The sequence below is a fragment of the Antechinus flavipes genome, chromosome 1, assembly GCF_016432865.1.
Source record: "Antechinus flavipes isolate AdamAnt ecotype Samford, QLD, Australia chromosome 1, AdamAnt_v2, whole genome shotgun sequence".
Classification (NCBI taxonomy): domain Eukaryota; kingdom Metazoa; phylum Chordata; class Mammalia; order Dasyuromorphia; family Dasyuridae; genus Antechinus; species Antechinus flavipes.
Window position 1 is genome coordinate 382,758,015 of NC_067398.1, and position 67,739 is coordinate 382,825,753.

Here is a 67,739-nt window from a genome sequence, read left to right on the forward strand (position 1 = left end):
TATTTATGGAGATTGGCCCAAGGATTGTTGCTGGATCCATACTTTTTTTTTGTGTGTGTGGTGAGATCTGCCAAAGCTTGACTGGTATGACTTTCAAGGACTGAAAGTAATCTCCATATGATGAAGCATCAAAGAATTTAGTTAGCCAATTATAAAATACTGGGAGATAGAAACTTCTGATTTTAGTAAGAAATGTTAAAACTGAAAGAGATTAAATTTATTTTCATTCTTGTACATGCTAGATTCTTTGAAAATTATTAAGCATAGATAATTTACTTAGGTTTTAATTTTAAAAAACAGGAAGTTTAAAGAAGTCCCTGCTATTTTGGAACTTTCATTAGAATGCAGATACAAAAAATATTAAATTGTACTAGAAGTGAATGTGCAATATCATACTGGTTAAGGCACAGAAGTGTGAGACAGACATCAAGAATGCTACTGAATTTAATGTTAATAAAATAAAGTTTGTTAGCATAAAAAAAAAAAAGTCAAAAGGAGAGTGAGGGAACATTGTATCAATGACCATATAAGGAATGCCAGTAGTCCTAGAGCTGGCAGGGATCCTAAAGATCTTCCAGTCCAAACCTCTTATTTAACTTCTGTTTAACTTCTTGTCAAAGAGAAGACAGATGCACAAGTTACCTTACATAAATAATTTATTAGCACATGGAACACAGCATAAATAACTAATTCATTCAAAGCCTTACAATGGCTAATTACTTTAAGAAACAACCTGTAACTTACTGATTACACACTTCTTTAAAATATAATGTAATCTTAGCAGTCACAGAAAAAAGTTCCACATGCTGAATCATCACATTTCATTTACAATCTGATTAAAAAAAAAAAAAAACACATAAAAACAAATGGGTACTGAAGACTCATTGACAGATCACTTAAAATGAATATTGTAAGTCTTCTAAATTCAGAAATAAAACAACTGTAAGAGAATCTGTCCCTGAAAAGCCAATTTTAATTCACTGGGGAATTCATTTTTGTCACTTTAGGGAATTCCCATATGAAGACTTTTAAAAAACAAGATCATTCCATACGCTTTTGTAAAGTTAGGTCATGGTTTAACTATAATAATACCTTTATGATTATTTATCTAGATTATGTGTCAGTTTTGAAAAACCAACAAAACTGAGCAGTAGATTTGATGGCAGAAACAACACAGCACCTGTTAATAGCAATTACATCAATCTTAGATAAAAAAAACAATCTAGTGGATATTAAAAATTGAAACTGAAATATATATATGTAAAAACAAAAGTTTTAGCAACATGAATCTGGATTTCTTATGTAGTCTTTCTAAAAATACCATTCTGCTGGTTTCTAACCCTAAATGACAATGCCACAAAGTAATGTGATTTTCTTTCCTTTTTATATTTGTCAGGACAAGTGCACAAAGTTAATTTTCTTAAGGATGTCTTTTAAAACAACACACTTATCTCTTTAAGGATTTAAAAGTAAATTAAAAGAATTAAGAGTGCAAACTTCCAGTGTTGGCACATGATTAAAAAAAATTCTCAATAAGCCAAATATGTCCAGATAATGCATCCACTTACAAGGCTTTCTGTAAACATTAAAATGGTATTTCTCCTGACTGAAAATATCTTAATTACTGGCATATCAAAGTATAGTGGAAAATTAATTCTGTCTCTAAGACAGAATTCATTAGAGTAAAATAAATAAAAATTCAAGCAAAAAGCAAACTGCAGAAACTGTGGGCTATGGGGAAAGGTAAATTACCCATTGGGTAATCTGAAGCTTATAAAGCGCCTTGAGTGCATTAAATAGAAAGGCACTATATAAATGTAAGTTGATTATCTGAAATAATCATTTGTGAATCAACAATCTATTTTCACATTTATTTTTCAATACAGAATTTGAAAAAAGTCAACTTATGACCAAAGTGATTTTTCTTTTTAAATCCAGGTAAAATTTGCATCTCCTTACTGGAAATCTGCTGATACTTTGAACTAGTAAGTGAATTTGCTTCCAAGTTTTAAATTAAATATCCATATAGCATTCCCACTCTACAAATAGGTGTGGGGAAATTAAGAATGTTGTAAGTAGATTTTTGCATAGTGACAAAACTGTGATTTGCTTCAAAACAATGACTTAGAAATGGTGTTCATCTCTTCCATCAAAATTAATGGAATTAGAAGTAGTCAGTGATTGTTCACGATGCACTCCTATACAAGTCAGAGTTTAAAAACTGTCCACTTGAACCTAGTATTAAGGGACCAGATTGAACAACAACAAAAAAGGAATTTAAGGCTGAACCTCCCATGCACTTTGTATTGAGATTTCTGAAAACATGTGCCAGGAACCTCAATTATTCATACACACACAGATATTGATAAAGGCACATTTTGAAGAGAGCTCCTCAAGGACACTGATCAGAGTGAACTTCTTTCATTGACTCTTGCCCTCCCTTGTAAAAGAAGGGTATTTTTTTTTTTTAACATTGAGGATTCTTTGTAATGTTTTAAGAAAATTATGAAAATGCTAGTCGTATTGCAGCTGGGAGGGACCTTAGAGATTCATCTTGTTCAACACCTTTACTTTATCAATGAAGAAATTGAGGCTTAGAGAGGTTAAATGATTTGCCTTATGTCACATAGCTAGTTTGTGGCAATGGGAGGGCTAGAATTCAGGATCTCCTGACAAAATTTTACGCAAGTGAAAAATAATGCATGCATATGATACTTTATGACTTTAAATAAGCACATATTTCAGGACAGAAAACTTTATTTTAGTAACCTAAAAACATAAATGAATGGAAAACTGAATGGGAACTTTGTGGGACATATATAATTATTTTCAATTTTCTGAAACGAAACCTTTAAAAAAAAATCACAACAATAAATATATATTATTTGTTAATTTCTTGAGAAAAGTGAAGCTTTAATTGTCTGAATGATACTCTTCTTTTAACAAGTCAAGAAAAGTAAAATAGCCAGTAAAATTCATTTAAAAACGCACACATACACTCAGCTTTAATACAACTGAAATATAATTCAAATGGGGGAAAAAGCTATTTGATCCCAAGTGTCACTATGGAATGATTTCATAGAGATATCTGGAATTTATGTAAGGTGAAAATTCAAATCTAAAATAAAAATAATTTTAAAACCTCTGATTATAATGGAAGTTCTGACATAATTTAACCTACCGAAATGCTACTTATCCCTGCTAGAATTTCACAGTATCTGGCCTGTTTGATGTTAATATCTGTTAAGTCACTGGCACAGGGTGCTGCTTCAGCAGTTGGTACTCCAAAGCCAAAATCCATCATACACCATCAAGTGTGACAAGATAAACATTAAAAAGCTTGAGATTCAGATTGGTATTTAAATTTGTATGGAAAATAAAGTTCTAAGTGCTTTGCAGTGACTGAGAGCTGGTATAAATATTGGCAGCCTTCTTTCCAAAGATAAATAAGTAAATCATGAGATCTATGAGAAACATTCAAATATTTTGGCAATGCAGAAGATGTAGATGTCCATGAAAATCCATGAGACGCTTCCAAAAATACTCAGTTACTTGACAATCAAAACTTTACTCTTTGCTTAAAGAAGAAAAACAAAAATTCAACACACATAGCCAGTGGCAGTCCCAAGAGTGGCCTCTTCTAGGATTATTTCAACGATTATTCTCTGTGGGGTTTTCTTTTGGGTTTTTCTTCATAAGACTCTCCATACTCATTAACTCTGCTCTTATCCACAGGATAAAGCCTGAAATAATACAATTTTAACAGAATTAGTTTTTTTCCACATAACATTTCAAATTATAATTATTATTGTTGTGGAGGATGGGAGTGAATAGAAAACAAAAAGTTACACTTGAATCATTTCCAATATTTTATAATCCAAGCTAAACAGTTTTTAACACATAAAAAATGTGAAATTTCAGAGACTTGGCTGCTAATGGATCCAAGACCCTGAAGAGATAGAATAGCTGTTTTTAAGTTTTAAGTTTTTTTTAAACCAAAGTTTATTACTCTTCCATTTAAAAAAATCCAAACAACACAAACAAAAAACCACTATTAAATACGTAATTATTCAAAGCAAGGAGAGAAGGGCAGGAAAAAGGAGAAAATAAGGGAAAGTAAGGAAAGGAATGGGTCCACTTCAGTCAAGAGAAAGGAAAACTTTTACTCACTTTTTAGCAGCTGGGAAAAAACCCAAATCTTCCACATTCTTTATTTATATAGATTCATCAGTCATTAGAAATTAACAACCCATAAACTGATGAAGTCTCTTACACAAACAAAAGATTCAAAATTTGACAGTCAATAAAGAATCAAACTAAGGATTCTTTTTTTTTTTTTCCTCTTTGGATTTTTGTGTAAATACTCTCTTAATTCTTCTATTTTTATGAACCTTCTTAGGCTCCTTTCAAAAAATTTTATTGTCCCTATCACATCCCTAAGGTCCCATTCTGAACTCACATCTATCTTTGCAATTTTACACTTAATTGTGATCTCATCATTTCTCTCCTATAGGCTCAATGATCATTTCTATGTATATGATTCTGACACCTATGTATTCATTCTTTGTCCCCCTCTTGAGATCCAAGCGAAGATCTCCAACTGCTTAGTGAAGATCTGAGATTCTGTAATTCTCATCTCTGTCCCCCAGGCTTGTCATTATCTCTCCTCATCCCTGCCTTCCTTCAATGGGATAGAGCCCCATCTTAAGTTACTTGTTATTTCTTATTTAAAATGTTTATTATACACTTTCTGTCCTAAAAGGATGTAAGTTCCTTGAGGACAGAGGCTTTCGTTTTTGTCTCTGTGTTCTCAGTGGCTGTCACATAATAAGTGCTTGATACACATTTGCTAATTGATTATAGTCCTAAGAATACAGTCTGCTAAGCCAATTAGAAAAATTTCTCTTGGATTAGGCCATTGAAATTTTGCTGAAGGAGGCAAGGAATAGCTAGCATGTCTTTCCTTGTAAAATATATGAAGATTATCTCAATTGTAGTGTATCAGAGCATTCTGATTTTTATAATTAGTACAATTATCCAGACACAAAACCCTGGGATGAAGGGCAGTCATGATATAAAAATGAGAGTAATTTTTATTATCATAGCTTCATTTAAGAATATATCCAACTACCTTTCATTTAAGTCTGTGCTTCTAAAACAACACATTCTAATTTGTGATTTGGTCTTTTGAGTGGACTAACTCTATAGGCGGTAGTGCCCTATTCAAATGATAGAAGTAGTTAGCCTGAAAACTCCCCTATACTCTATAATTCCCATAATTTGGGATTCTAATAGTTTATTGTTTTTTTTATTAACTTGCTTAGTAAATAGATGTTTTCCCCAGAGTGAGACAACCTTAAGCGAACTAATAAAATCAAATTTCTAAATTTGTAAAATGGAAGACCAACACCTGGGCCTGTGGTACCTTTCAAAAAGGTAAATAAATGTCATGAGTCCTAACATACACAAAGAGTCAGAAACATTCTACTAAACAAATAAAATATAGGTAGAAGTAACATTTCTAAATTTGGTACAATTATTTTGACTCAAATTGCCAGTGACTTAACGAATAAACTACTGATACTACATATGAGATTAATGCTTGCAAATGCTTATTTTTCAAGTGAACAGTGTATTTATATCCATGATCCCATATAAAAAACATATAACAGCACATTAAAAGCAAAAGATGGGGACACAAAAATAAATGGGGAAAAACTCACCATCTTTGGTAAAGGTAAACAAGAAATACCACATCATCCCGAAAACATGCCAGCCTATGTGATGTTGGCATAGTGATAATAAACGCAAAGATATCATCAATGAATGTATTAAAAGCCTGCAAAAGTAGAAGGAAATATATAGGTTAATAAATATTTAACATCATATCCATAAATATTTGATATCATCATATCCTGAATGAATAAGACTGAATAATAATTAAGGTAAATATTCAGTGATATTCAGTGGCTGAGTAGAAATAGAAATACTTTGTATAGCAGAAAATGAGTACTGACAACTCTGCTATCATTTAATATCTCTTGTATAACTTTTATTTCATCACACTAAAAACCTTACTGAATGCAAGAATACAAAATTCTCTTGTCAATGATTAAAAATTTGATAAAAAGGAAAAATGTGTTATTAATAAGCATAGCTCAAGTTTTATCCCTACTAAATTCTAAAAGTTACCTCTACCTTTAGTCCATCAGCAGCAATTTTCTAGTTAATTTTAGTTTTCTTACAAAAAAGACTAAACCTAACAATTATGAATGTTTCCCTCAGTCTGTTAGATTATACCCTAAAGTGACCAACTAACAAATGGGTGTGATATGCTGTTTACTATAATCAACCCCTCTTACCCCAAGACAAAGACTAAAGCAACCTGATTCACTCAGCAGCTTGCAGGGGGTACTCAAAAGGTAATTTAATGAAAACAACAGGTCACATGGATCCTTAGTAAGGTTTTCACCAGATACATCGAAAAAGTTGTAATTTAACAAGCTCACAGAAAAAGCCATTGGGCTGCCACTGAAAAACACATCTGGAAATCCAAAAGTGACAGGTACTAAATTGCCTCTTTGTTCCTCTCAAAAAATTAATTTACTAGGCCTTGAAGTTCAACTTCATTTATTTATTTTGTTAGAGCTTTTTATTGATAGAACATATCCATAGGTAATTTTTCAACATTGTCCCTTGCAATCACTTCTGTTCCAACTTTTCCCTTCCCTCCCTCCACCTTCCCCTCCCCTAGGTGGCAGGCAGTCTCATACATGTCTTAAATACAATATATGTGTACACATCTGTACAGTTCTCTTATTGCACAAGAAAAATCGGATTTAGAAAGGTAAAAATAACCTGAAAAGAAAAACAAAAATGCAAGTAGTCCACGTTCATTTCCCAGTGTTCTTTCTCTGGGTATAGCTGGTTCTGTCCAGCATTGATCAATTGAAGACGTTCAACTTTATATTGACAAATTATTAAAGTACGGAAAAAACAACTCTACCTCAATGAAATAAGTTATCCTATCATCACTATACACTACAGAGTTCTTTCTCTTAACTTTTCTAAGGACCTAAGGAACTACTGATTTCACCACTGAATAGAATGCATGGAAACAGATCTAGGGAATACTGCACTTTCCTATAAAAGTAGGTCTCTATAGGAATCAAAAACAAAAACAAAAACAAAAACAAAAACAAAGAATGATGTGATGGTACAATCAAATAAGCCACCATTTTGCCCAAAACAAAAAACTTATAAAGTACTTCTTGTTCTAAAACTGGGCAGGGTTGTACTTTAAATAATAACTCAAGAGTCTTACTAGCCTTTTCTTCATAGGATTTTCCATGACTAATCATAATAATTAACTTTCAGAATTATGCTGACACTTAAAAGTTTAAATTGTCTAGTTATGACTTGATCCTCTAGATTTCTGATTTGTATGTTTTTTAAAAAAAAAAAAGTTCCAAAAGTATTTTCCTAAAAGAGGATGGAAATGTACTAAAAATTAAGAAGAATTAATACATCAATTTGGTGTAATTACTTTCTGTTTGAAAGCTCTTCATGTGTATCTGATATGTGGTTATAAATCAAGGCAATGCTCTACAACCACTAGAAATGGAGGATGATTAATGAGCTATTGTAGGGCATTTCCTAAAAACAAACAAACAAATAAATAAATGAAGCAACTGTCTCAAAAAGGTAAAAACCACACGACAAATTGGCAATATAAAATTTGAAGTTATTTATCAAGATCATCCACTGGCCTTGAAACATTCCTGAAAATTCTTTCAGACATACTTAATTTTGTTTAACACTGAAAGATACTCATGGCTATATCAGAATAAAGTCTTTTAGATGTAAATGGCTTTCAATCTCTCTCCCATCTTTGCAACTGTTGGTGACTTTGGGTATGGAGATCTGCCATAGATCTATTATGGCTTCATTTAATTTTAATGAACTGCTTCCTTTTTTTTTTTTTTTTTTTTTTTAATTTTTTATTATAAGGCTCTCTAAAGAGGGAAAGGAAAGGGTAAGTCTGGAAATGAAGGAAATGTAGAAATAGAAGCAATTAATGCATTAAAAAAAAAAAAACACCACTTACTTTGTATGTAAATGCCTTCCAAGGTAAATGTGCAACAGACTTCATCTAGAATAAAAAACCACAAAGATCAACACTGGGATTAGCAGTGGAGAAAGAAGTTATAAAATAGAGGGGAAGGGGGACCCAAAAGACAGGAAACAGCTTGAAGACTGCATGAATAAAAACGTGCTGGTATCTTACCTTATAATTCACAAACAGCTGGGGCAACATAAAGAGAAAGCCAAAGGCATATACTCCTAAAGGAGAAAATTTAAACACTTGATGAAGTCTGTGAAGTAATAACTATTCCACAAGGTACACAGTGGCACAGGGCATAGAAAGCTGAACCTGTCATCCTGCCTATAAGCCATACTAACTATATGACAGAACAAGACTGTTAAGTTTTTAGTATCCCTGTCAACTTTCTAAGGCTGAGCTGCAAAGTAGTTTCTGATTTTAATTGAGCAGAGGAAGTTTTTTACACCAGTGAAATCAAAGGTACCATGAAAACAAATTACACAAAATATTTATTTCTTTAAATAAAAGGTAGTATATTCACCTTTAATAGCTACCCGAACAAACATTAATTAGAACGTCTAAAATAGAGTGTCCTAATTAGTGGATTTCAGCAAGGTAAAAAGTACCCAAGGGAAAAAATCATAATTTTTTGTTAATCAAAATAACTTGTACAAGTTAGTTGTGATTGTGCAACATGAGTTATAATTTTATGTAGTTATAATTTTATGGATTTTTCTTAAGTATTTAAGGAGAAAAAAAAAAGATAAGGCCAAATACTTAAACCATGGCTTAATTATGTATCTGATTATTTTGCAAAATTACTATTCTAATAATTTTTACATGGTTTCTTAATGGACTTAAAAGACTTATTGCATCTTTTCAAGTGTCTTATTTATGCAGAGTAACTTTATATAATGAAACCAACTCCAGCAAAAGGAATCAGATGATAAATAGCTATTTTACTTCTATTTTAAAGACTTTTTAGAACTTTTATTGGAAATATATCTTTGAATAGACAGCTATAGATAAATATATGAAGATAACATCCTGAAAATTCTTCCTTTTAATAGCTCTGAAAGGAGAGCCTAGACATAAAAGGATTTTTGGTTAGGGAGAAAGGTCTTAAAGAAGCTTTAATGAGTTTAGGATAAAATCGTGGAAGGACCTTCCAACATAAAATTATATAATAAGTATGTTAGTCTAATTGAAATTTATACATTGGGTGAAAATGAGGGAAAGGATTAGGAATAAATGTTAATGACAACAAAAGAATTATACAAATATTACATAACGATTATATACTTCAGAGATTTTTTGTCTTCAATTTTGTGATAAAGCATTTTCTTTAAATAAGATGTCCCAAAGTTTGCTTCTATAAATTATATGTACACTTTTGATATAAAAAGGAAACAGAAATTATGTTACCAATGTGTAGAGCTTTGACCTACTGTCTATTATGGTTAGTCACAAGAAAAGTATATATCCTTGGAATAGGAATGTCTTTTCATGAAATACTGTTCCCTGATAACTGCACTTGCACATCTGGATGTAAACCAATGTAGGGGCTGTATTTGGACTTTCTTGGGAACTAAAATTACAAAACTAACATTCTGTACATAAGAGCACCAAAAATCTAGCCAAATAAAAATGAGATCATTCAATAAATATACAATAAAAATGTGGACTCACCATTGACAAAGCTGTTGATTAACCAAGAATACCAGCTTTTAAAAAATGGAGAGAAAAATTAGTTTATTAGCAGCATTATTTTATTTTGTTCTTGTCATTATATAACATTCTTTTTAGATTCAAAGAAAATGGGCATAAATAATGTAATAGAAATACCCTTGTTGGTGGAGGCTGTGGTATATAAAGACAACTGTTGAGATATTTTTATAAGTAGTATGACAAATATCAAATAATACAATGAACTTAATGGGGAAAAAAATCCATTCTTTAAAAACTTCAAGCAAAAAGAGCTAATCAGGCTTTTTTTTTCAATGTTTATTCAAACTTTCACTGAAGTCATTTTGATCACTCTCTCACACTAAAAAGGCAGTGAGATGGCAGAGAATGTTAGATATGGAATCTGGAAGACATAAGTTGAAATCCAACTTTGGATACTTATTAGATGCATGACCTGGAACAAATCACTTAATTTCTTTGTGCCTCAATTTCCTATTCTATAAAAGAAAGACAAATAACTGAACCTACTTCTCAATTGTTTTTCTCATTGTAAGGACAAAATGAGATATGTGTAAAGTTCTTTGAAAACCTTAAAGAGTGCTCTATAAATGCTATTACTACTTATGTTGATCTACATCACATACAAAGAGACAGGGACTTGAAAATGGACTGAAAATGTTTCCTTTTTAGGATAATATCAAGCAAATTTCTTTTTTTTTTCTTTTTTGTGAGGCAATTGGCATTAAGTGATTTGCCTAGGGTCACATAGCTAGGTTATGTGTCTGAGGCTGGATTTGAATTCAGGTCCTCTTGACTACAGGGCTGATGATCTGTCCACTGCACCATCTAGTTGCCCCTATTACCCAAATTTCAATGCCTTTATTTACTTATTTTGTCATGAACTCTTGAAGCTGGTTTGGAGCATTCTCCATCATTTAAGCATCACTGTCATTCAAATTAGCTATCTTAAACTTAGAGACTAGATAAGTATTGTCAACCTTGGCTTAGGCACATTATAAGGGTAGATCCAAGATCTTTGGGCTACAAATCTTAGATATTATATACTAGTTTTCAAGATTACTTAATAAAATATTTCTCAAGGTAATGCTTTTTGGACTGATTATACAGATTATTCATATGGAATTAATTATCTTAGATCCCTCCGTTCTTGCTCATCATGAGAATCCCCATCGGAAAATGTGTAAGAGATTAATAAAACAAGTATGTTCAAGATCAGTCAATTTTACTACCTATTAGATAGCATTAGTAAGTTTGAAGGAGGGAAGATTGTTAAATTGGCTAAAATGAAATGTTTAGCTAGTTCTAACAATCCTGCATTTTTATGTTTGCCTATAAGCCTGACTAATTTGACATATTTCATTTTATTGACCACAGCAATATGCAAGAGAATATGATTTTAACATAATAACAATTTATCCCTAATTACTTATACTATTTACCTAGATTATAATCTAGAGGTTAAAGGACCATATTTTAAATTAGTTTTAAACTCTTAAAATTAACCTGGCTATGAATCATATTACAATTCTTTACATATCATATGTAGTATCTTGCACCTGAGTTCTTTAGAAATGGGGACAAATAAGATGACCTCTTAAAATTCCTTTCTTATGAAAAAAAGTAAATCTAGTTCTGTTGTTTAGATTAAAGATTTTTCTTATCTGTAAAATTAATGAGTAAAATTGGGGCAGCTAGGTGGCTCAATGCATAGAAGGCTAGGCCTACACTCAGGAAGACTCAGGAAGTTCAAATCTAGCCTCATATATTTACTAGTCATGTGACTCTGGGCAAATCACTTAACCCTGTTTACCTTAATCCACTGGAGAAGAAACTCCACTAGCAAACCAATTTAGTATTTTTGTCAAGAAAATCCCATAAACAGTATGGTCTTTGGAATCACAGAATTAGATATGACTGAACAACAAAAATGACTAGATCACCTCTAAGGGCTTCTCCAGCTAAAAATTCTGATTCACCCAACAGTTTAGATAAAATGTTCTAAAATTAATTATATGCATCACTGAATTATTTATATAGGAATAGTTAACACAAAGAGCACATACCACTGTGACCTATGCAGGATGAACCACTTGAACATATATATATACACACACATACATATATATATACATATATGTATACATATATATATACATATATGTATATATATGTATGTACACATACATATTCATTTCCTAGTGTCCATTTAATCTTTGGGTATCCCTAGGTCAACTAATAAAGAAAAATACTATTAGTAATGAATGAACAATGGTGTTTTAAATTCATAGCTATCTCTATATGCCAATTTAAGGTAACTCTTGTTAAAAAAAAAAAAAAAAAGCTTAATAGTCATCATATCACCTAGTTTGTAGCTCAAGATAAATTTTCCACTGAACTTGCTTCCAGTATTAATATGATACTTTATGGAATCTTACCTTTTATATTTGACATTTAGGAGTGAATAAGCTGCACCTCCAATACACAAAGGATAGAGTAAATAAGACAGATATTTCATAGCCTGGTGAAGAATGAAAAACCACTGTTAACTGTCAGTGAAGAGTTCAAAATATGAAACTATTTAAAACATTTTATATAATTAATGGAAAATGTGATTAAGGAAGAAAACCCAATCTATGGCAAATATTCTTCCAAAGAGAAAGATATATAATTTAATTAATAGGTATATTTATTTATATTCCAGATTGAATTATTCATTAAAATTCCAGGTAAACCTGGTGAACTAGTAAACACAAAGGAAAAAAATTAAAATATTTCTATTTGGCCCAAAGTGTCATTTATTACTCAAAATGCATAATTGAAGCTAGTCAAACAACAGCTACCAAAATATGGAATAGTTCCATAAACACTGGGAATGTTTTCCTACAGACTATGCTGCCAATATACTATAAGAACTATTCCTCCATTTCAGCATTGGATTTGAAAATACATATATCAATACATTCTAAACTATGACTTTCTTGTAATTTAATTTCAATAAAAAAGATTGGAATCTTTAAGAGATATTATGAAATCTCCCTCAAAGATTTTTTAAATGAGAGAAATTCTCATCTGTCAAAGTTGAAACTTAGCCAATGTTCCACTCAACCCTAAAATTCATATAAACTGTTATAAGAATGACAGCATGGTGTCACTTTTTTGTAGGTTCCTTGTTTTCCAAGATATATTTTATTAGTCAGTATTTTTGACATGGGTTATTAAAATTGTTGTACAATTATTCACTATGTAATTCTCTCCTGAACCCTCCCCCCAAAAAGCCTTTCAAACGAGTGTCACATTGTTGATGTAATGCCTTGACTGAATGTGCAATAATAGTCTCATTATGAGACATTATCTTACCTGAGTATCATATTCCTCAGTTTTCCTTTCAGATTCATTGTAAGCTCCAAACTATTTTAAATTTAAAAAATTAAAATTAATTCATTTATGGAATGATTATGAATTCTATTTAATTATATAAAGATTGAGTGATATTTAATGGTAGGGAAAACTTCATAATTTTCACAAAACTGTAATATATTAAAAATCATACTGTATATATTCTGATAACTTGCTGAAAGATTATGAAACGACAATTAGAAAATAATTGTAATGATATCACATTTTTGTAGCTTATAGAATATTACACTATATCTACTGTTCTAAAATTTAAGCATAATCCATTACAACATATGGCATGTATTTAAACTAATGTGATTTTTCTGAGTTGAAAGTTAAACATAACATACAAATTACATTTTACTATGTGTCAGATAACCCCCAAGTTTAATAGTTTCTCTTAATTCTGAGAAATAACTGTTTTTATTTATCACACATATATAACCCAACAACATATCAAAAATGTCTGGTAGATTATTACAAAAGAAAAAATTAACATTACTACATTCTAGTTTTAAATGAAACCAGTATTTTAAAATTAAGGATGAAATACATTTTCAAAGTTGCAAATTCTCTTGTCCTAAAATTGTCCAAATTCTGGATAACCTAATGTGAATTGAGGATGAAGGTAATATTCCATTTCCTAGAAACCCCTTTATTATCTTAGAACTGATACTTTACAGAAGCCATTGATGGAATAATCAAGTTGGATTTATCATTTACCACTTCTCTATCCTCCCTAGAGCCAGTGAGAATTGTGAAGAGAAGCATTTGTTTCCCTTCCTTCCTATGACTTTTGTTTTCCTTCAGGCATCTATCTAGCCTTCTAACATACAGGCTTTTCAATAAACACACCGATGCTAAGTAAAGTTAAAATCTGCAAGTATGAGCTGTGGCATTAAAGCAGGACTCCATTAGAACTTGTGTTCTTAGTTTTTAATACTTAATTTGTCTGGTTCCTTTGTTTAATTTTAATTTCCTTAATGTTTAGTATTTCAAATCATATTAATATAGTAGGTAAAATAGCAGTTTGATTATATTATTCTCTTGCTAAAAAAGAAAAAAAAGTTCTTCAGTAGACTCCTGTTATTTGCTCCTTTTTTTTCTATCTAGTGTTTTTCCCCCTTTTGATCTGATTTTTCTGGTACAGCATAATAAATATGGAAATATGTTGTACATGCTTGCTCTTTAGGAGAGGGAGATTATGGGTAGTTCTACTTAGTACCTTGTTTCAGGTTCTGACCAAAACATCTTCTTGTAAGATTAGATCAACTCTAATTAGTTAGCAGTTAGTAAGGATTCCAACAGACTCCTACTGCTTACTTGGATGAAACTTAAATTTTTTCACCTGGTGTTTGTCTAATCAGGACTCAATCTAACTTTCTCACCTTATTCTCCACAAATTCCCTATATGAATCCTCTATTATGAACAAGATGGTCTATAACTACTGCTTGTATTTTTACTTCTATATCTTTGTACACAAATGCTCTCTTCTTTGCTCTCTGTCTAGTAATTAGTAACACATGGAATAAATATTAAATGATTAAAATATTAAATATCCTTGGGGGTGAGAGAGGTACAAAGATAAATGAAATATGGCCCTGGACCTTAAGCAATTAAATTATAGTTTAACAGAGTAAAATTGTACTATGATGGAATCCTATCACCATATTTCATACAATTATAATGAAATAGAATGAACTCAAAAACATGAAATCATTTTGCAAAATTCAACATTTACACTAATAGTCATACTTAATGAGCCATACTTCTCTCCATGAAGCTTCCTTTATCCATTATAGATATTATCTCTCTCTTCTCTCAACAATTAGTGACATGTTCAGACCATTCTGATAGAACCGATTTATATTTTAGATTTAAGTGATTTGTAAATAGTTTTAATCCTCCTTACAGTTACTAATACTTTTCTAAATATATCCCCCACAGTACTATGGTGCTCAATATCCCAAGATGGATTATAATTTTTTTGATGATAAACTGACCAACTTAAGAAATAAACAAAATCTATGTTCTTTTTTAATCAAAGGACACAGAAAAGTAAATTAAAATCCATATTCTTTATCCAGTATAAAATGAATAAATTGTTACTCTAGACCAGTAAAGCTATAAATATATGTCTGTGTATATATAATTTTACATAGATGTCACATAAAATAGTCTGCTGCATTTATTTCATCAAAATCTTCAATTTTACCTGGAATGTGGGTCTTAGGCCTTTCCATTGAACGGTCATTTTCAATGCTTTTTTCACTTTCCATAACTGAGGGGGAAATAGCAACATTTACTATTTTTATCCCAAGAACAAAAATAATATCAAGCCTAAGCAACATTTAAACAAAAATATCAATACATAGTCTTTGTGGCATTTGACATTACTGAAATCTCCTCTCCTACACTATTTTCCCTTTCTTACTCCTAATTCAACCATTTTTTCCAACTGTATTTCAAAGGGCTCTCTATACTAGAAGTCAGGCATGACAAGTTGAGTTCTGCTTGTTTCCTGTTTATGAATAGTTAAACTTAAGAGTTGGTACTATAATATTTTATACTATTAAATATGATTTTTAATTGTTTTGTATATAACAAGTCCTAAATCTCCATCAAGAACATAAATTCCTAAACATTAAGAAAAATGTCTCAGATTTTGAATTTTAATATTTGCAATGGTATGTTTCCAAATCCAGTATATATAAATCTTTGATGAGATCTTTAATTATGCAAAATTACCTATATTTTTCTCCTTTCAGAGATTTCATTTTATAAGGATCTCTATATTTAGGTCAATATTATACTTCTTTTGTACAATGTCTAATTGCTTAATAATAGTCAATTAATAAGTATCTACTGATGGACAATTATATTTATATGACCAGAGACTATAGAAAAAATTAGCAGAGGTTCTTCAGACATATAGATATTGCCTTTGTTGATTAATTCAAGAGTAAAAATTTCAATTCTATTTTCTTCCTTCTTCAAGGCACTGTGAAAATTGTTAGTACATATTTAATTTCTAAGGTTATTTTTTAGCTGATAAATCATTCATGGTTGAAAAATAATATTGCCAAAACAAGTGTTAAAGATTTTATAAATTAGAATTCACAAAAAGTTGACTTAATGCACACAGTAAAAATAATTAAGTTAGTAAAACTTAATTTTATAACTAAAATTACTTAAAACACTGTCCTCTAGTAGCTGCTAAGAGAAACTCACTTCTATTACTGCTCCAATGCCTGCTGGAATCAGCACCAATAAACTTGTCTGCTCATCCAAAAGGAAAAGAAATATCACCACCGTACTGAAGCATCGCCAGAGCACTGTAGAAACAATCACACATTAATTTTTTGTAAGAATAGTGAAGAAGATTACAGATTAATCTTATTTCTGAGTCTCAAATTCTGCATTTCTATTTCCAGAGTCTTGGACTGCTTATACTATCCCTGAAGTCAAACCACAACTGATTTTTACAGAAGACCAAATCTTGCTATTCATACACTGATTTTAGGAAGGCAAAAACTAAAAGATAACTCAAAAGCAATTTATTTTCTCATCCACTTTAAGAAAAGTTGAATAGAAATTTAGAATATATATAAAGCAAAATGTTCTGAAATTAAATTTACTATATCTCTAAAAAGAAAAAATGGCTCATGGTAAAAATGTCATATGCATATGTAGTATTTTCATAGGACTTTTTCTTTATAATTTGAAATAAATTTTTTGATTATTTTACTTCTTATTCAGGGATATGTCAATTGTTAGGATTTGAACTTGTCTTTTCTAACTCAAGAGTCCACAGCACTCTTCACAATACTGTTGCAGAAGTTAAAGGCAATGATCAGGAAAACCTGAGTTTAATTCCATCCTCTGAGAAACACAGACAGACAGACAGATAGACAGACACACACATACACACACACAAAATCTGTATGACCACAGGTAGGCAATTTGCTTAATCTGCCAATGTCCCAGGTAGTTATTTAAGATTATCCATTAAAGATGAAATGCTGCTCTTCATGAAGGGAAAGTGTTTCACACAGTGATGAATCTGACTTCTGGATTTAAAATACATGAATACTTTGTACTAAAGAGTCTATGATCCTAAATTTATACCTTTCCCCCAAATATCACTTAACTAAAACTTTATCATGAGTTTCAGAAAGAAGATTTAAAAGTTAAGGCATAAACTCAATTATTTTTAATGACAAAGCAAAATTATTTCTAGCTTTAGAAGACATGTAATTAGGACAAGATTTTCCTTTTTTTTTTTTTTTTTTTTTACAGGTAATTATTTTGAGTATAATTAAAGTAAGTTTTGAGTATAATAATAAAAATCTATAGGGCCCTTATTAAATCACAGAATCTTGGATTTACAGCTAAAGGAATAGTAAAGGTTACACTGAATCCAATTTTATAGAAGAGGATAATGAGTCGCAGAGAAACAGAATCTTGCCAGTATCAATTTTTCTGAGGTGAGATTTGAATCCAAATCTTCCCCACTAAAAGTCTAGCATTCTCTCCACTACAGCATATAATAGAGAGCTGCAGTCAGTCCAAAAATACTGGCCAATATTTTAGAATTTAAGAGTTTTAAGCTTTGTCAGAATATGTTAAATATTTCAAAGGGGAAAAAAAAATCTCATAAAAATATTTTTTCCCAGTGACTTCAAAAAATAGATTGGATTATTTAATTGTATATAATTATTAATTAATTTATTTTATTAAGTGCCTACTATACTACTAGGTGCTGAGACCTAAAGATTTAAAATGCTAACAATCTAGTAGAAGAGTATGCTTTTATATTTCACATTGACCATTACTAGTATAAGTAATTTTCCTTGGGGAATCCCAAGTAAAAAGTAAATTAGCAAAAGGACAGAGCACTAAGCAAGTCCACAAATTTAAAGACAATGGCCTCCTGCCATTGTAGAATATCTTACTACCTGTAATGCATATCCAATTTCTCAGTTTCAGTGTTCCCTAGATTTGTTTAAAGGATAGCACTGCATTCTCTGTTCTGCTTTGCATCAACTAAGTAGCAGACATGAACAAAATAAACTGGAAAGGCTACATGCTAGATTTGACACCATTTGGTATTTTTTTCTCCCTCCTTCTCCCTCCTTCTCCCTCCAGTGGAGGACAAAGCTGACCTGAAGACCTCTGACACTTTCATGTAGATCCTGTTAGTAAACTTTCTGTGGGTCCTGTCTCTGTCTGTAGGTTAAAAACTACTTCTTCCTTCCTCTCTCCATCCATTTAACACTAATTCCAGGTTTTCTAGTTTTTGAAAACCCTTAGAATCTCTTTTGCCATCCCATTAGTACATATCAGCTACAGTATCTCTCAGCCCTAGGATGTCTAACCCAATCTTCATGCAATTTGGAGAAGCTTTGGGACAAAGATTCAAGATCATCTTCCCACAGGATGTATTTTTACCTTTTTATCTATAATTCTCACAATCTAGGACTTCCCATTTCTAAATGGCTATCTCTAGTACCTAGGATTCTCTTGGTCCAGGTTTACTGTGTTTAAAAATATACAGTTTACACAGTAAAATTTAGAGGTGATCAACTATTTGGGGATACCTGCCTAACTTTTTCATCTATAATCTTCTATATTAACTGTAAATACTATCTTTTTCTAATCAAATCTTTTTATTTTCAAAATATATACATGGATAATTTTCAATATTTACCTCTACAAAACCCTGTGTTCTAATTTTTTACCCTCCCTTTTCCCACCCTTTCCCTAGTTAGCAAATGATCCAATATATATTTAACATAACACTCACTATCTTTAGGATATAAAAATGGAATTTTAAATATCAAAAGTTCTTATCACTATCACTTTTGCTATAATAGATGCCAAAAATTCTCTTAAAGGGGAATGTATATAGCTCTTATGGAGGAAGAAACTACAGTTTTGGTTGGGCAGTGATGTGATAGATGGAAATGACATATATTACTTGTGAACATGACACGAGGAAGAAATTATATTGGGTTGCCATCTAAGGTATGAAGTATCTAGAGATATTTCATAATTAACATTCTGCTCAATGACATTAAGCATACCAGAAATGATGTCATTCTGTTCTATCATTCAAAGCTGACAGTTAATTTATCATTGTCTTAAATAATGATATAGGAAGAGAATATTTAAAAAAAATACACCATATCTACCTTTAATATTATACATAATTACCTGCTTTAGTAGACATTCCAATCATATTCTTCTTTTTCTTCCAGAAGCTGATATCATTTTTAAAGGCCAGAAAATCAAAAAGAAGCTGAAAAAAAAGCATGACATAAACTTAAGTTTAAAAACACATACAAGTTGAACTCCTTATTTTATAACATATATGAATTCAAATTCCTACCATATTTAAAGAAGAAAAATAACATTTTAAATTAGCTTAGGCATACAGAGAAGTAACAACAGTCATTTTAAGGGGCACAGTGGATAGAGCACTAGCCCTGAAGTCAGAAGGACCTGAGTTCAAATCTGACCTCAGACACTTAACATTTCCCAGCTGTGCGACCCTGGGCAAGTCACTTGACCCCAGCTGCCTCAGCAAAAAAGAAAAAAAAGAGTTATGCAAAACATAACAGTGGACAGAAAGTATTTGAGTAGTCACAGCAAGAAGAGTTCAATTTGGGCTGCATTAATTATGGAAGATTTTTGGCAATAGAATTTCGGCTGGGCCTTGAAGGATGGAATAAATTAGGACATCAGAAATGAAAAGGATTATGAAAAATTAGGTTTTTTTTTTTTTTTTACTTTACAGATATCTCATGCAGAGAGCATAAGGGAGCAGAACTCATTAAATTCATTGGTCTGCTTCTACTTGCTATAAATGTCACAAATAACAGAAGAGGTATAATCGGTTGCAAAATGAACAATTCTAAGTTAAAGATTGTAATACAAAAGATCACAATAAAATTTTGCTCTTATTAAAGCACTGTAATTTTATTGACATCGGCATACAGAGCTAAAGCAGGAAATGTTAAAAAGGAGACATTCTTAGTTTAACATCTATATTTAAGTTCTATTATTGCAAAAATTTCCCATTCTGTATAATGACAGAGAACAAATAGCAAAATACCAAAAATTCACTTACATGAAATGCTGCCACAAAGAAAGTCAAAGCTAAGAAATACAAGTTGGTATCTACAAAAATTCCTTTTACTTCATCTGCATCCTTTTCTGAGAATCCTGTAGAAAATAACAAACATTGCATTATAAAGTTGAATAAGCAGTTCTAAATTTATCTCAAGTTAGTTTTTAGTTTAGCTTAGTCTCTGTATGAGACCCTAAAGATTTTAACAATCTATCAAAAATCAAAATTCAATTGGAAAAATTAAAATCATTTCATTTAATTTACATTTCTAGTTTAAGAAAATAAGATTGCAAATTATACACTTTCAAAAGAGCAACAGAGAAAACAAATAACTGATTGCAATGCTCAAAACAGAAATGTAAAATAATCTCTAAAAAAAAATATCTGAGAGAAGAAAAATATGTGATCCACTTCTGCTTAAAAAGCAGAGTCAAGCATAAGTATTGAGTATATACAAAAACTCATATGTTCAGTACAGTCAATAAATGACAATATTCAATTATTAGCCAAATATTTTTGGAAAAATAATGTAAAACAGTAGGAATTGTTTGCCAAAGACTAACAAAATTAAGCCTTTAATTGCAGTACTGTGTTCCATGGAATTTCTTAAAACACATGCAAATTTAAAAAACATTAAATAATGATTTTATTTATCACAACATACCAAATTGTTGTAGGGAGTACACAGCATCTTGCATGTGAATCCAAAAACGGAGTTTTCCTAATGATATCTTGTCATATGACACAGTCAGAGGTAGTTCAGTTGTCGAACGATTTATTACCTAAATATTCCCCACAAAACAAATAATTTAAAAAAATCCAAACCAAACCAAACCTGGAGATCATTGTATCAGTATGATAGTGCAGATCTTTATTTCTTGCTTACACTACTTTCCTGACTTTTTTTTTTTTTTGACTTTATTTTACTTGCTTGTTTTTTATTTATTTTTTTTATTATAGCTTTTTATTTAGAAGTTATATGCATGGGTAATTTTATAGCATTGACAATTGCCAAACCTTTTCTTCCAATTTTTTCCCTCCTTTCCCCCACTTCCTCCTCCTCCCTCAGCTGGCAGGTTGACCAATACATGTTAAATGTGTTAAAGTATAAATTAAATACAAAATAAGCATACAGTCCAAACAGTTATTTTGCTGTACAAAACGAATTGGACTCTATTCAAGTGGACAAAAATAGAGGGATTGGGAATTCTATGTAATGGTTCTTAGTATCTCCCAGAGTTCTTTCACTGGGTGTAGCTGGTTCAATTCATTCCTGCTCCATTGGAATTGATTTAGTTCATCTAATGGCCAAGTCCATCAGAATTGATCATCATATTGTATTGTTGTTGAAGTATATAATGATCTCCTGGTCCTACTCATTTCACTCAGCATCAATTCATGTAAGTCTCTCCAGGCCTTTCTGAAATCATCCTGTTGGCTGACTTTATTTTCTTGAACATCCCTCCCAATTGGAATGTTCTCTTCCCTCACATTATCCAAATTTTACCCAGCTTTTAAGGCACAGTTGATTAACTATCGAAACTGATAATTATAAATCACCACTAAGTATCATTCTATGCAATAATTCAATAAATGAACAACTACTTTCATTTGGAAAGCTCTTCATTCCATATAATTTGGATATTTTGCATTTGATATGGCTTCATTTAAAATTATAAATTAAATTTATTTATGAAAAATGGGCCATAATTCTGTTTATAATGATGTTCTATTTTTACACCATTTATTTGTTTAATCTTCAAGGATATTTTGGGGTTTGCATTTATAGGATGTGTATGTGAAAGCTGTTTTTTAAAGGACCCATTTTTCTAGGTATCTAGAAATGCCAAAATTTTGGCAACTGCAGCAATCTGTTGCATGTTTGACCATTTAAATGCATAAGGTGCATTGTTTTAGATTTCTTAAGATTAATCCTTCTGTAATTTCTGATGGCAATCATTTGATCCAGAATCACTATTAAAAAATTCCTCTGATTCTCCAAGCAAACCTGTACTTTTTAGCCATTTGTCTACATATTGTTGGTTGAGCTAAAATGGGTGCCAGTCATGACATTCTTTTTTATTTCATCTCTTGGATCTTAGTATTATCACGGGCTCTGTGCAGACATAAACCAGTTTTAGACATAATGATCAAATCAAGGGGCATATATAAGTCTTTACTATCTGTTGCAAAAGTATTTTTATCAGGAATATCTATCAATGCTATACCTTCTTTTTAAAAAGAAATATTAATCTTTCTATATCTCTTTTGGGTGATAAATCCATGTTTGTTTTTAAGATTACAAATCTTTGTTTGGACACCTAAATATGCTCTTGTCCTAATTTATCATGCCCAACCTATATGCTAAGACTGGTAATGAAAAGTCATTAACTGATTTAAATATATAAGCCTCATTAAACATTTGCCTTCTGAGATGCCAATCAGTTTCACAATTTATATTGGCTAAGGCTTCTCTCTGACTGCCTTATACTTGTTCTGTACGTCCTGGAAAAGGCCAGTCAATAATGATTACCATCATCAATTGTTCATGTTGATCTACATATTCAAATCCAGTCTTTAAAAGTTATTATTTTTTCTTGGTCTACATTCAGAATTTTACTTCTTGGCCACAAATGACTCTTGAGATCAATGGACAAGTATTTAACGTGACTTTCAGCAGAATCACATAACTTGACAATGTTAGTCATGTACATTTAAGTAATTAATACAATACTTTGGAATGACTCTTCCTTTTCCTTAAATTTCATCATCAGACATGGCTCTCATCAACAATGAGATGATTCAGACCAGTTCCAATAGTCCTGTGATTAAGAAAGCCATCTGCACTCAGAGAGAGAACTGTGGGAACTGAATAGGACTACAATATAGTATTTTTACTCTTTTTGTAGTTGTCTGCTTGCCTTTTGTTTTCTTTCGCTCCTTTTTTTTTCCCTTTTGGATCTCATTTTTTCTTGGGCAGCATGATATTTGTGGAAATATGAATAGAGAAATTGCACATGTTTAACATATATTAGATCACTTGCCGACTGGGGGAGGGAAGGAAGGGGGGAAAAAACAGAACACAAGGTTTTGTAGGGATGAATGTCAAAAATTATCCATGTATATATTTTGAAAATGAAAAGCTATAATTAAAAAAAAAGTCAACCTCAGTTCTGGTCAGGACTACTGTTAATGGGGTTAAGACTAGGCAGAACTACAACAAATGTAAGCTGTTTCCCTGGAAGATACGTTTTGTGTCAACTGTTCTTCACGTTATTATGTTGGTGGTATGTTTTAAGTCAATATTTCAGAGAAAAAAATTTTCTATATGAACATCAAATACGCACTATGCTTGGATCTACTTTATATATTTACTGTGCATCATTATCATTAAGAATGAAGAACTTAGTCAAAGGCTTTGTGATAAATATATGCAAAGTAAAATGTGACAGCATTTTTGGGTGACTTGTTCAACCTCCAAATTAAAAATGTGTTGGGATTTTTTGATACACTCTTTGCTTTTCCACCAACACAGCCTTTTTTTTTTTTTTTTTTTTTTAAGCACAGACTTTTTTTTGAGAAGACTTAATGTGCTTGCTTTGCTCAAAAATACCTAAACATGTAGCTGGTCTATATTTGGAAGGGTCACTTTTAGTAATATGTTCTCTACTTTTATTGATATATGATGTTTTCTGTTAAAATGGGATCAAGCTTGCACCAAAGAAGAAGATTATAAAAGTGCTTTGCTAGTACAGACAGTTCACATTTTACATATGGAGGCCTGATCAGAATTAAAAGGAAGAACATATGGAGTCAGACATATGGGAACTGGAACAAAGGCATAGACAGAAGAAAATGGGCCACATGCTAGGCTTGGGAACAGACATGTGGTACCCAAGTGCAGACAGAAAGACAACAGACACATAGGGGCCAACAAAGGGATGGACAGGTAGAGTGAAATAAAGGTATCTCCCAGAACTGGAGGTAACGGTCTCTTTGTATGTCCATTCTTCTGCTTTCATTTGGAGGGGTTCTTGAGAGGGGGAATGGAGAAGGTAGGAGGTTCTGAAGCACTGAACTAAGGAATAGGAGTGCAAGAGAGAGAGCATAACACTATAAAGTTAACCTAGATATTTTTGGAAAATATGGACTTCTTTCAGAATTCTTTACATAAAATCAAAGTTGTATAATGTGAATTTATATAAAGTGAGAACTGTAATTCATATGCTACGAAGTAGTTCAATCAATAAGTATAGATCTCATTCATAATCATTAATTTTGTTTTACAGTGAAGCTGTAATTTAAAGTCATTTCCCTTAATCATTTAAAAAACTTATTTTGATGGTACTCAATCTGTTTAACAGTTAATTCAAATTGTATTTTTATTCTGTAGACTTTTTTCCAACCACAAAGACCAATGAAAATCTTTCACATCCCCTTTTTTCAGGGGTTCCTTTCTCCTCTAAATTTTTTGTTTTTTGAGTTTTTGTGATATTTCTCCCCCCAAATCCTTTTCTGTATGTATATTTGTTGGGTTTTTTTGAGTAATACAGGATGTAAATTGTTTACTGTGCATATTGGCTAGATATTGATATAATTTTCCAATGTCTTTCATCAAATCTTTCTCAAATCACTACAACCACAGCGGTATTCTGTTTCTCCTTAGAAGCTTTCTTGGGATGCTCTATTCTTCCTCTGTACCATGGTAACAGCTGAAACATATACTTCTGCATATTGGTGTGTACAGAGTGTACATAAATTATGTAAATATTGTAAAAGGCATTTTGTTCTTGATGGTTTTAGAGCATAGTTTTTTAAACTTTTTCCATTCATGGCCTCTTTTTGCCCAATAAATTTTTATGTGACAATGGGTATGTTAGTATATAAAACAAGTACACAAATCAAGCATTTACTGATAATAAATCATAATTTTGTGATCCCCACGTTAAATTATGAGACCCCTCAGATGGAGTTGCAAACCAGTTTAAAAAACTGGAATTTAGAGTATCAGTCTTTAAAATTATTCTGTTTTGAGTTATTTAATTTTAGTTTGATTTGTGCTATCAAATTTTAAAAGGGCATTTCAAATTCCACTAATGCCCTTTTCCTCTCTAAAAACATTCAAGATATTGACACTTGTTTGTTATTTTATTTTTTTAACCATTCTTTCATTATTAATGAGCATTTCTGAAATTTATGTTAAAGATAGATTTTCATTGCCTTCGGGATCTTCAGGTTTAATTAACTTCTAATTTCTGCTCTTATTTCACCTAATTTGGGCTTAATGATGAAGTTATTTCTTACAATCACTCTGTATTGATCTTCAATATACTGCTATGTATACTGGACTGAGGCTATTATTGGTAAAAAGCAGTATAAAGTTCCTGCCTATAACTAATAACCAGTTTCCAGTTCTGTCATTATGATGCATGGGCACATAATAAAAAAATTTGTATTTTCAACCTTATTTCCTGAGAATTTATGATTTACTTGTTTTAGTAGTCAGGACTATATACACCAAGCATTTTCAGCCTGTAGAATATTAATACTTCTAATTTGTTCCCAATATATTTTTCTTCTACTGGAACATGAAGCAACACCACCACTCTCTCTGCTATCCTCTGGCCAGGACATTCATTATAATGGTTCCAACAGCCCTGTTCTGTCCAGTCTATTTCTTATTTTTATACTGGTGAAGATGCTAACCCAATCAATGGTATTGCTAGGGTTTCTTGAGTTTTTTCATAATTATTCTAATTTTTTTTTTTGATGGGTTCAAACAGAAATGATCACTGGAAAAATTGTTACTCTGCTATTTATCATTTCTTTACTTTTAATGTGCTATTAACTGTTGCACAGGTAAATAAAATAAACAAATTGTCTTTTTGTTATTATTAAATGTCATTACTATCAATTACTGTAAATCCTAGAAGGAAATCACATTATTTATGTTATAATTTCTATTCATTTAATATCTGTGTGTGCATTACTACATTAGTTTGCTGAGCTCATATGAAGGAAGAATATCTGAAAACATTACTCTGGATTATCTAACTTCTGTTATAGCTACAAAAGATTATGTTAACATTACATATGTTGTTTTGTTCCCTAAGCACCAGTTGATGAATTGCCCCTTCCATTGTTCTAAAAAGTATCTAAATATTGGATATATTATTCCTCTATATACCTACATAGTATCTATTCACAGAATATACTATACATTCTGAAAATAACACATAAATAAGAATGTTCCTTTTCTTAGAAAGAAAATTTTTGATTTGCTAATTAATGTCACAAATAGCAAAATGAAACATAATTCATTAAAACAACAAATAGACACTTACCATTAAATCTTTTACTCGGTTGCTAAGTTGATCAATAAATAGTATGGGCAAGTAATGTACTGTTTTTCCTAATTGAATCCTGTGATATTAAAATAAGGATTTTAATATGAATTCTTAAATATTAAGCCATCTAAGAAAAAAGTTTAGTCTGACAATCTGAGTGTATACAATAAATTAGTAAATTATATTATGCTAGCCTATGATTATTTTTGCCTTTAGAAGATAAGCATTCGCTTAGAAAATTCTTAGTGGTCTAACTTGAAATTTATGTCTAAATAAATAAGGATCAATTCTAATTCATTATCATAAAACTTCTAAAGGCAAATATATTTTCTTAAACATCCTGATTTTGTCACAGCTAAATATAAAAAGCAACTCCACCTAATGTCTGCTTTTATGACCACTTATCTATTAAAAAAGACAAAAGTGTGCAAAATCTTAATACAATATGTTTTTTTCCCTAGGTCTCATTCTGCATGCATCTTCATCTGTTATCTTTCATTTAGTAATAGGGAATTTAAATTGTTGGCTGTATATATTGGCTAGATATTGATACAATTTTCCAATGTCTTTCATTAAGTCTTTCCTGCCAGTGGTTATAGCTAAATATAAAAGGCAAGTCCACCTCATGTCTGCTTTTATAACCACTTATCTATTAAAAAGACAAAAGTGTTCAAAATCTTCATACAAGGAGAGAGAATAATTTATAGGTTATTAAATAGAAATAGTCTCACTACAATAATGACTTGAGAAAGCAAAAAAGAATAAAACTCATGATGTAAAAAATTAATGTAAACATTCTTCTCCACAATAACTTCTTTATCATATAGCAAAACTAACCAATATCCCATTAATGATGCTAATGACTAAAGAAGACAAGAGGGAAGCAATAGAAACGGGTCTGATGAAAAGTGAGCTTAATAAGCTCAACTACTCAAAAATTGCTAATACATTTTTAATTATCTATATTCAAATCTGAAATCTAGCTGGTCATCCAAAAAACCTTTTGCCTTACATATTCCCTCTACTTCCAGTTTGTACAAGCTGAAAGAATGCAAATTTATTTTAATTATTTGAAGCTATGAATTCTAAGTAATTTTTTGATCACGCAACATTTTGAATTATCCCCACGTTGGTGTCCCCATCACCATGGAGAATCCAGAGTTAACTGCACTGTTAATATACATTTACTAACTGAATCACTACTTACATCTTCATGTATCTATGAACATCAGCTGGGAGAGAGGATCCATCAAAGACAAAATCATCCACCATTACATTGAGTGTTAACCTTGATCTCCAATGAGAAACTGGCTCATCTAGGGCATTTGTTGGTTTCTTTTCTGCTTCAATTTGCTTGGAAATAAGGAAAGAACCATGTATTAATCACAATCAATAATGTACAATTAAGACTTTTCTGCCTCCTTGAGTCATATTGTTCCCTATACCATCTTTGCCTCTTGAAATTTCTATTCTTAAAATAAAAAAAAATTCCCCCATTTATTTAATATTTTTCCCAGTTACAAGTAAAACATGTTTCTTAACATTTGTTTTAAAAATTTTTTTAATGAAAAAAAAAGTCTTTCTCCTTTTCTCCTTCTCCATCCTTCTTCCCCCCACAACCAACATTGAGAAGGCATATGTGAAATCCTCCTCTCCCCAATAAAACCCTCAAAAAAAAATAAAGCAAAAAAAAAAAAAAAGTATGCTTCAATCTGTATTCAGATACAATCTCTGGGTATGGATAGCATATCCATCATAAGTCCTTCACAGTACTCTTGGATCACTATATTGCTGAGAATAGCAGTCATTCATAGCTGATCAACTTATCTTTGTATATATTACATTTCACTTTGCATGAACTCATGGAGGACTTCTGAAGTTTTTTTGAAAGCATCCTGCTTTTCATCTCTTACATAACAATACTATTCAAAAATAATCACACAGCACAGCCATTCTCTAATTGATTCTTCTATTCTTCTCATTAGAGTTTTAAAATCCCTCTTTGCAATCTTTTTAGTCAATCTCCTATTCAGTAGTAATGTCTTTTCTCTAAGCTCAGAGTGCGCTATTCCTTTCTTATAAGTTCTTAAATAATCTAATCTGTATTGTAACTACTAATGAATTTGTACTTTTATCCCTAGTATTATTAACTGACATTTATAAAATGTTTTATATACATTATCTAATTTAATCTTCACAATAACCCTATAAGAAAGATGCTATTATTATCCCCATTTTGCAGATGAAGAAGTGCAGACAGAAAGGTTAAGTGATTTGCCAAGAGTTACAGTTAATTATTAAGTAATGAGGCAGGACATAAAGTGGCTCCCAGCACTCTGGGACTCTGCTCTGTTACTTGCCTGCTTCCATGTTCCTTGAGTACAGGAATCTTTCCCCATATAAGTGGCTGGGGGGCACTTAATAAATATTTTCTGAACGAATGGAAAATTAATACATGAATATTTATGTTACTTGTCAAAATATAAATGTATCATGTTTATGTTCTTATATATTGTCAAAAAAAAAAAAAACCCCAGCAGCATATGGGATTTTTAGATTTTGGTAACAAAGTAGATAAAGATCTCACAATACCTGCTAATAGCTCAGTTTGAACAATCCATTCTAGCCCACTAACATCTAACCATTAAACCCTAATTTATTTTCTCTCACTTCTATCTTGTCAGCTGAAAGAGGAAGTCATGAGGCTTTCATATTTTGTGTACAATCAACCTTTGTAGTTCTGAGTTACTAATGAGATCTTGATCGATCTCAGAAAGCCTCCCCAATTGGTTTTCTCAGGCCCTCTGAGAGGCATAAAAGAGCAGGTACAGGTAGTTCACTGCTTTAACAAATCAACAATTGAACTAACAACTTAGTTCCAAAGACAAGTGTCAGAAATTGTTTAGAAAGAAAAGCAGGTAACTGACAACAAATCTTTATTTTAAAAAATTCAGAAAAGGAATTGAGAGTAGAAATACTGCAGATAGCCAGAGGACTAAATGAAAAGGAAAAAATTTTTAAATAATTATTTACATCAACTTACATAAAATAGAAAGAATAGTTTCCTGTATTATTTTATTTACCTTCTAAAACAAATGGATTTTAGTGATTTACATGTGAGAGTGGGAGACCTGGCTATCACTGAGGACATGAATGACCAGAAAGGGAGGTGCACTGATCAAGGTAACAAGCGTTGAGTTGATCAAAAGAGTTCAAGTGTTGCATTGGTACCCTGAAAATTTAAAAGACCTCTAGAAAAAGGCTTCCAGATCACTCAATAGATCCTTTATGTAAAAAAAGGACAAGGACTATATGTGATGAAAAATTATGGGTGGTCTGCTGTCTACATTAATAAAGAAAATTCTCACACTGATTAAGATCACAGAGCAAATGATGTATAAGTAACTGATCAGTTTTTTTCCCCCTTAATTGATCAGCCCATCATCTGACTGACTCCAGTAGAACATTTTGCATAACTCACTCCTCTAAAGCATTTTGTCCAAAACAAGTGATCTTGTTCTAAGGCTTATCTCATTTTTAATTTACTTTCCATTCCTTTTCAAGTCTGTAACAATCTTAATCAACAAACAATTAGGTATGATCTCAAAGGTAAACAAGGTTCCAAATCTTTTTAGCTTTACTGCCCTATTAAATTGTGAAGTTACTAGTAATGGGAAAATAAGCCCAGTTTGGAAAGTATGCAACTAACTCTTCAAAATATTTCTAACAGATGAAAAACTGACTATAGACATTTCTTCAAAAATCATTTCATGAAATCTAGACATGCTACAAATCTGGGCAGTAGTTTGGGCAAACCACTTAGGTTATTATCTCCCTCCCTGCCCTCCCCCCCCCCTTTTTTGGTATTACCTATTATTAAATGTCATGAAGCTTAAATAATAGCTTATGTTGTATAGCAGTTTAAGATGTGTAAAATGCTTTATATATGTTACTTCATTTGAACTCCACAATAACTGAGTGGTAAATCTGGGGCATCTAGATGGTGCAAGGGATAGAGTACTGGCCCTAAAGTCAGGAGGACCTGAGTTCAAATCTAGTCTCAGACACTTAACACTTATTAGTTGTAATCACTTAACCCCAACTGCTTGGCAAGGGGGAAAAAAAGGGTGGCAAAACAATAACTGAGTGAAATAAGTGCTATCATTATCTCACAGCTAAGAAAACAGACTCAGAGAGGGTAAGGAACTTGCACAGATCATACAAATAGTAAGTGACCCACACAGAATTGACATGCAGATCTTTCTAACTCTAAGTTGGGTGACTTATATGCTAGGTTACACTACAATTCCATTACAAAAGATTAAATTAAAAACATTTACATTACTTTCAAAATTATATAGTTTTATAATTAAAATTTTTATGCTACCTTAAAAGACTTGTTACATGTAACTCTAAAACAACAAAGAACAGCAAAACCTCTATTTTGATTAGTAAATACTATGCTTACCTGGGTAGCGGATTCTCCTGTGAGAAGATTGATTTCTTCTGGTTTGGGAACCATGTATGTTGTAAGAGGACTGACTACATGCACCTGCTTACCATCATGCCAAGGCAAGATCCCAGCATGGTGAAGAAATATATAAGCATATAAAGTGCCATTATTTCTTGTTTTCTTTGGCACAGATACATTGACTGTCCTAAAGCAAAAATAAAATAAAGATAAAAATCACCTGCATGGTGTGAATAATAACAGTAGTTTCAAACCAACTAATTATAGCTTAAAATTAACCAAAAAGACTGCATATGACTTCACTGAAAGTAATATATTTTCATATCTATTTTTGTAATAAACATTTTGATAACAAAAACAACTTATATTTATATTTTACTTAAAATGTTCATTTCATAACTGCAATTTTTTGGTATTTTTACTGCAAAAATTGTTACCACAATTTTATAAATGAAGTTATAAAATCACAGATCATGGAATCACAAATACACAACAGCAAGGGACCTTGGAGAGCCATGTAGTCCAACCATCTCAGTACAGAGATGAGAAAATTCAGGTCCAAATCAGTTAAGGGATTTGTCCAAGGTCATAGAGGTAATAAATGGCAGAGTCTGGATTCAAATTTTGACCCTGCCTCCAAATTCATAGTTCTTTCCCACAATTACAAAGTAATATGTATGTGACCAAAGAACAGGTGCTTGAGGAGGGATTTGAACCTAGGTCTTCAAACTCTGAAATCAAGTAATTTAAGTAATTCAAAAAGCAATCAAAATCTCAACAAACATAAGCACTAGCTTTAAAACCATTCTCTAGATTTACTTTCTCTTTAATGTAAGTGGCAAACAATATACAGCTAATATCTGAGCTTTGTTTTCATCCACCAAACATGGTATTTTAGTAGAAACCAAAGAAAAATATGTAGGCCTATGGCAAGTCAATTTTATCTTTGAATCAAATTTTGCCTATGTTAACTATTACAGGTTTAAATTACATAGCAGCTTCTTAAATTATTGCTCTATAAAAATTTTTAAGAACCACATAAATTTTTTATTCCAATGCAGTGAACTATTCAATTTCTACATGCATTAAATTTTTATAGCATTAAAGCATCCAAACATTATTATTTTAAACAGTAAATATTTTTTATCTCCAAATAATTCCTATTGTAGTAACAAATACAATGAAAAACACCTCATTATTATTATTTTTTAAAAAATCTTCACATGTAGGATTTTACTATAAGCTTCAAAGAAAAAGTGAATTAGAAGTATCTGTCTCATACATTCCTCAAATATTACTCTAGGACTTTCTTGATAGGATCATTCTACCAGAAACAAAAAAAACATGCATCCACTAACATTATATTTTAAAACTCTAGTGTTCTATTGTCAAATTTTGAATTCTTGCCACAAAAGCAAGCACTCCTGGCACTGTATAATATATAATAATCTCACAGTGTTCCTAATTCTCTAAGACTGTCAGTTGCTGATTTGCATAGGTAGGGAGTGCTTCTACATTGGGGGGGGTTCTTTATATTAAGGAAACCAAAATTTCAGCCAAAAAATATTAATTAGAATTTTATTACAGAAATGTAGGATTTTCTGGCCTTAATTGATAGTGACAATTTCCATTTAAAACTGAATAACTGAGAAAACAAGATAAATGAGAATCTTAAAAAGAATACCTTTCTACCTTTAAAATGAGGATGAGATAGAATTCATTTGTCTCCAATTAAAAAAAAATAATTTAACTTCACATAATTTAGACTTTTTCTCTTATTTAGCCTACACTCTTCTATTATTCAATATATAAATTCTACAAGTTAAATCTTATCTCAAGAATCTTTACTTTTATATAGATATGTCAACAAAACCAAGCAAAGATAATACAAGTTCTTCATATTGCGTGAAATACACTACCCACACACAACATAAACATACTCAGTGTAAAAAGTCATATTAGTTTCTGTCAAATAAGTTAAGTTATTTTCAGTTCTAGAAAAGGTTTGATTTGCTGTTTACCACATAGATTGCTGTACTTTCGGGTTGGGGTGTGGGTGATTATAAAGTATGATTTCTAAAGACATATAAGGTACTCTGGCATTTTGCTTCAATGATGACTTCAGAACATAGGATTATTTTGGTTCTTAAACCTGATAAAGTTAGATAAGGCAGAACAGAATGTCACATTTGTGATCTTAGCTTTTAAACAATGTATTTCAACAAGAAAAACACAAAAGTTCATTTTAAAATTTACAACACAAATATCATACCTTTCAAATTTAGACTCAACATCAAAATCTTCCACATTCAAAACCAGATCTATATTATTCTCAGCACCAAGATTGGACCTTGTAGTGGTGTATACACTCAGCTGGCAAGCAATGATGATAAAGGAAAATTAGTGCACAAGGGACTCTTGTTAGAAAATGTACACATATCCAACAGTTTCCCCATTCTATACAAACTACTGATACGTTTAACATATGACCAGATGAAGAGATAGGCAAAAAGTTTTATCTTTGGAAATTAAAGAAGACATATGCAACACCCGGGGATGGCCTGATACTATATTTACAAAAGCTAGTAATAAAAACCACTTGAAAATGGAGGAAGGGAATCAAATATCTTTGCCTTACTGTAGATCTTAGTTATTTGAAGAAACTAAGAACAAACTCTCAAAGTAGCAATTTGTCTTCTCACTCACAGAAGTATAGAGCAGCAGTCATTCTCCCAATTGGAGTCCTCACTTTGCCTCATTCCCCAGAGCAAAACAAACCCGGAACCCATGGAGATAGGTCAGTAGACTGACATCGTCTAGTTCCTTATAACCAGACACGCATATGTTATATACACGTATATAAACAACACAATGTTACAGTGCATACATGCAACACAACACATGTGTGTTATACTTGTTATTTCTGTACATATACTCATAACTCATACATAGATGTACATCCTCACCAATAAACCCAAACACGTTATGTGTGTGCATAGGCATGTTATACCCGTTATATGTAATTATGTGTGCAAAAACGCATAGCACACAATATATACATATCTGCTATATGTTCATATACTCGGATTGTGTGCATACACGCCTGTAACGCATGTTGTGTTGGTTACATGTGACTGTGCATGTTATATATGCTATATATATATGTACACATACACCCATTTAATGCACACAAATCTTTGTAGCTCTAACTGGGGAGTCCTGAAGGAGCTCTTTAGGCAGCGCGATGACATTGATTCCGAAGGGCCGGGGAGTGAAGCGCGCACAGATTCGGGGCGGGCCAGGGGAGGGGCACTCACCTGCAGCTTAGGCCTCCGCGCCAGGTACGGTTGGATGCAGTTGCTGTCCCCGCTGCACGGCCGGGTGTAAACGATCCCGTACATCACCCAGCAGGTGTGCACCACATACACCACGAACACCCCGACGATGAGGCTGGTGAAGGAACTCCGGCTGCTCCACATGGCGCCGGGGCTGCCTCAGGGGGAGATGACACCCAGCACGTGGGCCAAGGGGCAAGCTAGGGGCCACGGGACGGGGGCGCGCGGGGCGGGGGCACGCACCCTCCCGAATCCCTCACGCGCACCTGCACGGCGGGGGAGGGAGGGAGTGAGGGAGAGGAGAGGAGGGTCGTTCCCTCCCCCAGGTCCGAGGCAGTGCCTCCCCCGCCCCGGGCCCGAGAGGGAGCGACCGGGAGCCTAGGCTGCCTTCGAGGACGCCGCCGCTGTCGCAGCCTGCAGCCAATCACTGAGAGAGCTCCGGGCCCCGCCGCGGGGACACGTAAGGGGGCTGCGCCCGAGGAGGTTCCGTGGCACCTCTCATGTTCCCAGTTCGTCTATGGCCAACGGCGGCATCGCTAACCTGTCACTGCGGGATTTGCCGAGCTGGACACTCAAAAAACGCTTCCGGGGAGGGAGGAACCGTCTTTCCGGAAGTAGCCCCACCCCTCCTTCCGCCCCTTTGCGCTGCCCCGCTATGCTCTGGGAAGTGTAGTTTTCTCCACTTGCATCCCTTGCGCCTCTGAGGACGTTTTCTCCCTTTAAGCGTCTTGTTCTCTTTCCCCCTTTTTCCTCCATATCTCAAGGGATAAATTGTTGGGCCTGGATAATAGGCCATCCCTTCCCCTCCCCCCCTTTTTGCAATTAGGTCCAGGAAAATTGAGTTTAGAAGAGAACCCTAAACCTTGAGCCTCCGATCCTCCCCACCCTCCCTTCACATACCATTGTGTCACAGTGAAAGTGCCTTCTTCCTTATCGCTGTCCTTGCCAGGGTAATCCTTTCCTCCCTCAGGACTTTGCGTATTGTTCCCCCACCTCGCTGTTTCCTTTCCTTCCAAGTCTCCTTGCCTCCCTCATCTGCCTTTGTTTCCCAAAAGATAACACCTGCATAATGTTAGGCTAATTGCATACTCAGCTTTTGTTTTTTGCTTGCAAACCTTAATTAGCTAAAACCCTATATAAGCTCTGTGCCTCAGTTTCTCTGGTACCCATATGCTTTAGAAACGGTCCCATTCGGGCTAGTTGGCTTATTAAACTCTCCACGTTAAAATTAAATCAGTTTTTACTTGCTTCAGTCTCCTTGGCACAACAAAATAAAGACCTCTGATCCGTTCTGAAAAATCATAGGCATCCAGACCAAATCTAGGGCTTTTTTTTTTTTACACTTTTAAAAAAATGGTGTTTTGTTTTATATTTCCCAATCACATTAAATAAAATTTAAACTAACTTTGATTACAAATTCTTTTCTTTCCTTTTCTCCTCTCCCTTGAGAAGGCTGCCAGTAAGAAAGCAATTATACATATTGTTTAGTCTTTTTCAGTCGTGTCAATTCTCGTTTAGGGTTTTCTTGACAAAAATTACTGGAATCATTTATTATTTCCTTTTCCAATTCATTTTTCAGATGAAACGGAGGTAAATAAGACTAAGCAGCTTGTCTATGGTTGATGTGGTTAGTGGCAGTGAAGAAAGTTGTGGGAATCCTGTTTGGTGGAAGACACAGGTCCAACATGAAAGAATTCACCAACCCAAAAAAGTCTGATTTGCAAGAGGGAAGTTTATTGTTGCCTGAGAAGCCAGCTTTGCTAGGAAGACTGACTCCTCAGTTGCAAGAGGTCCTGGCAGAGAAATAACAAAAGGTTATCACTGAGAAGGTCTCTCCACAGTGGGTAGGAGTCCTGGTAGACAGCTGTCCCTAGAGGAGAGGTCCCTTGGCAAAGCATACTACTTTGGATTTGTGCAAAGATATGAATTTAAAATTGTCTTTTTATAAGAAAGAGGTTTCATTTCTGGGTTCAATTGAATGAGATTCCTCCAATGTTGTCACTGCTCCCAGGCCTAGATTTTCAGTTGAATATTACCATTTAAGTTATATCAAGTCCAGCTCTCCAGCTGAATGAGACCATTTAAGTTTGAACTAAGTAGAGAGTGGTTCTGGGCTAATCTTAATGAAACCACTTAACTGCCCTGAAGGGTGGGTCTCTGTCAGAGGAAAGTTTCAGAGTTCACACCAAAAGTCAAGGAGGACAGTTTCAGGGTTCACCCCTTCATGATCACACAGCTAGTAAATGTCTAAGATCATATTAGAATCAAGATCCTCTAGGCTGAGCGAATATAATAAAGATGACAATACTCCCTAAACTAATCTATTTATTTAGTGCTATACCAATCAGACTTCCAAGAAAATATTTTAATGATCTAGAAAAAATAACAACAAAATTCATATGGAATAATAAAAAGTCGAGAATATCGAGGGAATTAATGAAAAAAAAAATCAAATGAAGGTGGCCTAGCTGTACCTGATCTAAAATTATATTATAAAGCAGCAGTCACCAAAACCATTTGGTATTGGCTAAGAAATAGATTAGTTGATCAGTGGAAAAGGTTAGGTTCATAAGACAGAATAGTCAACTATAGCAATCTAGTGTTTGACAAACCCAAAGATCCTAACTTTTGGGATAAGAGTTCATTATTTGATAAAAACTGATGGGATAACTAGAAATTAGTATGGCAGAAATTAGGCATGGACCCATACTTAACACCATATACCAAGATAAGATCAAAATGGGTCCATGACCTAGGCATAAAGAACGAGATTATAAATAAATTAGAGGAACATAAGATAATTTATCTCTCAGACTTGTGAAGGAGAAAGAAATTTGTGACCAAAGATCAACTAGAGACCATTACTGATCACAAAATAGAAAATTTTGATTACATCAAATTAAAAAGCCTTTGTACAAACAAAACTAATGCAAACAAGATTAGAAGGGAAGCAACAAACTGGGAAAACATCTTCACAGTTAAAGGTTCTGATAAAGGCCTCATTTCCAAAATATATAGAGAACTGACTCAAATTTATAAGAAATCAAGCCATTCTCCAATTGATAAATGGTCAAAGGATATGAACAGACAATTTTCAGAGGATGAAATTGAAACTATTACCACGCATATGAAAGAGTGTTCCAAATCATTATTGATCAGAGAAATGCAATTTAAGACAACTCTGAGACACCACTACACACCTGTCAGATTGGCTAAGATGACCGGAAAAAATTATGATGAATGTTGGAGGGGATGTGGGGAAACTGGGACACTGATGCATTGTTTGTGGAGTTGTGAACGAATCCAACCATTCTGGAGAGCAATCTGGAATTATGCCCAAAAAGTTATCAAACTGTGCATACCCTTTGATCCAGCAGTGTTACTTCTGGGCTTATATCCCAAAGAAATACTAAAGAAGGGAAAGGAACCTGTATGTGCCAAAATGTTTGTAGCAGCCCTGTTTGTAGTGCCTAGAAGCTGGAAAATGAATGGATGCCCATCAATTGGAGAATGGCTGGGTAAATTGTGGTATATGAATGTTATGGAATATTATTGTTCTGTAAGAAATGACCAGCAGGATGAATACAGAGAGGCTTGGAGAGATTTACATGAACTGATGCTGAGTGAAATGAGCAGAACCAGGAGATCATTATACACTTCAACAACAACACTGTATGAGGATGTATTCTGATGGAAGTGGATTTCTTTGACAGAGAGACCTAACTCAGTTTCAATTGATAAATGATGGACAGAAGCAGCTACATCCAAAGAAAGAACACTGGGAAATGAATGTAAACTATTTGCATTTTTGTTTTTCTTCCCGGGTTATTTTTACCTTCTGAATCCAACTCTCCCTGTGCAACAAGAGAACTGTAAACATATATTGTATCTAGGATATATAGGACTGCTTGCCATCTAGGGGAGGGGGTGAAGGGAGGGAGGGGAAAAATCAGAACAGAAGCGAGTGCAAGGGATAATGTTGTAAAAAAATTACCCTGGCATGGGTTCTGTCAATAAAAAGTTATTATTTTTTAAAAAAAAAAGAAGAATCAAGATCCTCTTGACTCCAGGACAAGGGTTCAGTCCACTGCACCACTTAGCTACCCCCATTATTACATGTTGCCATACAAAATATTTCTAATATTATGTTGCAAAAAAATGGACAAAGAAAGGGAAGGAAGAAAGGGAGGAAAGGAAGGGAAGAAAGAAGAGAGGGAGGGAAGAAGGAAGGAGGAAAAGAAGGTAGGGAAGAAAAGGAGAGAGAGAAAGTAGAGGAAAGGGAGGAGGGAAAAAGGGAGGGAAGAGAGTAGTTAAAATTAGAAATGAGAAACTGGGGAAATGCTTGCATCAAGCTTCTTCGATGAGGTAGTTATATCTAAGATTACTAAGGAAATTATTTGAATTTATAAGAGTAACAGTCATTTGTCAATAGATAAATCATTGATGGATTTGAACAGGTACTTTCTAAAGGAAGTTTTCAGCAACTATATGAAAAAATGTTCTAAAGCACTAACAAAGAAATGCAAATTAAAGCAACTTTGAGGTTCCCCTTCATACCTACTAGATTGGCAAAGATGACAAGAAAGGAAAATGACATTTTGAAAGGGATTGCTGGAAAAACAGCTACACTAGCATATTGGTGGGACATCTACGTGGCACAATGGACAAAGATCTGGGCTTGGAATCCAAAAGCTCCATTTTCATGAGTTCACCTTTGGCCTTAGGTTCTGTGTGACTTTGAGTAAGTAACTTTACCTTGTTTGCTTCAGTTTCCTCATCTGTAAAATGAGCTGGAGAAGAAAATAGCCAATCATTATAGTTTTCTTTGCCAAGAAACTCTCAAATGGGGTCTCTAAAAAGTGGATACAACTGAAATGATTCAAGAACAAAGCATACTATTAGTGAAATTATAAATTGGTCCATCCACTCTGGAAAATAATTTGAAACCATCAATATATGTTTGGAATATATTCCCAAAGAGATCAAAAGAAGAAGAATCAATGTGTATAAAAATATAACAGTTCTTTTCAAGGTAGCTGAAAACTGGAAACTAAGGAGCTGTCTTAATGGGGAATGGCTAAACAAATTATAGTATATGAATGTATATAAATCTGGTAATATGAATATAATGTAATGTTGTGCCTTAAAAAAAAGATAAAATGGACAGTTTCAGAGGAAATTGAGGAGATTCCTATAAACTAAGAATGAAATTAACAGAATCAGAACAATTTATACCAGGACAACAACATTATAGGGAAAAAAAAACAAGTTGAAAGTCTTTAAAACTCTGATAAAGGCAATCTTAAACCAGGAATCCAAAAGAATGAAGATGAAACATATCCACTCACCTTTTGACAAAAAGATGACCTTGAAATACAGAAAGGCATATTTTCAGACACGGTCAAGGTGGGAACTTGTTTTGTTGGACTATGTGTAGTTGCAATGAAGATTTTCTTTTTTCATTTTTTTTGGTTTGAGGGGGCAGTGGAAAGAATAGATTATAAAGATTTTAAATGCATTAAATATGTCACATAGGATAAAAAAGAATAGAATTACTCTTTTAAAACTATTTTAACTATTAATTTTTTAAACTATTATTAAAATAGTTACCAATTTGTTTTTATAAGTATATGCACAGACCCTGACCCATGAAGTTTCATTCTACGAAGTGAATCAATTCTTAATGAGGATCCTAAATTCTTTATCACTTAAAGGCCTAGCATAGTACTTTGCCCATAAGAATTACTAATTAGATGTTTATTAGATTGGAATCAAAGACAAAACTGATCTTAGTCTGATATTTTGAGAGTCAAAGTTAGTTAAATGTCTATTGGAAGGCAAAGCTTTCAACAGAAATCTATGGCATACAGCATTTAGGTTCTTATATGTAGAAGATTTATAGAATATCTGCTCTCCATTTTATAACCAAGTAACAAATCCAAACATAAGCAGAATTAAAATGTTTGCCACACCATAACTCTAAGTGGGTAAAGCCTTTTTTAGAGAATAAATGACAGCAGAACACCCTGATGGTGATTACCCATTACATGATTGAAAAAAATCTGCTCAGAAAGTAGTTCTGAATATTTAGGTAAAGATCACAAACCAATTATAACCTACAGGATGGATTATTTGCATGTGGAAGGTTCAAAGATAGAGTGAAAAAAGTACTACATTTTGCATAAACTTGATTCAAAGCCTAGTTCTGCTATTTATTAACTATACCACTTTGGGCAAGTCACACTTTGTCTATCTTGGAAAGGAAGCTGGATAAAAGGATCTGTAAGATCTTTTTCCAGTTCTGACATTCCGTGAGCATGCATATATTCAGTCCTTGGTGCAGGAAAAAATATTCTGCCTGTATAATCACATAGATAGGCAAATTTCACATTTATTTAGTATCTGCTATCCACAGAATATTGTGTTTGGCACTGGAATTCAATCAATCAGCAAACTCTTATTAAAGGCCTACTATGTGGCAGATGCCAACACTAAGAGGATGCAAAAAAGAAGCAAAGGACAGACCCTGCCTTCAAAGAGCTCACAATCTAATTGGGGGGTGGGGGTGGATTCTCAAACAAATATGTGTTAACAAGCTACATACAAGACAAATAGCAAGTAATTAAAAGAGGGAAAAGACTAGAATTAAGAGAGATTGGATAGGATTATCTGTAAAATTTGTAATTTTCGTTAGGAGCAGAGGTAGCAGAGATGAGGAGGGAGAGCATTCCAGGTATGGTGGATAGCTAGAAAACATGCTCAGAGCTAAGAGAGAAATGTCTTGTTTGAGAACTAGCCAGGAGGCCAGTGTCACTTAATCAAAGAATGTACAGTAGGGAGTAAGTGTAAGAAGAATGAAAAAAATAGGAGAGCTGCTGAACAAAGATGGAAAAAATCATGGCAACAGTTCTGATTGGGTCCCTACACATTTATGCTATATAACATCAACTGGGTCTTCACTGCTACTAAGGAATCTCTCTATATCAACTCACTGTGTATGTGTATGCACATTTATATGTGTGTTTATATATACATGTATGTAGATAATCATAAATAGAATAAATGTACAAAGAATATGTTCAAATAAATACAAATGTGCTGGGAAGGGAGACCAACAGCAGTTAGGGGTTTTCAAGAAAATCTTCAGATAGAAAGTGGTGCTTGAATTGTGTCTTGAAGGGAGAGATTCTTATTCTAGGAATGGAGGTATTCAATACAAAGATGCAAATACTGGAGATGAAGCACTATGTGGGAGGAATAGAGAGATTGCCGGTTTAGTTGTATTGTGTATGCACAGGGGAGTAATATATAAGACCAGAAAAGCAGATTGAGGTTAAATTGTGAAGGATTTTAAGTGCCAAGCAGAGAAGTTTATAAGGTCATTGGACTTAACTGAGTAGAAATCTGCAATTAAAGAAAATCACTGGCAGCTATGAGAAAGATTTTTTAAAATAGGGTGGAGACTTTAAGTAGCACCAATTTAGTTTAATTTGTAATATAAACATTTTTTCCATCATTTTCTTATGTCTAGATAATCTGCAAAAAAAAAAAAATAATCCCTGATTTGAATGTTTTCAGATTACTGAGCTGTTAATGCTGACACTGAAAATTTAACAATTGACTCTTAACAACCTGCTTGCAGCAAATCCCAGCTTCTAAGTTTCCTTCCAGCTCTAAAATCTATGAATTTTATCTAGACTGTTTTTGCTATACAAATGAATGTAGAAAAGATGTCTTCCATATCTCCCATGGGGTCACATTTAATATAATGTATCAACATAATTATATAATATTCATAGATGAATTTGCATTATCTCTCACCCAAGAGAAGACATTATTGCATCATTTAATTCAATTTAATGAATTCAACTAGCATTTACAAATTGCCTTTTATATGCAAGGCATCATGGTAGGTAGTATTGATACAAAGGCAAAATTGAAATATGCCCTGCCCTTGATACAATTCGATAAGTATTTTTTTCAGCATCTACTGTGTATAATCAAAATCAATCAACATTTTATTAAGTGTTTACTATGTGCCAAGCACTGTGTTAATTGCTAGAAATACAAAGGGTAAGCAAAAACAGCCTCACCCTCAAGGAGCTTATATTAGAATGAGAACAAACCACATATACATCTGTACATACAAAATAAATACTAAAGAGATGGAAGATTATCCTGGAGATGATGTGGAGACTTAGAAATGCCAATGGGTAAGGTCGTGATTAAATTGACTCATAAAGGAAGCCACCAAATTAGAGGTTGGGAGAGAAAGCATTATAGGTATGGGAAATGAGATGGGAAATGGAATATCATGTTTGAAGAATTAGGAACATGCTTGTATGGTTGGATGGTAAAGTTTTTGGAGAGGAGAAAAAAGTAAGATTAGAAAAGTTGGAAGGGAGAAAGGCTGTGAAGAATTTTAAATGTCAGAAAGTGTGTAAACAGCTTATGTTATACTTTGCTACAAAGATAGTGCTATATAATGAAAAAAAAAAAGCATTAACTTTGAAACTAGCGGAAGCTTGGGTTCAAATCCTGCCTTTATTATTGATTTTGTGACCTTGCACAAGTCACTTAATCTTAAAAATAAAACCCCAACTAGTTAACAATAACTTCTACAAGGCATTTCCCTCCAATATTTGTGATCACAGTCTTCCTCCACATAACGAGTTCAGAGGTAACTAAGTTCCTCCATCGCACTGGTATCACCAAGTTCACTTCCAAATTCAGCAAAGGGAATTCAAGTTTGAGTCATCATTGATCTGATTCCATAGACTGCTCCAGGCTTGGAGGCCAAAGTATGGATTCCACTCCCAGATGTTCTGGTAAATTGCTCTCCTTTTTTAAAAATCCAAGTCATATTCATTTCCATCCTCCTTCACTTAAATAACTAACAGACAAAAAACAGAAACCATATTCCCAGGTCACATCACTGACCTGAGACTGGAGCAGAGCAAGACTTATTCCCCGATATCACCGTCTCTCCCATCCAATCTTTGACCAGGCAGGAAAGAGTCTAGGCCCTACTTAACCTTTCTGAGCTTCATCTTTATCTAAAATGAGGATGCTACTTATGAAATACTAAGGAACTAGAAAAATACAAACTTATTTATTAGTGTGGGACCAATGGGTGCCCTAGAAAGGTTGATTTACCCCATAGTAGGGATTGGCAATGTTTGGAAAGCAGCTCACAGACCTGGCTAAACTCAACATCAGTAACCATTTCAACTTGGCCTTTCTAGTGCAACTGGGAGCAAAAATCCATTTAAAGGATGAATGAAGTGGGTACAGTTGACAGGCTTGAACTGCAAATATCAGAGGTGAATCAATTCCATTGCTCATTCCCCTATGTGGAGAAGATGAAACACAAACTACCTTATCTTGCCAGGAGCTGAAAATGTAAATAGCAACTGGGCATCTGGGTAGAGAATATATCTTGACGTCGGAAGTGCACTCATTTCTCTTCAAGAAGTCCACAAAGATATAAGTAAACAGCCATGGTCTTCTTAAAACAAGAGATGGATAAAGCAATCCTTTACCCAGAGGAAAACCAAGGGTTAGTTTGTTTTATTTTCTCAATAGATCAAATGATTATGATTAATAATATCTTGGTAGATATGTGCCTGCATTTATATCAGATATATGTAAAGAAGAAATGCAAAGAATTCTTACATAATCATTTCCCTTGATTTGTTGATTTAATTTTAAAAATAGGATATCAAAATCATTTCTCAATTTAAAAAATTGTCACCTATTCACTTTAGAAATTGTGCGCTCTCTCTCTTATTCAGAGCTATACTTTTCCAGGTTTAAGAGCCACTTTTTCCTTTGCAAAATATTTAATTTTTAAAAAAAGTTTAATTGATGTATTTCATTTCACATTACAAATCCTTACAGATTCCTTTCAGTTTGTGAGTCGTCCCTTATATAACACAAAGGGATAGTTCAGTTTCCTAGCCATGGTCAAATAGCTAGCTTTGCAAAATATTTAATTTTTAAAAAAAGTTTAATTGATGTATTTCATTTCACATTACAAATCCTTACAGATTCCTTTCAGTTTGTGAGTCGTCCCTTATATAACACAAAGGGATAGTTCAGTTTCCTAGCTAGGGTCAAATAATTCAATAGGTTTTTCATAAATTAATCATCAGAATTGCACTAAAGCACAGATCAAACTACTTAAAGGGCTCACAATGGACTAATTTTGAGAAGGGAGACTTAAACAATTTAGTAAATTTAGTTCTATTCTGAAACTTCTGAGAACTTCAATTTGTATTTTCTATTTGCTGTTTCTATCCTTATCTAAATCCTGTACCTGATATAAGAATCTTTTAAAAATTTATGAGGGTCAAACTATAAAATAAGTTCTTCTGCCTTTTAAAATATTAGATGCTTTTTACATAGGATAACAACTTCACTTTCTTTAATATGTAAGATCTTTAATCTAAGTTGGAAAATTTCTTATTGAAACATGTTTAAAGCCTGAATTTCCATGACACACTTGGAAGCCAATCATGTACATATGCATATGTATATAGTGCTTTTTTTTCCTGACAAGTATTAACTTAATTTTTTAAGACATTTATTTTTAAAAATTATCTTCCTTCCTCTAGTCTCTCCCTTGCCCAGTGAGAAGGTAAACATTACACTCATTTGTATTTAGTATTTAGAGAAAACAGTTTTATCCTATTGCTTTACTCAAAATTTACTGTTCCATTTAATTAGAAAACTTTCACATTATTTCTATCTTATTACTTTGTCTAATCATTTCTCCCTTAGAAGGATACCATCCCTATATTTTAATGTGACCAAAAGTACAGGCTAAAATTGTAAGATATTCATACTTGCATTCTATTATAGTACCCCGAGATGTTCCAAGATCAATCTATTATTTAATAAATTTGGTATTGTATTTTAAAAATTTCTTGATTATAGAAATTTGCTATAAAAAGAAAAATAGGGACGTAGCTATATCACAACAGCAAGGAAAAACTTCCTTAGCTCTGTATGATTCCAAGCATGAGTCATATCTGACAGTCAATCATTTAGTCACAGAATGTTAAAAACAAGATTCAGAATTAACCAGGTGGAAAAATGTCTCCTGGGGCCTACAAGCAGAGAGACCCTGTTACCATAACAACACAGCAGCTAGTTCCCACCTCTGGAGCAGGTCAGCAGCCAAATTCCCCCACCTAGGGGAGGCTACCAGGGATCTTCCATTCCCCCTGTACAAGCCAGAAGGAAAGCCTATCCTCCAGAGAAAGCAAATAGCTAAGCCCTGAAACCAAGTGAAAGCCAGCAATAAGACCCAGAACTCCAGCACAAACATTTGGGACACTATACTACAAGAGCCCAATTTTCACATAAAAACAAATTTTCATGCAAAATAAATATAATAAATAAGAGTTTGACCATGTTACTAGGGTGATAGGGAGGTTCAAGGTATAAACTTAAAAGAGGACAATAGTGTCAAAATGGCTATGTATAAAGCCTCAAAGAAAAATTTTATTTTTTCCTTGTCCCAAAAAGAATTACCAGTAAAGTTTTAAAATGCATTTTAAAAAGCAAATTATGTAAGTAGTAAAATAGTTTGGAAAAGAAATAAGAGTGATATAAGAGAATCATTAAAAAAGAATCAATAGCATGGGAAAAGGCATACAACAAGTTACTGAGAAAAAAACTCACTAAAAATAGAATTGTCAAATGGAAGACAGTACAAAAGCTCACTAAGGAAATAATTCCTTAAACACTAGAATTGAAAAAGTAGAAACTAATGATTTTATGAGACATCAAGATAAGAAAAAACAAAATCAAAAAAGGAAAAGAAAAAGAAGAAAAAAAAAGAAAGAAGAAAAACAAGAACAAGAAGTGGTGAAATTCTCATTGGAAAAAACAACTGACCTAGAAAACAAATCCAGGAGAGATAAGATAAGAATTACTGGACTACCTAAAAACCATAATCAAAAAAAAAAAATCAAGGAAAACTGTTCTTATATATCAGAACCACAGGGCAAAATAGAAATTTAAAGAGTCTACCAATTAACACTTGAAAGAGATCCCAAAATGAAAACTCCCAGGAACATCATAGCTAAATTCTAGAGCTCACAAATCAAGGAGAGAGTATCAAAAGGACCCAAAAAGGAACAATTCAAATAACATGAAGCTACAGTCAGATTATATAAGACCTGGCAGCTTCTTTATTAAAGAACCATAGGGCTTGGAATATGATATACTGGAAAGCAAAGGAAAAAGGATTCCACCCAGGAAAATTGAATATAATCTTTTAGGGTGGAGAGAGGGAATGGATCTTTAATGAAATAGAGGACTTTCAAGCATATCTAATTAAAAAACTAGAGCTTAAAAAAAATTTGATCTACAAATATATGACTCAAAGGGAATATAAAAAGTTAAAAAAAAAAAAAACCAAAACTCAAGAAAGAGAAAATATAAGAAATTCAATAAGGCAAACTGTTTCTATTTCTATATGGCAAGATAAACCATCAGTATTTGTATATATTACCAACAAATTCCATCAGCAAAAGAGAGAAATAGAGGTTCCATTTAAAATAAATGTAGACAATATAAACTACTTGGGAGTCTACCTGCCAAGACAAATCTAGAAGGTATATGAACACAACTATAAAATAGTTACCACATAAATAAAGTCAGATCTAAATAATTGGAAAAATATTGGTACAGGAGAATCAAGAATTGAACAGAAGTTTAATTTTAAAGTGAGGGAAATGGCTTCAAAGGAGGCAAATTAGACATGTGCCAAATTTCCATCCTAGTGATAAGACCTGAGGCAGTGTGGGAAAATCTTTAATACTTACATCGATATTCAGCAAGTCCTAGTTCTAACAGTGAAGGATAACAATGTGACAAAGTTTGATTCATAGCAAGCCTTTATGATTAAATCACCCAGAAATTGTCTCTCTTAAACTTTTTAAATACCACATAATGAAGAAGGATCTGCCTCCTCCCTTATGACTATTTAAAAAAAAAGAAGCACCATCAAAATTGCTTGGACTTTAAATGTTTTTGACTATCTTTGCCTTTTCCCTTATAGGTTCTTAAAAAATACTTTAAAGGGGCAGGAGAGGACATCTCTTTTCCTGCTTTCTCCCAGAGGCAGTACTGACAGCTTATTGGGTTTTTTGTTTGTTTTGTTTTTGTTTTTGCTGAGGCAATTGGGGTTCAGTGACTTGCCCAGGGTCACATAGCTGCAGCTTATTGTTTTACAAGATGGTATAACCATCTTGAAGAGAATGTTTTGAGCTGTGAGAAAAAGGAACAGAAGGTTGTTCTGACACTGATGGACTAAATGCTTTACATTTTTGTTTTAGTTCACAGGTTTTATTTTGGAGATTTTCCAGGATTAATTTTAGATGGGGGAAATGAACCAATGAGAAAATCCAACCCTCTGGGGGCTTGGGGATAAAGTTGGTCAGCTCCTAAGACTGAACCCTATCTATATCAGCCTAGAATCTTGGGAGGGAGAGACTTAAGATCAGGGCTTATATCCCTACACATTGGATAAGGGCATCAATATAATATTAACTCCCCCATTAACACCAGAACTGGGATTTGAATACAGACTTTCTGGCTCTACTTTTGGAGTGCTCGCCACTATACCATTCTAATTCTTGTGAAGGAGCAGAGGAGGTGAAGAAAGTAGCAAGAGCATCAGAGCTGAGATATGAACCCTCATTGGTCTGGGATACTTACCTATTATGACATGCTATTTCTTGTACAAAAGAGTATGAGGGTTGGTGAGGAAGAGGGTGAGATGGTAAGTGGTAAGAGGTCAGAGCTGAATAGAATATGTTATATAGGAGAGGATTTTATTGGAGAAAGGAAGAAAGAATTTTTAGTGTCTGAATGATAAAAACAATAAGGAAAAAAGTAAATAGTTCAGCAAATTATGACTTGAAAGATGAAAATAAAGATGTGAGTTCCTGCTTTGCTTCTAGTTGTATGAGATCCGACACAAAACCTCATTTTCTTTATATTTTATAGAGGTATTCTAATGCTTGCTACCTCCTTCAGGGAGTTGTTGTGAGGAAAGTGCTTTGTAAACTTAAAGAACTACAGAAATCTCAGCTATTATTATTATATGACTAAGGTGCCACATAAACAAAACAGCATTCTATACTCAATGGAATAATGGAGGATAATACGCTAGCAAGTAAACCAAGGGAAGAAGTTTTAATTACTGAAAACTCAAATGTACAACTTTTATTCTAAGTCCCTTGATAACTATGTCTTATTTATATTTTTACAGTGAAAAAATAATTAGTTTGTGCTTAATAAATGTTGAGTGAATGAATGAAAGCACTAGACTTCCCAAAGGAATTCTTAATATTTTCTAAAGAGTGCAATGGTAATTAAATAAGCCAATCAAGTACAAATGGGAAAATTGTACTGCTAAGAGATTCGGTTAGTTGGAGTGTCTTGAGCCCTTGATGGAAGGGGAATTAGGGAGGAGGAATAATACTCCTCAAGTTAGAATAATGCCTCTCTTGTCCATTCCTCCTTGGTTGAGAAAGGGGAGATAAGCAAGGAGGAAAAGAAATAACAACTAATATTTAGTGGTAAAGTGCTTTTCTTTACAATGCCCCAAAGATATAGGTAGTATAAATCCTGATATTTCCCTGTTTGAGAAGCTGAACCTTAGAATGATTGAGTAACTGAGTTATAATCATGTCACAATCATGTTACAATCACGAAAGCACCAGAACTGGGATTTGAATACAGACTTTTTAGCTCTACTTTTGGAGTGCTCGCCACTATACCATTCTAATTCTTGTGAAGGAGTAGAGGAGGTGAAGAAAGTAGCAAGAGCATCAGAGCTGAGATATGAACCCTCATTGGTCTGGGATACTTACCTATTATGACATGCTGTTTCTTGTACAAAAGAGTATGAAGGTTGGTGAAGAAGAGGGTGAGATGGATATCTTGAAGTGGTTTTCTTTCATTCAGAACTGAGAAATCAAAATTCAAATCTCCTAATCCCTGAGGCACTTTCCCCCTCACACTCATAAAACACTACAGAAGAGACTATGAAACCTACCTCAATCCTGCTTGACTTTTCTCTCTCTTCAACTCTCACAAATCCCCTCAAGATGAATTCTTCAGCCCCCAAGGCAATGGGTTATCCTTGACTTTTATTTGTACAACCTATGGACAAGGACTTAACATTGCTCTAAGCAAATGTCACAGATGTGAGTTTCCTTAAGTCAGAGGCATCTAGCAATAGGGGAGCAAACATGGTTTATTGCGTGTTTGTGAGGAAAATGGAAATAAAGAATCCTCAGAAGTATTAGTAAGGCATATATCATTTAAAGTACTAATCTGCTTTTATATATACCCTCCAAGCTTTTAGAGATTGACCTAGTCTGACAAAAGTGAAAGTGAATTAAATGTCAAGAATTTCAAATAGGTTATTATTGCTTATGGTATTTTTATATTTAAATGAAGAATAAAATTTCAACTTGTATGTATTAGGGAAAAGTTGGCATAAATTACAGAGAAATCAGAATTATAGTGTGTATTTAAAATAGTATAGTTTTATTGTCATGGAAATCTGGATTTGGATTCAGAATACCTAGATTCAAACTTAGTGCTATTTCCTTGACTTTCGCCTACTTGAGTCACCTTGGGAGAACAATTCCACTTCTCTGGACTTCTGTTTCTTTATTAGCAAAATGAGGAGATTGTAATAACTTTCTGTGATCCTAAGTAACACACACACATATTTATATATTTGTGATCTGAAAATGTTTACACACATGAGAATATGTATAATGGCACTAGGATAAAACCCCAGCCCGGCAATCAGGAACACTCCTCTTCCTGAATTCAAATCCTACCTCAGAAACTTACTATATGATCCTGGACAAGTCACTTACCCCTGTTTACCTCAGTTTCCTCATCTATAAGATGAGCTGAAGAAGGAAATGGCAAAACACTAACAAAGGGAAACCCTTAAACGGGATCACAAAGAGTTAGATATGAATGAAAAATGACTTAAAATATATGTATATGTGTTAACACAGGTATGGGTTTATATATATCCACACAGACATCCAGTATAGATGTACTATAGTATAGCTTCTAGTTTAAAAAAGCAAATCAAACATTAAATCCATATATATATAGGTAAACATAGCTACACACACATATATATGTATATATACATATGTACACACACACAAACACACACACACACAGAATTACAAATTGTTTCCAAGAAATCTTTCTGACTGGATTTAATGTTTGATTTGCCTTTTTTTTTTTTTTTAAACAGCAGTCTTCTGAAATTCACTAACATTTAGTATATGTTCAGCATTTAGAGGCCATTATCATTACATTAATGACAATTAGTTAATCACATCGCACCATCAGTAAATACTGGATGTCATACAGGAGGAAAAAGGTTAGACTGAAAAGGGAATTTGATAGCCTGAAACCAGTAACAAAGATGCAGTTTTGGTGCCATCTAGTTTCCTATAAGCAGTATGACCAGGAGATGCAATGAGTTTAATTAGGTATGTAAACTGAATATGTTTTTGGCTGGCAAAATGTTTCCTGGAAAACCCCCAAGACATATCTAATTCCACAATTACTTAGTATATTAGAAATAACAAGGAATTTGAAAAGAGAGGACTTGTGTTTAATTATTAATTACTTCTGTGACCTTGAATAAGACACTTAACCATTTTGGGCTCCAGTATCCTCATTTACACAATGAAGGTGTTATTTTAGGTAAACTGTCACCAAGATTTTTTCCGATTAAAATATTCAGCCCAGGATATTAAAGCTTGGACTAATCCATGTGGTGAACATTCTTAGAAGAAGGGATCTTTAGCCCTATCATTCCACTGTACCAAGAAAGGAACTGAGGCTCACATAGATTAAATGACTTGCCCAACATCACATCATAAATTCAAAGGAAAGTAGAGATTCTAGGACCCTTGTCTCTAGATTTCCATGTGATTATGTCCTCTAGTGTACTCTAGCTGCTTTCTAGATTGCTAGTAGTGGCCTATAAAAGATATAATAAAAATCTTGAGGTGTTCGACAGACCATCAAATTGATCCCATTTGGACATTAAAGATCAGACTGAAGATCTGAAGAAGTGGTTACTCAAAGTTAGGGGAAGGACATTTCTGAGTTTCCATTGTTCTCCCTCAATGAGGTCAGTACTAAATAAGGATGATCTTGCATCTGACTATTAAACCCCTTTTTACTACTTCCAAGTGTAACATTTCCACTTTGGCCATTATCCCCACTACTTTCCATCAGGGACTTTGTATATACTCCCCTATCTAGGAATCTATTCTGAGCTTTGATATGTGTGAGTTTTCACTTTATCTTTTCTCCTTCCCAACTCCCCAAATCTTTTCTTTCAGTAGAAAGAAAGCTCCTTGAGGCAGGGATTATCTTCTTCCTTGTAATTGTTCTAGCATGCCCTACCAGAATGCTTTATTTTTAATCTTTCTGTCTGTTTATCTCTCCAACTACCCATTAACCAATTGAAGATTAGTCCTCTTCTTGTTCCTTTTATTCTCACTCAATCCCAGGTTGGTCTTAAAGAACCTTAAAAGATATGTAAACAAAGGAAAAAGGAGAAATAAAAATCTATTCCAATGAAAGGGATCCAGACTTTGCCCAAAATCAGAAACAGTAAAGGCATTTCCTCTTAGGTCATTCCCATTCTAACTTTCTTAAAAGTGAAGAAGTTAGGATTTCTCATCCTGGAAGCTAGTTCTAATGATCTGCCTTCCAAATTCCTTTCTTTTTCTAAGAAAGAGACATGACTCCAAGAAGAAGTAAAGTCATTATAAAAACAAATGGACATAGGGAGTGACATTAGGGAGTGACATTTTGTCCCTTTTTGATACCTTTCCCTCCTCCTTCCCGCCTCTCCCCCCCGCCCCCCCACCTTGTTTCTTTACTCTACCAGGAATTCCAAAGTGCTTCAACCCATTTTCTTATAAGAAAAAGTCACTAGTACCTGAGCAAAGTATCATTATTGCTCTATACAATCACCTGAGATATATATTTTTTCCTAAAAATAGCAACTTTCTAGTAGCTTTCTTCTCAGGGAAAAAAAAAAAAAGAGAAATTGAGGGGATGCCCATCTATTGGGGAATAGCTCAATAAACTGTGGTACATGTTTGTGATAGAATATTATTATTCTCTGGAAATGATGAGCAGGATGCTCTCAGGGAAAAAAATCTGGAAAGTCCTCTATGAACAAAATGAAATATACTGTACACAAAATAGTAGCAATGTTCTGGGGTGACCAACTATAAATGATTTTGTTATTCTCAGTAGTACAATCATCCACAAATCTCCTTCCCCCCCCCCCTCTCTCTCTCTCTGTTTCTGTCTCTCTGTCTGTCTCTCTCTCTGTATCTCTCTCTCTCTCTCTTTCTCTGTCTCTCTGTCTCTCTCTGTCTCTCTAATAATTTTTGAGGATTTTTATTTTCATGGATGGAAGATCTATGTTTTCTTTCACAAATTGACTTTTATGGAAATGTTTTGCATAACTTCACATGTGGTTTCTTAATTGTAGGTGGGGATGTGGGAGAACCTAGAACTCAAAAATCTTAAGAACAAATATAGAAAAAATTATTTTGAATGAGACTGAGAAAATAATAAAAAAATTAAAAAATAAAATTAACAGTTTTCTTTTCTTGCATATGTCAGAAGACATTTCCTTTGCTCTCACCCTGTACTTCTCTCCCTCTCAAAGACTGTATAATGTGGATAGCTGTTAGGATTATTTGAGTGTATTCTGTGCAAAGTTGTTTTCTAGCTGAGATAATTTTCAATTTTTTGATGAACAAATATTTATTTATTTGTTTCTAAGTTCTAATTATTCCAAAATGCTCAATTATATATCTTTTTTTTGACAGCTATATACCACAGTTTTCAAGGAGAAATTTGTTTGTGTAAGTTGCTGTATATGCTGTCAAAAACACACTACTATGAAAATCCAAAGATGTTAAATTCCTAAGACTTTGGGAATATATCTGTGAAAGGAGACAGCAGGTCTGATTTTGAATGATATTAATAGCTAAATATGGTTACATAGGAAACAATTAATCAGCCTAAACTTGGATTAAATTTCTGAAGTAGACTCACTTGAATACATAAGATTTGGAATACCCCAAAGTAAAAGCTGAAAAACATGAATATTTCATAGGTGATGAATGTCAGAGCATATTAACTCTTTGTATATGGTATGTATGTACATATGTATGAAATTATATGTATATGTATATTTATATATAATTAGAGGGAAGGAATGTTGATGGGGAAAGGAAGTATTAATATGTGATATGTGATGAATTTTCTCCAAAGTAATTGAAATTTAGATCTGTTCAGTTCTTAGTGCTAAAAAATTAGACTTGTCTAGTCTGTCAAAAGTTGACAAGGTATTAGTTCCATTTCCTCACTGATATTTAAATTTCCACTTGGAGGAAAAATCACTACAAATGAAGGTTTTAGGCAACCAACTCAGAACGTAATCATTTCATTGCATTGCAAAGAAAAAACAGCGCCCCCCCCCCAAAAAAAAACAAAACAAAACAAAAACAAAAACAAAAACAAAAAACCCAGGCTGTTAGTAAGCAACACTAACATTTAAATATGATTTGATGTCAATATTATGTGTTTTGTAGTTACCTCAGGAAACCTATTTTTGAAGCAAATGGAAAGCTAAACAATCTGTGAAAACCAACAAACTAATGGAAACTATTCTTTACTTGGCAGGAGAAAATCGATTCTGTGTTGCTGCCACATATTATCAAACAGCTTCTATTCAGTGTTCATGCTTTTAGCCTCTCTTTCAACTCAGATCTATAATTGTTAGTATGATTGCCTATTTTGATGAAGAGCAGGAATTACTGCTCTTGATTTCTTATATGCCCAGACCACCGTGCTAAGGTCATTGTAGCTTTCTGGGAGAGGCAGGGTTCCAGCTAGCCTTCTCAGACCAGTAACAAATTCCTCAAAGGTGGTAAGACTACAGATCACTATTCCACCCTGTTCAAAGTCAATTGCAAGATATCATTTGCCACTAAAGTACTTAAAAAATATATTTTTTTAAACAGTCTTGTCAATTTCTTTAACTTGTGTAAGAGCAGACATATGTATAAGGAAAATGCATATGTACCTCATGGCTCTGAATTTGTATGGATTGTATTCAATCTTTGTGAATTCCCCACTAATCACTCTTTGCTTCATGATCTCATCCTGAATCACCTAAGAACCTCAATATTTGATTTTGTTTTTTTTTGGTCAATCCAGAATTTTTTTCCTACGGACATCAGAACTTGGCTTAGTTATCTAGGCTTCTATAGGAAATGTAAGATGGACCTCATTTTTCCATGCAAGCATCTAGGCTAAGAGAGAGAAACTGAATATAGAACAAACTTTATTTCACTCAGAGGAATGTGAAAACTCAGTGGATTCATAGGAGTCCACAGTGAATGCTATTTTCTTTTTCTCTGTTGAATTCTACTTTCCTATAGGGCCAGTGGCCTCTGTGATTTAGGCTTGCCAAAAAAGGGCAATCAAAAATGACTGCCATGGCAGTAAGTTCACTTCCCCCCAGGGATATTATACAGTTTTTTAAAAAAAATCTTAGTGTTCTGCCAAAGTTGGGGCTTGTTTCCTCATCCCCCAGAAATTTTGCCCTTCTAATAAGACTTTTACAATCTACAAATTTACAAAGGATAAGTGTCATACTTACCAATTCCCCCAAAGCTAGAAATGGAGAATTTGCCCAGAATCTAACAAAAAAGAACTATCACCCAAACGCTGGCCCAGAGCAAAGTCAAGGTTATAGCTGCAAGAGTTCCAGTTGTATGAGATTCATGATACTGAGTATGATCTGATGAGCAAGAGGATTAGACAGCCTGGAAATTCTTTTTTTTTTCTTCTTCTTTTTTTTTTTTTTTTTTTGATTTTTGTTTTTGTTTTATATTTTTATTTTATTTTTTAAAATTTTTATTTAATAATTACTTTATATTGACAGAATCCATGCCAGGGTAATTTTTTTTACAACATTATCCCTTGCACTCGTTTCTGTTCCGATTTTTCCCCTCCCTTCCTCCACCCCCTCCCCTAGATGGCAAGCAGTCCTATATATGTTGGATATGTTGCAGTATATCCTAGATACAATATATGTTTGCAGAACCAAACAGTTCTCTTGGTTGCACAGGGAGAATTGGATTCAGAAGGTATAAATAACCCAGGAAGAAAAACAAAAATGCAGATAGTTCACATTCGTTTCCCAGTGTTCTTTCTTTGGGTGTAGCTGCTTCTGTCCGTCATTTATCAGTTGAAACTCAGGTCTCTTTGTCAAAGAAATCCACTTCCATCAAAATATGTCCTCATACAATATCGTTGTCGAAGTGTATAATGATCTCCTGGTTCTGCTCATTTCACTTAGCATCAGTTCATGTAAGTCTCTCCAGTCCTCTCTGTATTCATCCTGCTGGTCATTTCTTACAGAACAATAATATTCCATAACATTCATATACCACAATTTACCCAGCCATTCTCCAATTGATGGGCATCCATTCATTTTCCAGTTTCTAGCCACTACAAATAGGGCTGCTACAAACATTTTCAGCCTGGAAATTCTTGGCAAGGATGAGGAACACAATTCTATCAAATTAGGTTAAAAACCAGGCAGATAGAACCAGTCAGAGGAAGCTGGACCAAAGTCACAAATTTCAATTAAGATCCAAGAGGTAGATAAGGAGAAATAAAATTCAAGATTCAGGCTCCAAGTCTAGTGAGTGAAATGAAAGAACTAAGGAGAATGATCCCAGACTGCCATAATCTCTGGGCCTGCAGGTGCCAGGAAATTTTAGTAGAAACCAGGAGTGATCAGCCTCATTCTTTAGCCTCACTCAGCTTCCCTTCAGCAGATATTCTTCTCAGCAGCCACTTGCTTCCTTAAAATCCATAGCCCTCTGGGAAGCTCCAGGGGAGCAGGACAGTTCAAAGGTCCACAGAGAACATCATTCCCAGATAAGACCTTTTAAAAAGGCCAAATAAATGCATTTCCTTGATTCTATATTGTTATAATTTTCTTTTCATTCAATTGAGTTGCAGAATGCTCTGTAATATTGCTTTTTCAGTGGTCTTTTTTGTTTACATTCTGCTTTGCTCTAGAATCAGTAACATATGGAAAAAATATACAAACCAAAAGGCTGTAAATGAAATTAATATATTCAAAATCATGACATTAGTTTGGAAGATAGAAAATCAATTATTCTTTAAGTATAAGTGGGTCTATTATTCAATTCAATACACTCCCAAAATTTTTTTACATAGAATTGACATCAAACAGAATTCAGTCTTTTCTGCTTTTATTATCTTCCAGTTATCATAAATGATAGTTATATAAGGGCTAATGATTGTCAGTTGCAAAGCAATAATTGCACTCACCAGTTAGAACTGCAGTTTAGTTTTCCTTTAAAAAATTTAAACAATAGAAATAAGTTTGATTTTCTTTTCCTCTTAATTTCAGGAAGTACACATTCCTCAGGTATGAAGGAGCAAATAATTCTTCCTGCTTTAGAAATTAATTGGTCTCTAACTGATTTTTTTTCTTTGTAGTTTGTGAAAGAATTTTGCAATATAGTGTACGTAAGGAATATAGCTATGGTATCCCACCAGAGTTCCTGGAAGTATATGTTGGGTGATTTCATACACTCTTATTCTAGTGTCTGTGCCACTTCCTGGAACTATAGGTAAAAGAGATTGGGAGAAAAATTACACACTTTTAATAAATGTATGATGACAAACAGAAAGTGCTAATTTGTTGTGATTATGGGGAAAGATCTTTGGCAAATTAATGAATAATTCTCTATTTGCACATCAAATAAATAAGGTTACTGATTGCTAACTGAAGCAAGTTATATCTTGATTTTAAATTATAAATATCTATTAATGAAATTTTGTTTATATTGTATATTACACAGCATAAAGTCAAATAGTCAATACTTTTACATGGAGATAACTCTGATATAGGGATGAAGTCTGGCAAGGGTGGTAATTGATCTGCTACAGTGTTGTCTAATTCAACTAGAAATGGACATTGCTCATGTTGACTTAGAAATGCAAATTAACACAATCTATGTTTATTTTTAAATTTCATTTTGTTAAATATTTCCTAATTATATTAAAATTTGATTCTGGCTGTACTAAGGAGTTTTGCAGACCATTGACATCTGGTTCCAGTTTGTCACCTCTGGTGTAATGAAAAGAACATTTAACTGGAATCAGAAGACCTGTGCACTAGTTCTGACTTTATGCTGCTTATTTGCTCATGCAGATCACATAACCCCATTAGGTTTAATTTCTTCCATTTTTCAAATGGAAATACCAATCTTTCTCATCTTTGAGGAGCTTTATAAAGATGAAACCATAAATAAAGAGTGATGAGAAGCTTTTTTCCTACCTATTAGAGTAATTTAAAAAATTAAGTGTCCTCTTCAAGAGATATAAATACTGATGGATAGGGATATTGTTGTTGTTTCTCCTTTATTCTTGAAGTGGACCATGGCATCAAAGAAGTGATTCCATAACTTGTAAGTGAGTTATATTTAAGTGAGGGGAGGGCTGTGCAAATTCACCAACCTCATTCTCTTTTCCAGAACCATCAGGATTCAGGTGATAACTAGATGAATAGGTGAAACAGAAGTGGGGGAGTTTTCTTGTATTGAGAAAAAGAAGGCAATTAAAAGAGAAGACTAAACATTTTTTGCCTTCATCTTTAACTGGGGATATGATATGAAAGGATTGATGGATGCTATGAAGAATTATTGGTCTTGACTGAGAAATCATAGGCTATATTATACAAAGTCATAAAGACTTGTGGGAAGGGAAGCGAAAAGGAAATGTCACCCCTAATACAATCCCTCCCTTCATTCGTTAGAGTGGAGTGGATCAATATAGGACTTAGGAGGAGAAGGAGGTCTTACACAAGAAGAACCCTTATAATCATATCTAGAAGCGATTCTCATGACTTATGTAAGATCATCAGCCTTGATATAAAAGAAACTAGAATTACAGAATCATAGAATTAGGAGAAATAGACCTTTGAGGTAATTCATTTAGTCCAACACTACGTTTTAGGGTTGAATAAACAGAAGATCAGAGAGATGATGGCTGTCCTAAGGTCATATAAGTAGGAAGTTACAGGACTGGGGTTTGAAATCAGGTTTCTTGACTTCAGATGCCATATTCTTTTTACCAAATCATGTCATAAAGGCCAACTAATTCAACTCCTTGATTTTACAACTGTAGAAATTGAGGCCCCACAAGAAGAGTGACTTGCCTTAGGTTACTCAACTATTAAATAGAAGAGCTGGAATTTGAACCCACGGTTTTTTACTGCAAATCCAGAACTATTTTCTTTCTTTCTTTCTTTCTTTTTTATCTTCTTAATTTATTCAGCTTTAGAAAATGAATGCTCCACAATGCTGTATACATGTATATGGGTATGTTTGTAGGTTAACAGATTAGGACCTTAAATCAATACCTCCTTCAGTCAAGTGCTCTTGAGCCGGACCACAAATGGTGTGATTCCAACAGCTACAAGAACCACGTGCAACAGCAAAGGCTAAGAACTGAAATGTGTGATTTTTAAAAAAATTATTGTAGCTTTTTATAGACAGAACATACACATGGCTAATTTTTCAACATTGACCCTCAGCACTATTTTCAATGAAGCACACTTTGATTTAGTTTTTTTTGGCATTAATGATTGATCACTTTGACAAACCTAGGTGGCTCAATGCTTAGAATGCTGGGTGGGGTCAGATGGATGTGAACTCAAACCCAGATATCAATCACCTTACCTCTGCCTGCCTTAGTTTCTTTAACTGTAAAGTTGGTGGATGTGAACTCAAACCTAGATATCAATCACCTTACCTCTGCCTGCCTTAGTTTCTTTAACTGTAAAGTTGGTATAACAATAACACCTACTTTCAAGGATTGTTATAAAGATCAAATGAAATATTTGTAAAGTTCTTAGCACATAGAAGATACTTAATAAATGCTTGTTCTGTTCCTCTTTCTCTCATCCCAGGTTTTCTATTTGTTTGCCCTCCTTTTTAATGAAATATTCCTATGTATTATTGCAAACTGTCTATACTTTTGGTATATCAGTGCCCACCATGAAGACAATTTTCTAGGTTTCCTGGATTGGTATTATGAGTCAATAGTGAGAAAATGCCCCAAAGCATCATCCCTTCTATATATAAAAGACTCAGACATGAGAGTTAATTATACATGTTCAATAATGCTTGAAAAATACAAAACATGGTATAAAATACCAAGTAATTCCCAAAGGAAGGGTGACGCTAATAGGAAAATGAAATTGAATTTTGATCTTTTTCACCTTTGCCTTATTATTCTGAACAGGTAAAAGAGAATAAGGATGGAGCATCCATCTGGAAGGAGTTTCAGTTGGAGTTGTCTTGTCTAGACTGTGATTCACTTTCTTTTGTTGCTGATAGTCTCCTCATTCTTAGCCTGAGAGAAAGTTTAAAGAAGAGAAAATTAAAAAGGTTTAGCTATCAGTGAAGATTTCCTGTTCTTGTCCAGCCTCCGAATGTGTGTGTGCTGTGTGTGGGTATGTATGTTTTGATCCCTTGGAACTTTCCCTAGTGGTTTATCCCATACTCCTTCTCAGTAATCATTACCAAGTGATCTGATACTCTTTGTCAGAGGAAAGGTGAGAAAGACTTTTCAGATACTGGATTTGGAAGAAGCAGGTTTGAATCTGGCCCTGGTTTACAGGCTTTGTGATCTTGGGCAAAGCACATCACAGCACTGGTTCTCAGTTTTCCTGTCTATAACATGAGGGAGTCGAAGTAGCTTGTGACAATAGTACCTATTGTGGCTCAGATTTTGAGACAAGAAAAGATCGGGGAAAAAGAATTTATCTGCAGTTCCCAGTGGCATCCAGAAGGTGTCAGCAAGAATCCCAACACTTTCTAGTTTCTTATGTTCCAGGAAAAGAGACCCAAACAAACATCTTTATTTTTTAGCTAGGAGAAATCTCAAACTCTCCATTGAATCAGAATATTCTTAGATATCTGGGGAAATTTGTGTCATTGCAGAAATAAGTTTTTAAGAGTTTTCCTTGTTTGGCAGGTAATAAAACATAGATTCAAACGCAAATCCCCTGAAATCCATTGCTTTTGAGCATACTTTTCAGCTTTCCTGGGATATGATGTGTCAGACAACTGGGTAAAGGTCATGGGGGAGAGTATGTGATCTGCCACTGGAAATATCCCTCCCAAAGAATAGAAACAATCCTTCAAGGCACTTTTGAGGCTTAATGCGACAGTAAGTTTTCAAAGAAATGGTCTCAAGGCTAGGAATATCCTCTGATTTATCTTTTTTCCCCCATTTCCCTCTGGACTTCTCCATCGTATTTCAGAAGATCATTTCAGGCCTGGAAGTCACCCTTTGAATGTACATTCTGTCCTAAGGTCCTTTCTCTGGACAACTCCTCTTAGAATCTCCATTTAAGGAGACTGTCCAAGCTAGCCAACTCTTTATTTCTTTCCAAGCTGTGCTCTTCTCTCATTCCTCCTCACCTTCATTCTCCCCTTCCTTCACTTTTAGCTTTCCTTTGATGTGTTGTCTTCCCCATTAATTTATACTCTATAGATTATCTTTTTGCTTGTAATGGTGTTGCTAGCACTTAGCACAATGATGAGTACATAGTAAGTGCTTAATAAATGCTTGTTAACTCATCCACTGACTGCTATTTGTCCTTTGTTATCTAATACCTCCAGCCTGAGAGAGTGCTCCCCACTTATTCTGGAACTAATGAAGCACCTCATTTCCTCTATAACTATCAAGTAGATGGGATTGTTCAAATCATCTGAAAATACAACCAACTCTGCTAATTGCTAGTATTGCTTAATGTGTTTCCCCCTTTCCTCTCAGGCATACTACATTCCCTCTTGAAAAAAGGAAGAAGGAAAAATCCCAATACCTGCTATTTGGAGAATCCTGATCATCTAAACAGTCTTTCTCTGTCTCTGTCTCTGTTTCTGTGTCTGCTTATTGTAAAAATTTATCAGCAGTTCCCAGTGGTACCCAGCAGGTATAAACGGGAATCCCAAGACTTTCTAGTTCCTGTCTGTTTCTGTCTCTGTCTGCCTCTCTTTCTCTGTCCTGAAAATTCCTCTGAATCAACCTAATAGTAAGCATGAAGATGGGTCACAACAGCAACTGAAGGGTCCAGCATACTCCCACACAGCTACACTTCTAAAGAGAGAGCACAGGAGTGACCTGGAGGTCACAGCTTTCCCTTACAACTCTATTACCTTGTCCTCCTCTCAGTTCTGAAATCCGACTCATTCACTAAAACATTCCAATTTGTCATTAATGTCAGATATAACTGAAAGGAAAACAATCTGCATTTAAATGACTGGTGTTTGATTTGTGGTCTTGCCTGGAGATGAAATTACCCTGAGTATCATCTGTTTGGGCTAACATCCTGCCAATTGTAGCTGTAGCTGAGGCACAATCTTGTTTAAAGGCCTGATGGAAGGACTCGCAAAAATCAATATTTTCTGTATTAACCAGACGTGAATTTCCAGCCCAGAATCTTAAATGTGCTTCTTTAATGAACATTTTAAAGAGAACATTGCTTTGAAGCCCAGTTTCGGGAGGAAAGTAGCAGACAGCCACAGGGGTGGAAGAGTTGTTTAGAGAAGGCTGGTTGGATTCTACAGTAAAAGACAATCCCTAGGTAGATCATCCTAAAACTGTACTTTTTTTTTCTTCATGAAAAGGGTATCAGGTAGCTCAGGAATCTTGAAAAGGAAAAAGCTTTTTTAAATGGTTAACTGAATTTTCCTCACTTTACCAATGTAAGGAAGTCAGATAAGGACATCTAGAGAGGCATCTGTCTTAGAGTTGAGAGATCCTAGGTTCAAAGCATAGTTTTGAAATACATTGATTATCTTAATCTGGATAAACCATTCTTGTGATTTAGCTTGTCAATGCTCTTGACAATTCTCTGACAGATAAACTGCTAATTTGCATTGATGGAGGAAATTTCCATAATAGGAGTTCACCACTCTAATGTAATCATGAGTTCATACCAAATAAACAAACATACAAAATTTAATGGATCTAAGGAGAAAATGGAAAAAGCATTCTACTATATTCTATGCTTAATGCATGATGAAACAGGGCTGATTTTGCCTTTGGGTGGATTTTGAAATTTATAGAGCCATAAAAACCCAGAGTTGGACTTCAGAGGCCATATAGTCCAATACTTACTCAAAGTACTTCTTCATGGGCAGTTTATTCCATGTCCTAAAATAGGGCTAAAATATGGCTCCACCCATTTTTCTATTCTGCTTTCAGGAGAGAGAGACAGAATTTTTTAGTGCCAATGGCCCCAGAATTGACAAAGTCAGGAAACCTGGCTGAATATGTGATCTCATGTAGATAATTTTGCCTTCTAGACATCTATTTACTCATCTAAAAATGAGATTCCAACCACTCTTTATGAACAAGAATTGTGTCTCCCAGGACTGCATAACACCCTATGAGCAATGATGTATATTTCTTCAGGGGACAGTCTGCATAGTAGATGGAATATGGAACCCAAAATAGGAGGTCCTTTAGAACAGGAGCATGCTGGTAAATGTTTAAGAATCATCTCTGAAAAAAATTGCATATGACACACTTTTAAGAGTAATCTATGTTATTAACAGCTTCTTTTATGAACAAATAGACAATTAAATAAAACTCTGGTTTATAATTTGCCTATTTCTGAAGTGTGAATGCCCATATTGAAAATTTAACAATCAGATCTCTAGAGCTGCTTAGGAAAAAATAAGTGAGGGGAGAATTAGAATAGACTCATGACAGAAAGTGACTTCTATTGCTTTCTTCAAGAATTGATATTTCTAAGAGGTAAGCATAGAAGGAGAAGGAACTACCAAAACAAAAGAATCAATCAATTAATGCACAGGAGAAAAGGAAACTTGAGGGAAGATCTACAAATAAAATCATATAGAAGTGGGGTAGATCAGGAAGCTTAGCTCTGGAACTACAGAAGCACCATCTTCATTAAGGATATAAAGAAATGAAGAAGAGACAAATAAAGGGATAAACAGTAGATTAGGAATTCAATTAGCCTGGGAGAGGAAAGAAATAAGGATGAGGTGGAAAACGTAAATGAAAACCTCTTGGAAGAGAATACCCTAAAAGTATGTTACTTAAACAAGGACTTTACAGGGGTGGGGAGGGATGATTTCATATGACATGTTTATCTGGTTAGGATAAGGAAAGGGAAGGGATAGTAAAATGAAAAAAAAAAAAAGACAAATGAATTAAATTCAATGAACTTGGTATAGGGCAGATAAATGAAAGCAGTGGTGAAGGGGGTGAGGAAAAAAACTATGTATCTACTTTTCAAAGAAATGTAATGAACTGCCACAATAATGTGTTGATTTAAAGTATGTTAATACATATTTTCTGAGATGTATTTTTCCCTCTGATAATTGGTTTAGCTATATTCCAGACTTTTTTTATATGTTGTCTTATCATTGTTGTTCCCATATTTGCTAATTGTTTCTGTGATTTGTTCTATGACCTACTCTTTATTCAGGATCTCATCATTAGATTTTCCTTTAAATTTTTATTTTTTATGAAGAGAGAAGGGGGTAAAAACTGGAAAAGCAACAAAGAGGGGAAAACATAAAATAAAAATTGAAACCTTATATGTAAATGAGCTAATTAAAAAAATTAAATCATTAGAATGGATAAGGAAACAAAACCAAACAGTTTATTATAAGCAAGAGACATCTTAAAAATATACAAAATGGAAATGACAAGCTGAATAAAATTTATTTTACATCAGGTGATTTAAAAGAGCAAGAGATGCAATCATGCTATCAGAAAGCAAAATAAAAACTCATCATATCCAAAAGAGATAAATGAGGAAACTACAATGTATTTAAAAACACTATAAATGATGAAACAATATTAATATCAAATGTATATGCAACAAATGGTAAAGCATCTGAATTCATGAAGTCAAAATGAATTGAATTACAAAAAGACAAATATAACAAAGGGGCATTAGATGAAAAAGTAGAAGGAGCACCAGCTCTGAATTCAGAAAGATCTGAGTTCAAAGTTGGCCTTCAGACACTTACTACTTCCTAGCTGTGGTGACCTTGGGCAAGTTACTTAACCCCAATTATTTCAAAACAATACCAAAAAAACACAACAAAACAGAATTGGAAGGAATATCAGAGTTCCTTTTCTTTATTTAATTTGATTAGGAAAAGGAAAGAAGAAAATCAAATTGTTAGTATCAAAAATGAAAAGGGTGAACTTTCTACCAATGAGGAAATTAGAGCATTTAGGAGCCATTTTGCCCTACTATATGCTAATAAATATGATAATCTAAGTGAAATGGATGAATATTTACAAAAATATAGATTGCCCAGATTAAGAAGAGGAAATAAATTACTTAACTAGTCCCATTTTAGAAAAAAGAAATTGAACAAATAAGACAAATATAGTAATAATATTTGCTGAAATCTAGAATTTTCCTTCATTAAAAGCTAGATAAATCTAATAGAAGCTAAACAGAATGGAACATACAGAACTGAACAGATCTTTGGAGAAGTTTGATCCAAATAATGTGACTTTTTTTTGGTGTGGAAATAATAAAGAATTAATATCTCAACATCACATAATACCTTTACAAAAATAGATCATGAAGAAGAGAAATAAAAAATAAATACAATAAGGTAAAAATATTAATCAGATCCCTTTTAGACTATAGTATTATAGCAATTATAGCTAATTTAGGAAATACAAACAAAAGATACAAATCTAAAAGGAGATTTAATAACATCCTGAATAACAAGTGGATCAAAAAACAAATCATAGAAACAATGAGCCAGCATATGAAAGAGAACAATAATAATGAGAAAACGTATCAAAATTTCCGAAATGCAGCTGATTCTAAGATGAAAAATTATATCTTTGAAAATACACTTTAACAAATTAGAAGAAAAAATTTATGAACTGTGTATAATTTTTATAATCAGAGAATAAAAAATTTAACAAAACCTAAATTAAGAAATTTAAAAATGACAAGTGATAAAGATAAAATGAAAAACAAAAAGACTATGAAATTGATGAATAAAACTAAAAAGTAGTTTTGAAAAGATTTAAAATTGATGAAGTTTAAGTTAATTTGATTTTTCTTAAAGAGAAGAAAATCAAATCACCAAAATGACAACAAAAAATCCAGTGCTGTGGTATTGAAAGGAACTTTGTATGGATCATGTAATTTCGTTACCGACTCTAGTCCTGGCTATATACTAGGTTTGGCTTTTATTTTTTCATGTACAAACCATAGTTTGGTTTTCATTTAATTGACTCACCCATCAGGATAAACATTGATCAGACAATTATTGGAGGTGGTCGTGTGTGTGTGTGTGTGTGTGTGTGTGTGTGTGTGTTTGTGTTTTCCATTTTCTTTGTGAATTCTTTCTTCTGGAATAGGGAGCAATGGTTTTCTCCTAGTGAAGCATTACATTTGCTCTTCAGTGAGACTAAAGAGCTCTTAGCATGTCCACTTCTAGAAAAATCAGATAATCACTTCCACTTGAAACAGGAAAGATCACTGTCCCACCAGACTGTGGCAAAAAAAAAAATGCAATTAATAAGGTAAACAACCAGGCCCCTTAAATAGGATGACCCTTAAGGTTAAAAAACTCTGCTTTAGAATCATAGGATGTCAACATTGGAAGGCACCTTACAATTTTTTTTTTTTACCCTTTTTTTGTGTCAAGGAGCCTTTTAGCAATCTGCTAAAGCAATAAACTCACTTTTCTGAGTAATATTTTAAAAAATATAAAGTAAAATACAAAAAGGAAAACAATTACATTGAAATATAGTTTTATAAATATGTATATTTTCAAAAGTTCATAGTCTCCAAGTTAAGAATCTCTGGCGAGTCCAATGCCTACATTTTAGAGTTGAATGATTCGCAGAAGGGAAGTGGCAGAGACAGCATATAAATAGAGGTCTCATCATGACCAGGCAGGTGCTCTTTGCATGACTCCCCATTGTCTAGCCTTTTTTTTTTTTTTAAGAAAATTAAAAGTCAGAGTTATAAACAGGGCTTGTTAGTGTTCTGTGGTTCTGCTACATACCTTTGTGCAGATACCCACACGCTAGCTACACACACTTTACTGTGATCTCCTGGGGAGGGAAGAATCTTCATCCTCATCTGAGAAAAAGAATTTGTATGGATATTGTTTAGGTAACTTTTCAAGGGATTTCAAGCTGAAAGAGAATTTTGATGCCATCTAGCCCAATCTTTTTTTGATTTATAGGTGAGAAAAATGAGTCACAGTCTATCCAAAATCACACTGGGAGTATGTACCAGAGTTCAGATCAGAATTCATAACCTCTGATCCTCAGCTCCAGATTTTTTCCTCTCTATCACAATTATTATTAGTTATCTAGAATAACCATCCTTAGAGCATTATGATTTTATAAATGTAAGAGATAGACTGGACCAAAAGGACTGATGACAATGGAGGTTATTACTAATGTTTACACTGAAGTTTCCTTTTAAAATGCCAATTATATGATGTTTGGGTCAAATGTTTCCCTATTTGGCATTTAATGGTTGTCACAAACAACCAATTGTAGTCATTAAACTGACTACAATTTACCTTTCCAAATATACATGCATATATACTTATATATGTATGCATGTATAGAAATATATATATATAATGTACATAAATATATGTAATAATGTAACATAGGTAATAAATGTATATAAATCTATGTATATACATACACCATCTACATATCTTTCTGTCTGTTTCTCCCTTCCTTCTTCTTCTCCCTCTCCCTTTCTCATTCCCATGTCTCTCCTAACCCTTAAAGAGCTCACAATCCACAATCTAACTGGGGAGGCAGTACACAAAAAGGAAACTGACAAATGGATAAATAGAGAGATGTACCTAGTATAGGGCATGATGGACAAGGCCTAAGAAATCCCAAAAAAGTGCAAAGACAGGTGGAAAATGGAGTGATAGCTGACCTGTATCACCTCCTTAAATGGAGGAAAATACTCAATTTTTCTTTTTATCCCTCTCTCATAATGCCCTTGTTTCTTTCAAAGCTTAA

The 67,739-nt window shown here is 33.5% G+C and overlaps 1 protein-coding gene across 1 annotated transcript; it reads right to left on the reverse strand.

Moving 5' to 3' along the window:
• Positions 1–638: 638 nt before the first annotated feature.
• Positions 639–35,015, reverse strand: CLPTM1L (CLPTM1 like). The gene is made up of 17 exons (XM_051969808.1): positions 34,476–35,015; positions 33,431–33,531; positions 31,156–31,345; positions 27,895–28,040; positions 26,685–26,763; positions 21,005–21,122; positions 20,341–20,435; positions 19,425–19,509; positions 16,440–16,543; positions 15,424–15,489; positions 13,169–13,219; positions 12,247–12,329; positions 9,794–9,828; positions 8,288–8,343; positions 8,108–8,152; positions 5,724–5,839; positions 639–3,743 (listed from the first exon to the last, which is right to left on the reverse strand). The coding sequence occupies exons 1-17, from the start codon at positions 34,635–34,637 to the stop codon at positions 3,659–3,661; spliced, it is 1,617 nt and encodes a 538-aa protein (XP_051825768.1). The 5' UTR covers positions 34,638–35,015; the 3' UTR covers positions 639–3,658.
• Between the last annotated feature and the right edge of the window lie 32,724 nt (positions 35,016–67,739).

Excerpts from the sequence above, each read along its gene's own strand:
- CLPTM1L (XM_051969808.1), bottom strand. The coding sequence starts at position 34,637 with ATGTGGAGCAGCCGGAGTTCCTTCACCAGCCTCATCGTCGGGGTGTTC. Across the intron at positions 15,490-16,439 it reads GCATTGGAGCAGTAATAGAA|TTATGGAAAGTGAAAAAAGC; the intron begins GTGAGTTTCTCT and ends TTTCCCCCTCAG. Across the intron at positions 12,330-13,168 it reads CTGAGGAATATGATACTCAG|GCTATGAAATATCTGTCTTA; the intron begins GTAAGATAATGT and ends ATTCTTCACCAG.